At 44.3% G+C, this 72,089-nt stretch overlaps 1 protein-coding gene across 1 annotated transcript; it reads left to right on the forward strand.

Annotated features, from left to right (window-relative positions):
• Positions 1-24,486: 24,486 nt before the first annotated feature.
• Positions 24,487-40,835, forward strand: GDF6 (growth differentiation factor 6). Its single transcript, XM_069466198.1, has 2 exons — positions 24,487-24,907; positions 39,874-40,835. The coding sequence occupies exons 1-2, from the start codon at positions 24,487-24,489 to the stop codon at positions 40,833-40,835; spliced, it is 1,383 nt and encodes a 460-aa protein (XP_069322299.1).
• The last annotated feature ends 31,254 nt before the right edge of the window (positions 40,836-72,089 follow it).

Genomic DNA, 72,089 nt, shown 5'->3' on the forward strand with positions numbered 1-72,089 from the left:
AGCCGGGGGTGCTGGAGCAGGAACCGAGGTGTGGAGTGTGCCCTGACACCGGAAGGCAGGAGGGGAGGGGAAAGGAGCAGAAGGGCTCCTGGAGGGAGGCTGGCCAAATGGGCCAACGTTGGTGCCTGCATTTGTAGGGGAAGCGGGGGCCAGAGTGAGGCGGACGACTATCATTGTCTGTACGTGCTAAATTACTTGCGTTTTGAAACCCCAGATACTTCCGCTAGCAGAAGCTGGTGATTTTATCAATCCGCTGATCTCTTACAGGCCACCATGGGGTCTCGTCAGCAGACACTGGGCCCTCTGGCGTCCTCTCCAGCCTGGCTTTAGTTGCTGCTTCCCAAGCCAAACCCTGCCTTGCTCCCTCCCGGGGGCACCTCCCTCGGAGCGGCCGCTCCTGCCCCTGCCCTGGTGACAGAGACTGCTGTGCAGCACCCTTGTTCAGGAGCCTTTGCTTCCTCCTCCAGAACTTTCCTCTTAAGAAGGGTGGATGAACTAATTTACACCAAGGTGTGACAAACTTAGAAAAGCTTAATATGTTACTCTGCCTTTTAGTATATTTGCACTTTCATAGGGAAGAATACTACAGGGAAAAAAAGTTCTACATTAGATTGAAGGTGTCTGCCATTAGACCAGAGACAGTTGTATGAAGAAAGAAACTTTTGTAAGGGGCTTTTAGAGAATCGAAAAAATTATCATGGCTACTTCCTATGTCTCTGAGTCAAGGATTGTCCAAAGTTGGTTCTGTTTCTCCAAGGTGCAGGCCTCTACAGAGGTCTGTGTAGGGTGAGACAGAGAGGCACAGAGGAAAGGTCACACTGCAAGAGTCAGGAACATGGGCACCTGGTGGCGTGTGGCCCACGTGATCTACCTGACCTTCCTGAACCTTGTGTCTTTTTTTTTTTTTTTTTTTTTTTTTGAGACGGAGTCTTGCTCTGTTGCCTGGGCTAGAACGCCATGGAGTCAGCCTAGCTCACGGCAACCTCAAACTCCTGGGCTCAAGCAATCCTCCTGCCTCAGCCTCCCGAGTAGCTGGGACTACAGGCATGTGCCACCATGCCTGGCTAATTTTTTCTATTTGTAGTTGTCCAGCTCATTTCTTTCTATTTTTAGTAGAGATGGGGTCTTGCTCTTGCTGATGCTGGTCTCGAACTCCAGACCTCAAGTGATCCTCCTGCCTCGGCCTCCCAGAGTGCTAAGATCACAGGTGTGAACCACCATGCCCAGCCTGAACCTTGTGTCTTCATTTGAAAAATTAACTCAGCCAACATTTATTGGACAATTTCCAGAGCTGGGCTAGCCGAGCTTGGGGATGTAAAGAGAGCAGTATTTATTGGGCATGCAAATACCACATCCCAGTGCTTTTATAGAGGTAACTCCAAAGGGCACATAAGGAGGAGTGGAAGGAATGTATTAAGTTTACCAGGGCTGTTGGCGAGACTGTCACAGAAGTGGACGTTGTGCTAGGACACAGCCGCTTGATGACTGGTGCTGGAGTCAGTGGGCAGCATCTTGGGCAGGAGCTGGGAGCCCTGGAGCCAGAGAGCCAGCCTGGATCCAGGCCCTGCCACCTACTACCTGTGTAACATTGGGGCATTATTTAACTTCTCTGCGCCTCTGTTTTCTCATCTGAAAAATGGGGGTGATGATAGTATACACCCCATAAGTGAGAGTAAGATAATATGAGTGCAATGGTCAGAACAGGGCCTGGTGCATAGGAAACCCAGCCTTCATCATTCATTATTGAATAAACCATAAAGAGGAGGTTTCCAGGAGAGACGTGAGATTGGGGAAGAGCATGCGAGGCATAAATGATGGCCGAGTAAAGGCAGAGATAGGAAGAGAATGGGACTGGGACTACAGCTATGACAGGAGTCGAGGACCTGTTAAAGTGTGGGGGAAGGGGGGCGGCAGGACCTTGACAGGCCCTGCAGGCCCCCAGAGGAGTGTGCTCCTATCCCGAGCACCCGGGCAGCGCTGGCAGTGGGTGAGAGGGTGGAGGCTTATGGGGGAAAGAAGTCTCTGGCAGCTTCGTGGAGGTTGGGCTGAGGCAGGGAGACGGGTAGCAGAGGTGTGGGAAGATCAAATGAAATACTGAGTGTGAACAAAGCTCATTTTAATCTGCAAAGTGCAAGGTGAATATGAGTGGCCCAAGGAGACCAAGGCAGGGCTGGAAACTCTCATTTGGCTGGGGCAGGGCGGGGACCTCGGGCAAGGACTGTGGCCATCCTGCCTCGGGAGGAGGTGGAGGGGGTTGGGGCAAGACACCCACCTCCTTCTGCCCGGGCTCGTTTGCAGGCACAGGAGTGGCAGGCAAGAATCGTGGGAAAGGACACTGCTGTCCCCAACACAGGCTCTTGGTTGGAAAACTTCCCACAATAGCTCTGTATGGACTAAGGATGAGGGTGCTGGTGGCAGCCTGGATTTAAATCTGCTTCTTTTGATCACTAACCCTGTTACCCAGGCAAGTTACTTAACTTCTACCTCCTTTGGCCTTAGTTTTCACATCCATAAAATGGAGTCAACAATAATACCTACCACATAATATGGCCATGAGGATTAAATGTGTTCATATCTAGTGGAAAGCACTAGAATCGTGCCTGGTACACAGTAAGTGCTAAATTCAAAGTTGTTAATTAAAATATGTAACATGAATAAAAGGCAAATACAAAAAAATAATAAAAATGAAGCAAAAACAAAAAATATGAAATATTCTTTCATGATGAAAGAATAAAAAGAAAAAAATTAAAAATAAGAAAAGAAAATAAATTTAAAAAAATAAGAAAATATGAAATAATTATACCTACTTCAAAATTTATTATGACCTTTAAAGTATTTAGGTCAATGTCTGTTATATTATACACACTTAATTAAGTTAAGTGCTACTATTACTATGTTAGCAGGTTCCCCAGAATCCAGGGCAAAACCTAGGGAGTGGGATAAAGGTGTGATTGGGAAGGATATTTTCTCTGTTTTAGTGAATTTACTTGACCGTGAACTTCACTTTGCTGCTCTTTTATTTGAAGTTTACTTTGGATATATTAATCATTTTTTTGCATTTATAGATTCTCACCTATACAACAGCAATTTCCATCTGTGAAGAAATATTTATCTCCCTCCCACCCTCCTCCATAAGACTGGGCCTTTGTCTGCCTAAAGCGGTTGAGTCTGCTTCTGCTTTCAAGCAGAAGGATAGGCAAAATGACTTCCTTCCACCCTAAAGATTCTTTTTCTAGAAGTGACATCACCATGACCCTCTGACAGGTCAGATTCCTGTCGCTGTCCTACACAGAGCCTCCCAGCTTTCTTCCCCAACATGCATCTCAATCCCTTTGCGAAATAAACGCAGGATCGCTTCTCAGTGTCCTGCACTTGCCCCTGGGTTTGGGGACACAGTAGCCACAGGGCATCATCTTCAGGGCCTGTGGGGCAGAGCCTCAAGAGAGGAGAGAAGGTGAACATTTCCCAACAGAGCAGAGAAGAGCAGGCAAAGGGAAGCTGGGTAGAGGCGCGGGATCGGGACAGCCCTGCTACATGAGGACTTTGTGCCCTTGGCCTTCTTTGGAGCAAGCAGGATGGCCGCCCAGAGGAGGGGCTGGCTTCCTGCAGGGGAGCCCAGGGAAGTCTGACTGGGATGCCAGCTCTGTCTCTTGAACTACAGGATCTAGGAATACTTACTTAACTTCCCTGGCTGTCGTGTCCTCATCTGTAAAATGACAGCAGCAGCAGCCATATGTCATGAGTGTTCATAAGGATTCATAAGATAATTGTGTGTCTGAGAAACAGAAGGAAAGCACAGTTTGTTCCCACCTCGGGGCCTTTGCACTTGCTATTTCCTCTGCCCGGAGTGCTCTCCTACCAGACTTTTGTGTGGCTAGGTTTTTTTTCATCATTCAGGGCTCAGAGCAAATGTCCTTTCCTCAAGGAGGCCTTTTCTGACCGCTCCATCAAAAATGGCCGTCCTCTGACACTTTTATTACCTTATTTCATTTTATTGTTTACATAATACATATCACTATTCAAAATTATCTTTACTTGTTTACTTGGTTGTTATCTGTCTCCCCTGACTAAAGTATAAGTTCCACAAGTGCATAGTCATCAACATATGCTCCGTGCTTGGCACGTCTGATGAATGAATAATGTATTAAAAGCACCTGTATATTCAGCACTTAAAACTCGATATAGTTGCTATTATTATTATTTTACCAGGAAAAGGTGTTAGTTTTACCATATTCTTGTTTTATTTCCAACAATTCAGCATTCTCTAGGCTTTTTATAATAAATAATAACTTCAAACTATGTGCTATTCAACTCTTATAAAAACACATCCGTGATGGAAAATATCTATAGAGGCATGTTCCCTCATTTTTCTAAATATTCAGATGCATGACCATCAGAAAAACTATAAAAACTTACCTGTTTCAAAGAGTGGCTTAAACTGAGTTAAGTTTTGTTCTGTCCATAGCTTTCACTGAGAGCTATGAGAAACCATCTTAAGAATCATTAGAGAAATGGTACATTACAGCCATAGGAGCCACTGTGAGAAACTCTAGTGTGAGAAATTCCTTTCAAAGTTTAACCCTGGGCAAAATTTGTTTCCTTTGGAAGCTAGTATGTTTTTTTGTCTTCAAGAGTTGGGTAAAAGACCATGTTTCCCTTTTCACTTCAGCTGCCAGGAAGCTCAGGGTCAAATATTTAACTCATATATAGCAACTGTGTAAGGTTTAATGGCCTGAATTTCTTTTTCTCCTTTGTATTTAATGTTCTATATTCATCTTCACCATAATTAATTTCTGGGAAGGTAAAAACTTTGGCTCAGGAAATGGGCAGGTACTAACGGAGGCTGGACAGTCAGAACTACAGCCTTGTCATATCACAGAGACTGCCTGGGGAGGACACTGCTACCATGGCCTTTGGACATGAGTCTCTGCCACTGCAAATGCAGAGTCCTCAGTGGTAGTGCTAAGGCCAGGCACATGCACAGACGGTCACAGCCAGGGGAGCAATGCAAAGCGAGTAGCTGGCCTTCAAGGTGTCTGTGTGAGAGACAGCTCTGCCTTCCATGCACTCAAACAGCAGAGAATTCCTCTAACATGGGAAAAGGGTTCAGATATTAGCTCCCCAAATATAACTGCTCATTAGAGTTTATTTTCATTCTATGGATTTTTTAAAATATACCTGAAAGCCTTTCTGGAATGGAGTGGGATAGGAGTAAATCACTAAGTACCTCTAACAGCTGTGAATTGTTCCACGCCACAAGGTGAAAGAGCCTTTCATTTCTTTACTTTTCTAAATGAAAACCTGATCTGGGTCCCATTCTCTGATACCGGTGAGAAGTTCGGTGTAAGTTACTTTTTGTGGCTCCCTGTTCATTCCTTGGACTATCAGAGCCTGGGAGTCACAATTTTTAGAAAAAATGGAGGGGAGAGGGTCCATTCTCTGGCGAGCGCGCCACTGTGCTTGTCATGGCCGTGCCCGGTGTCCCAATGCCTGGGCCCATTCTGAGATGGGTAATTCCCCTGGTGACACCCACTTCCTCGGGCCAGCTCCTGTGATGTGTCGGTTGCAAACCCAGCCACTTGGAGGTGAAAGGGGCGGTATTTCAGGTGCCTTTGTGAACAGATTAAAGCGGCTCACGTCGCTATCTGAACAGCAGAGGGCGCCATCAGCCTGGTTTCGGGCGCTTCGGCTGAGGCTCGGATCAGTACAAGAGCCCAACAGGTGTGGCACGGTGAACTAAAACCCAGTCTTTTAGATTCAGACGTACAGTACTTGGCTCTTTGCTGTGAACTGAGGTCACTAACAGTGAAACAGAAGACTCTCCTTAATTACTTTCTGCCCAATCTCAAGATGAGTAAGTAACTGAAAGGCTGATTCAAACGGCTTCCAAGACTCTGATCATGCCAGACATAAGGGTGAGTAACAGTGATTCTGGGCACAAGAAGCACTCAACTTTCTACAAGGATGAGGAAGTCGTAAATAATTTCGATGCGAAGTGTTCCCGGGCTCTGCCACTTCAATCATCTCAGAAGCAAGCGGTAGAGGCTCATTCTGTACCACGGCAGCCGTCAGGCCATCCCGGTCCCGCGCTGCTCCCTAGGCTTCCGGGGGGCAAGTGGCCCCCCAAAGGGACCAGCATAAGCCACTGGGGTCCTTCCACTGGGAACGCGTCGTCTTTTTAAATCTGGCTGCAGCCAGCGCAGGGGATGGAGAAAACACTTTGGTAAGCAAAAGAAAACCTCGGATAAGATGTCAGGGGGTGTGACCAAATTTTTGGCTTTTTTGTTGTGTGTAAGTAGATTAAGCTTATCATAAATGAGTCTCACGGGGCTGCAGGGCGTTCACTTAGAAACACTGATAAAAGTTATGGTTTTGAAAATAATAAAAACGCCTTTTTAAAAATCCATATTTCAGACTGTGTTCATTCATCTGACACTCGAGTGATTACTTACCAGACAGTGGCTATTTGCCACTATGTCCCATGTGTGCCCCTTTGGGGGGTGAGTTAGACGTGGTCTTTGCCCTGGGGCTGCTCATGGCCTAGTGGGAGATACATATATGCAAAAGGCAATCGCTACACCATAGGCTAAGGACTGGAATGTCAGCCGTGCAGCTGGGACAGACTGACAGCCCAGTCGGTGAGCAGGGTTAAAGGCTCCCTTCCCCGTCGATAATTCTGCAGCTAGTCGTTCCGTCGATGTGTAGCTATTACTCGGTGTCTGGGTGAAACGCACTGCGAGGCTCTGAGCTCAGCAGTGCACAGGACAGAGGCCCTCCCTTCCCACAGGGCGCTGACATTCCCATCTTTCCTGCTGACTTCAAGGAGAGGGAGAGGAGTTTCTTTTTCTCTTCTTGACCGTATTCATGGGACCACAAAGGTCATATGTCTCTAAAGGAAGAGAGCAGAAACATGTTTGTCTTCCTAAGCGCCACTGATCCATGGAGAAATGGAGGAAAGAGGAAACGAATCCAGAAAAGTCAAACAGCAAGTTCCAGAAATCCAGCTTGAACAAGCTTAAACAGAAATTGGGATTTATTGGCACAAGGATTGGGACATTTGGTGCGGCTTACAGAATGGAAAAAACGTCTGACCATCCCAGCTTCGGGGGTAGATCTGGGAACGTCAGGCGCTGGAAGCAGCTTCTGTATTAGTCAGGACTCTTTTGGTTGCAAGTGATAGAAACTCAACTAAAACTAGCTTAGGCCAAAAAGGGCAGGGGTGACTCTTGGATGAATGGAACTAGGGACTCCATGCCATCAAGACTTTACTCTTTACACTTTAGCCTTTCTGGAAGGTGGACTCCACTCTCTCCTATGGAGCGTAAGCTTCTCTGAAGGGCTACAGCCAAGGCTTCTGGCAGGTCTTTACTGACAATCTTGTTAACTGTGTTAACTGGAGAGAAACGGGGTCAACTTCCCCAACTCCATTTAGAAATAGCTTGGCAAGGGGTTCTGATTGGCTTATCACTTGTCTTTCTCCAAACCTAGACCAATCACAGAGGCCAGAGGGCGGGTGGAGTACTAGGACCGGCCCAGTGTGGGTCCTGCGTCCCCCCCTGTGGCTGGGGCGGGCGGAGCTGGAGTCCGGGGAAGATGGATTTTCCACAACGATGAAGGTCTGTCACCAGAAGGAGCAAAGGCTCTGGGTCAACAGAATAACAGACTACACCTGGAGGAATAGATTGGGGAGGAAATTAACAAAATGTACAAAGTTTTAGTAAGTGTTAGACACATACATTATATCTCACACACATTAACATTTGTATTTGAGCCTAAAATTTGCTTTACTAAGAATTTCTTCCCCAAAGCTCTGATGTGGGCTTTAGTGGGTCCTACGGGAAGAAGGAGGGGAACCATAATAAAGACTTTAAGCGAACAATTCATTTACAAATATGTGTTTAGTTTAAAATGTAGTATGATAAGAGGGAATTTAATCTTAAAATTTTATGCGTATGTTTGGTTCAGAGAGAGAATTTGCACAGTGCTTATTGAGAGCTGTCACCTAGGAGCATATCTTCTTTTCCAGGGCAGAGTCCTTGGTCAGTATTTCTCAGATATGTAAATGTAAGTAGACACGCATTGTCTTAGGTGTTTGTTTGTTTGTTCTTAAAAGCGGAGACGCAGACTTTGGTGTAAAACGAAGGTGCCCGAAGGTGCGTTCCTGGATGCTCTTTCCAATACTACTGTATAAGCAGATCTGGCAGTTTGGAAGGAGGGTGGGAAATAAGCTCACGAGTAAAGGAATTTCCTAGGAGGAAAAGACACCAAGACTCACCCCCTTCCTTTCTGATTAGAGCTTTACTGATGATGGGCTGAGGTGCTCTCAGCTAAAGTCCACTGGTAGAAAGGACCCCAGAGGCCCTTCAGGAAAACTCACATGAAGGGGGATGTTGAGTTTACTCTGGTCCTGTGTGTATTTGAGTCAGGGAGTCCCTCTCGACCCTGACATCCTGTTGGATGGGGCAGCGCTGGGAACAGTGCGTGAGCAGGACACCAAAGCTGTACACCAGGGAACCCAAGCGTGGAGCAGCCCTGGGTGAGAGTGGAACACAGGAGGGAGAAGGGAAGACTGGCTCCTTTGGATTCAATAAGTCTGAGGTTCCTGAGCCATTGAATTGGAGGTGGCAAAGAGGTAGAAGTAGAGAACAAGTAGATATTCTGGTAACAAGGACAAATGGGAGGGCAAACGATTACTGGAATATAAAAAGAGATGAGACCTTACACGGTCATCAGGCTGATGAAGCAATTCACACCAGAAACATTGGAAGGAGTACAATTTTGAAAACTCATGACAAAAAAGAGATTTATAGTCCACCTAAGATTTGGAGCGCAGACCTTGAAAACAATTATTTTTTAGGAATAAGATTCCCAATATGGAACCTGAGGTATTGCCTCTAGGGACTTTTAATGCCATGTTGTACTAATATAACTATCGTGAAAAAAAAATTGTTGTCACCTGTTGGATTCTCCTTAGGGACCACATGGAATTCAATAGAGAATAAACTTTGAAGTAACTTTTCTAATCCTTCCTCTAAAATATCTACTCAGGACAATTCAAGAATAGATGCAGAGAAAATGGGGCATCTATGCGGGCATTCTGCTTGGGTGTGTATATATACACACTCTAGCACATCATTCTGTCTGGTTCTCATTTTTTGCCTGGAAGGAATCAGGCCAGCCAAATGTACCTCCAACTAATTTAGCTAAAGACTTATAGACTCAGCCAAAGCTGTTGGTTTAAGGGACTTTTCTTTTGCCATGATGAAGTTACCCATGTGATCTATATTTAACTTCACACTGGAGGTGTGGTTGGGCTGGCAATGCAGTGTAGTTCATTGGGCTGGCCAGTAAATACCATTAACAACAACAGTAACAAATGCTGCGTTGAAGAGTCCTGGAAGTCTGAGCACATATTTCCTTGCTCAGAAAATTCTTTCAGCATGCTTGCTTTGTACAAATTCTAAATGCCACATATTTTAAAAATCGGTTTCTGAGTTAAGAATGTTTACTAAACATCTATAATAGTGAGAAGAGAAAAAACACTGCTAGAAACAAAGCTTTAGAAAATTTGACTATATCTGTTTCTGCTTTTAAAGATTGAGCAGTATATTCCATATCAGGGTAAGGGTACCTTCCCCAATAATTTAATGTGATTAGGAAAAAATAAGCTTTTAACTTCAATATATTTGCAGGTGTCTGTATGTAATGAATGGAGGCTGGCCATCATGGTTGAGCCTGTTGTTTTGCAAGGCATTGCAATGGGCTTCATGACTTTTGGGTACCAGATGGGGAAGAAACAGGGAGATGATTCAATTTGTATAATAAAGAAGCAAGATTTTGAGATCTCCTGGACAGTCTGTGGAGAAGGGGGGAGCAGTTCATGGAAACATGAGAGAGATGAGGGGTTGGAGAGTAGAAGTTGCCCATGAGAACCTTGCAAAAGTGGCCCATGTGAGCACTGTTTAAGAACAAAGACATCTCCTGTTGCCTTGAGTCATCTGCTGGGCCTCCACCTTCAGTACCAGCCCGCCATATTGACATTCCTGTGTTCTGTGGGGAAACCAAGGCCAAGAGCATGACAACTGCATTCAAAGCAAGGTTTCAAGAGGAGATAGTCATAGAAGGACAGAAGAAGATGAAAATTCAGCACAAACAGGATATTGGAATAAGAGGAAACTGGGGGAAACATACTCCTCCAAGAATCCCCGGAAACACCAGGGACATGAAAGATGTTGGTTTTCCTACCTATGTGGGATGGGAGGCTCCAGACCTTTTAAAGTTAAAGAAGGATTAAGATGGCAAGATTCACCATCACCCAGAGGGTTGGCCCTTGGGTTTCGATGCTGTCTCTCTCTCTCAGGCACATGCTAATGTTTCCCACAGGTTTTTTCAGTAATTTCCTTAAAGATGTTCAACTACCTTTTGCTAAAGCATGTGAGTATATCTTGAGGTTAAATGGTCTAGATTGAGTTTTTTCTAAATCAATAAATTCCAAAAACAGTGATTTGATGGGTACAGGGGAGAAGGACAGGGAATAACCAGGTTAAGTTTGCCATCTATGTATTTGAGTTCTGTAAAGGAGAATCTCCAATGAAAAAATCACATTGAACAGTTGCCATGAAGACCTCTTCCAGTTCTTTGTGGGGGAGAATGGCAGCTTGAATTAATTGGCTTCGGTTTTTGGTTTTCTTTCATCTCCAGCCATGTAAGAAAGATAACCATAGGACTGTAGTAATTATAGAGTCATCAGAGTGATTTGCCAAAGGTAAACCTAGTTGGTGGAGTACAAGGGATTCTGTAAACATTTTGTCAGTTTGCACATTTTGCAGACAACTTTTAAGGAAACATCAGCTTGTTTAACGGGCTTCCTTGGGTGAGCTCTGTTCTTGGAGATACTTACTCCAGTTTTTAATCCCTCTTTCATTTAAGCTGATGCTGTTCATATTTTTTCAGCCATCAATCATGTGGCCAGTGCAACCTGTCCTGGTGGAAATTTGGAGGCTCTAATCAGGGCTGTGGCCTGGCCAGCTGGCCAGAGGGACGGTTTTCCAGAGAATGGCAGCAATGAGCAGCCTCTTTCGCAGCCCCACTGCTCCCTGCCTCACCCTGCCTTCCTCCTGGTCCTTTTCCCTAGGATGACTGATGTGGTTGAAGTAGATGAGTATCTGGGGAGAGGAATGAATAGAAAAGGCCTTTGTTGATGGAATCATTTATTCCAAGGGAATTATGAAGATTATTGTTCCTCACCAATTTCTTGTTTTCTAGCTATAACTCTAGCCATGCTAAAAAGTGCTAGAGAATAATTCTAAAAAGTGTTTTTCCAAAACAAATCTTAACCACATCCTGTAGTAAGAATTTTGTGGGGCAACCCATGACATGCACACACACACACACACACACACACACATATACACACACAACTCAAAAGTTTTCCAAGAGAATACTTGTACTATGTACAAGGCATTCTGATCTATTCTATTCTATTCTATTCCATTCTTTCACTTCAAAAGTTTCTGGTCATTACTCATTACTCTGACATCATAACCACAATCATGTCCCAACTCACAGTTTGTAAAACTCTGTAATCTAGAGCATTTGGCATTGCATCACGATATTGACGTTGAAGATTTGTTTTTAATCCAGCATGCCTAGATAGCTCCGCTCTCTGCTCAATCCTCTTTCTGATCTGTTTAGTCATCCCTAAAAAAACTCACTGTGAACTTTATGAAGTTCATGAACTTCCACCCTTCTAACTTGGTTTAATGGGAGTCAAGAGATACGATTTCCCATCCCACTCTTGTTGCACTAATGGAGAGACCATGAACAGAGACTGAGCCTCGTTTCTCTCATCAGTAAAATAATAACACTATTAGCAGTAAGATGTTTCTGTGTGCCAGTCTGAGTATTTTACACATGTTAATTCATTTAACCCTTGTTGCAAAACTGTGAGTTAGATCAGTGGTCCCCAGCCTTTTTGGCACCATGGACTGGTTTCATGGAAGACAATTTTTCCACGGACCAGGGGGGACTGGGGGGTGGGGCCTGTGGGTGGGTGGGGGTGTGGTGCAGAGACAGGCCACTGACCAGTACAGGGCCATATCCTGGGGGTTGAGGACCACAGAGTTAGATAGTATGTTGACCCCTATATTATATTAATGGCTGAAGGAGTTAAGACCAGGAAAGGTTATGTAAGATGTTGAGGCTGTATAGCTGCAATGGTCAAGCCAGGATTTGTGCCTGGGCACCCTGTACCATTATTCTACACCCCCTGTTTTGAGCCAATTAACCTGGATGATCTCTTAGGCCTTTCTTGGATCTAACTTTCTGTGATTCTCCTTGTCGTAGAGGTTAGGAGTTTCTCAAAATAGAGTCTCACTAAATGTTCTTCCTTGTGGTTGTTTTGGGAGACTTCTGTGATATATGGCCCTAGAAAAATATTAATTCTATAGCACAAACCACAACCAATGTTGTTTACTGTAGGAAGAGGTGTGTGAAAGTGCAGAGGCGGTTGGAGAACATGGAAGGCAGGAAAGCTGATAAAATCACCCAAGGAGGTTTTCTTCTTTATCTCTCAGGCCCGTAAACACCCCTACTACAGGACACACCAGGGGCTGGGGTAGAGGCAGGTGCCATAAAATGTGTCTACTACACTTAGGAAAGATGGTAAAGGGGAGGGAGGCAAGGCAGGCCAGGCTTCCAGATGAAGCACATGTGTTTGCGGAAAGTAGGTAGTGAGAAAACACATGCAGATTTAGAAGGATCCTCACCATGTGGCTCAAATCCCAGGTCTCTGCTCAGGTGTAAGGAGAGATGAACTTAGGGTTAGAACATAGCACACCTTGAATGCCAACAGAAGCCAAAATGCTTATTGAAGAGATCTTTAGCATTAAAATTATGATTTCAGATATTATATTGCACTCCTAAAGTGATATTCTTGGCAAGTTAGGTACTACCTAATATTGCTAAAATATGAGCTAACTTCTAAGAGAGGGTCAAACTGAATCCATGGCAGCCATATGAACCTTCAAAAAATGCAGCAAGGGAATCATAGCATTGGCTCCACCCAACCATAAAAATGCACCAATACAGGGAAGGAATCAGTATTTATTTGATACCATATTTAAACAAATACAAAATAATAAAATCCTTATGAGAGAGATAGGGTTTTTTTATTTTTCCCTTTCAGGGCCGCTGTGGGAAAATAAATCTATCAAGAGCCTCATTTAAATAAAAGGGAAAGTAGATTAGTTTCAAGTGGTAGGTTTTTTTTTTTTTTTAAAGGGGAAAATATAAGGTTCAATTCATTTGGTGCTTAAATTAGGACCAATGTGAATGGAAAGTTTTAAAACGTGCTTCAGTCCCAAATTCTAGCTAGTTAAAAGAGAAGAAATGGGAAGAGATATGGAAGAGGAAGAGAAAAATGAAAAGGCAGGGAGAAAGAGGAAAAGGTGGAAATGAAGAGAGAGAGGAAAATGGAGGAATACCAGGCATGGAGACAATGAGAGCCGGTCTTTGAGCAGAGGAGAGACAGACAGCAAATGACCGGAGAGGCTGTGACCCACCAGAAAGTCCAGGGAATGGGGAAAGTGAAAACCAGCTGGAGGCAAACTCCTAACTTACCCCCTGCTTCATTAGCAGGCTTTGGCATCTTCTCACTCCTTTGTTACTCTCTTTAAAATTGCTACTGGTGGATTAACCACTATTTGTGTAGCTTTGTTCTTTAATATTAAAATGTTAGCATTTCTCAATGATTAGAAATGAAACTCGATCAGCCTCAGTGACTGTTTTCTACAGTAAGAAGTGGTAGGGACGAGAGCTAGAAAATTCCTGAAGGCTGGATTAAAGGAACACATGGTTTATCTGACACCTGTCTAGATTAAATTTCCTCTCTCCCTTCTGCACAGCACTTTGGCCAATGTTGGCAGGTTTATTCAGCACTGAAAAGGGAAAATTGGTCATGAGTTCATAATTTTCAAGTAAGCAAAATGCTCTATATGGACTATATAATGCCTGTTGTTTTTGCTGTGCAGGAGAAAAGGAACAAGAGAAAGTCAAACCCTTTCAACAGAGATATTTATATAGATGATATAGATTTATAGCTATATCATGTGTGACTTACCCAGGGGTTTATGACTAAAAGCATATAAAGCATGTCAATATCTACACTCTACATTAGAGTACTTCAATATCTATATCATGTTTACCCAGGCCAATGGGGAATACCTACAAGTATATAAAGCATATGCATTATCTGCACAGTCCTCAATTTTGTTAGAAAGGGAAGACATTCAAATGGATACCCACTGGAGAACAGTACAGGAAAAAATTCTGGTGTTCTAGAAAGAGCCCTGGATTTGTGGTCAGGGGGCATGGACCCTATACTGGATGAACTAGGCAAGCTTAAGTAAGTCTGTTACCAGTTTCTAGAGCCATAGTTCCTCATCTCTGAAAGAAGTGACTGGATTATCTGATCTTTACTGTCCTATCCTGCCCTACCCTAACCAGCTATGTTTATAACATATATGCTGCAAGTGTGGCAGGAGTCCAGGAAAGGAATACAGTCCCATGGACATATGAGACCAATCTGTGTCATTGTGTCTGGATTGCCACTGTTCAAGAATCATGATTTTTGACCTGGATACTTTTTGGTATTCAAGGATATTTTATTGACATTTTAACAATGTGGATTCTACTGATCCATGAGCAGATTCAATGCAATTCCCATCAAAATACTTACCAACATTGTATTTCACAGATCTAAGAAAATAATTCTGCACTTCATGTAGAACCAGAAAAGAGCCCAAATAGCCAAAGCAATCTTAAGCAAAAGGAACAAATTGGTAGACACACATTACCAGACTTCAAACTATACTACAAGGCTATAGTGACTAAATCAGCATGATATTGGCACAAAAATAGAAACATAGACCCATAGAACAAAACAGAAAACTCAAATATAAAACCATCCACGTACAGCCAACTGATCTTTGACAAAGAAGTCAACAATATACACTGGGGAAAAGAATCCCTATTCAATAAATGGTGCTGGGAAAATTGGATAGCCACATGCAGAAGAATAAAACAGGACTCATATCTCCTACCACTTACTAAAATTAATTCAAGATAGATAAAGGACTTAAATGTAGGGCATGAAACCATAAACCATAAGAATTCTAGAAGAAAATGTGGGAAAAACTCTTCTAGATATTCGTCTATGCAAAGAATTTATGAAGAAAACCCCAATGGCAATCACAGCAACAACAAAAATAAATAAATGGGACTTGATTACATTAAAAAGCTTCTGCATAGCTAAGGAAACAATCAACAGAGCAAACCGACAACCTACAGAATTGGAGAAAATATTCACAAGCTATGCATCTGATAAAGGGCTAATAACCAGAATCTACAAAGAACTCAAGCAAATCAGGAAGAAAAAAATCAAACAACCCCATTAAAAAGTGGGCAAAAGACATGAACAGAAGCTTTTCAAAAGAAGATAGACAAATGGCCAATAAATATGAAAAAATGCTCAGCGTCTCTAATTAGGGAAATGCAAATTAAAACCAAATGACATATTACCTCACTCCAGTTAGAATGGCCTTTATTAAAAAGTCTGAAAACAATATATGCTGGTGTGGATGCAGAGAGAATGGAACACTTATACACTGTTGGTGGGACTGCAAATTAGTACAACCTCTATGGAAAACAGTATGGGAAGTCCTTAAAGAACTAAAAGTCAACCTACCATTCGATCCATCAATCCCACTTCTGGGTATTTACCCAAAGGAAAAGAAGACATTTTATCAAAAAGACACCTGAACTCGAATGTTTATGGCAGCACAATTCACAATTGCAAAGATGTGGAATCAACCTAAGTGTCCATCAATTCATGAGTGGATTAACAAAATGTGATATATGTATATATATATGCACTATGAAGTACAACTAAGCCATAAAAAGGATGAACTAATGCCTTTTGTAGCAATTTGGATGAAAGTGGAGACCATTATCCTAAGTGAAGTATCTAAAGAATGGAAAAACAAACACCACACATACTCACAACTAAACTGGAACTAACCGATGAGTACACATATACACAGAGGGAAGTAAAACTCAATGGAAATCAACCTGGAGGGGAGACAGGGAGGGGACGGGTGAAAATCTACCTAACAGGTAAAATGAACAATGCCTAGGTGATGGGCACTCTTATAACCATGACTCAAATATTATAAAAGTGATTCATGTAACCAAAATACCAAAACTATTTGTATTCCATAATACTTTGAAATTTAAAAAAAGAATAGATCTTTTGGGAACTTAAGCCTGGAATTAACTTATTCCTTAGTGGATATTAGGCATTAATTGACAGGTAGCTGAGAGAAAGAGACAGCTGAAGGAAAATGATGACTCTGAAAAGAGCAGACAAAAAGGAAAAATATTAATTTTAACTATTTCAGATTTTTCCTTCCTTCAAGAGCTGTTTAACATTAGAATGGTAACATCAGGAACTCGTAGAATCAAGTTTTCATACAATGCTTAAAAATTTCCTTCACGTATTAGTCCTTTACTAAAATGAAATTAGTTTAGCAAATTCTGATCTTTACTGAAATGGTCTTATCAAAGGGAATAAATAAGATGAGGAATTGAGGACAGTTCACAAGATATAGTTGGAGAGGTAACAAAGAGTTGGGTTTTAATCTCAAAGGGACTGATAAAATATTCCCCTTGACCTTTGTGTTGATAAATACAAAACCACACTCAGCCATACTTGTTTACAGAGTCTATGCAGTGAGATTAAACATCCAAAACTGTCAGCAAAGCTGTCTAGATAAGTTTTGTCTTTAAACATGTAACTTTGCAAATGGACATTTCTTGAATTGTTTTATTAAGTTTTTGTCCTTTGTTTTTTTATTTATGTAAAATATGCTTAACATAAAATTGACCATTTTTAAGGTGTATAATTTAGTGGCATTAAGTACAGTCACACTGTTGTGCAACCATCACCACCATCCATCTCCAGAACCTTTTCATCTTCCCAAATTGAAACTCTGTACCCACTCCTTCTTCCCCCTAATCCCTAGTGACCACTATTCTACTTTCTGTCTCTGTTTGTTTTTTTTTTTTTTTTTTTTGAGACAGAGTCTCACTCTGTTGTCTGGGCTAGAGTGCCATAGGGTCAGCCTAGCTCACAGCAACCTCAAACTCCTGGGCTCAAGCAAGCCTTCTGCCTCAGCCTCCCGAGTAGCTGGGTCTACCGGCATGCGCCACCATGCCTGGCTAATTTTTTCCATATATATTTTTAGCTGTCCATATAATTTCTTTCTATTTTTGGTAGAGACAGAGTCTCGCTCTTGCTCAGGCTGCTTTTGAACTCCTGACCTCGAGTGATCCTCCTGCCTCAGCCTCCCAGAATGCTAGGATTACAGGCATTAGCCATCGTGCCCAGCCTGTACTTTGTTTTTAAAACCAATTTATTATAACTTATAGCTGGGGTATTTCATAATCATAGCATTTGAGAAGCAAAGTCGTGGAGGGAAGGTTTTTGAGGAAAGGTAGGGTTTACACTGACTTTTCAAACTCTTAAATCCCATATTTATTCATTTCAAAAGAAAATTCCAACCATTTCTAATAGTTAAAGTGTTGATTTAATTAATTATAAGTGAATAGACAACAAATTTGCATTTTCTAGTGATTCCTAGGAACAGATATATTGGAGTACTGTTTTTCAAAAGCACATAAATTAAATTCACATCATTCATTTCTATGAGACTAGAATATATATTGAAACTAGTCAGTGCAGGCATATGCCCTAAATATTAACATAAAATATGTGAAATTTTTTCTAAAATTATTGAGAAATCATTCAACACTTTTGATTGAGTAGTTAATTGCTCTTTGCGATTTCTTTCATGAGTAAAACCTGGTATATTAACAAATGGGACAAGAGAGCAATAAACAACAGATACTATGATCATTTAGCTAATACTATTTAGAGTTCTGGAGCAAAAATAGATTATGACAAATTGATAGTAAATGTGACATTCTCAGTGCATGTAAATAAACCCTGAATTTGAGAACCTCTGTTTTCCCAGAGCCCTAGTAAATATACTTTTAACAGAGATCTCATGTAAAGTAGCCATATGCTTATAATTATCCAAACATTGTAGATCCCCTGTGTGAAATTTCACATCTTTATTGCTTCTATTTTAATGTTTACAAAGTTGGTAGTAATTTTTCAGACCAAATCTGATCCTAAACAGGAAAGACAATTTCCTACATAATTGTTATTTTCTATGCAAGATTTGGCAAGGATCAAATCATTCCCAGAATTTAATCATCTTTACTCTCATATAAGCATCCTAGACGCTCATTTGAGAAGGCACTTCGTCTGCTCGATTTAGGTATCCCAATACCTATTAGCAAACTGCAATGTGTTTCTAATCTAGAATATTTGGGCAAACATAAAACATGTCAAATCATTACAGAAGAAAAGTGTTGCCACAAATTCACAGTGAAATACAGTAAAAGCTTGCTGTGTCAAACAAACTTAGCCCTTTTAGAGAAGTTACTAACAAAAACAAATTTTTAAGAGAATATAAAAGCTAGTTAAATTGAAATTTTAAAACATGATTGCAAAACAAAAGCATAAAGATTGAGAACTACTAAGATTACAGAGAAAATTTGATATTTAAAAAATCCAAATAATTGACTAATGATCACCATACTAGTATCAGTGGTAAAGAATGACACATGTTGCTGTATGTAATCTGCACAGAAAACCCAGAGGAACATATTTGCACCTCCATCTGAAGTGACAAAACTAAAGTTAGAAGATTTTGAGTTCAGATAGCTAGGAAGTGGCAGAGCTGAGATCCAAACCTCCAGCTCCAGCCCCTTGTTTAACATTCACAGTGTGTAAGAAGATGACTACGGTCTGCTCCATTCTGGTGTGGTCTCTGTCTTCCTTTTGGGTTCTAAGAAGGCCCAATTCCACTTATTTTTAGAGATCAGGCCAGATTAGCCACATTTGGCCTGGTATAGATGTGGGCAATTAAATACACCTGGTTCACATGGGGAATGAAAATTATTTGCTCGTTAGGAATGAGAATCATTAATTTAAAATAAAATTGCATACTATGCATTTCCTTTACAGCTTTCCCTTAAAAATCAAAGCATTTCTTGAAGTTCTTGGCAGGTAACTTGCTTCTATTTCATGGTATAGGCCAATGGCTCCCAAACCTTAACATGCATCAGAATGCCCAGAGGACTTGTTAAAAACACAGATTGCTGGGCCCCAGCCCCAGAGTTTCTGATTCAGTAGATCTGGGGTGAGGCCTAAGAATTTGCGTTTCTAATAAGTTTTCAGGTGATGCTGATACTGCTACTCCAGGGGCCACACTTTGAGAACCACTGGTGCTGGCAAACTACAATATGGTTGGACATCAACGTGGCCTGCAGCGGAACCAAAGAAGAGCAGTGATTGGGTTGATTTGATTCCTCCAGTGAGTCTTTGTGCTGCTTTCAATATCCAGAGCTAGAACTCCAATTCCCAGCAGTCTTAGTGCTGTCATACCGGTGGCCTGCATGGGATGGGCCCAACCTCTGACCTCTGGTTCAGCTGGGGCCCAGAGTATTATGTCATCTGGTGCAACTCTTCATTTCATTCAACTTCTCTGCAAATTATTCTGTCCAAGAAACAAACAAATAAACAAAGACATGGAATAATCAGTCTCAATATAAACTGGGGAAAACAGAGGGTATTAACGGGGCTGGTACCTACCAGCCTAAGTGGTGAAGAAGTTTTATCTTAAGTGTATCCCTCCCAGGTTTTTTGTTTCTATTTCTCCACTTTCCTGAAGCAGAGTCCTCACCTTTCCTCCTGCTGCTCAGGGCTGCACCGATTTTTCACTCTTAACTACCCTTTGCGGATGCTCAGTACTGTAAGCCAATAGCTTTCATGTTCTTTTCTTTTTTGAGGGACCTTCACTGCAGATGAAATTTTATGAAAATGTCAAAAGCAGATCAAAGCAGGACTGGTCAGGCTGAAGCAAGTGTGGGCAACTTGGGCTCCAGCTCACTGATTTCTTCCTTATTCTTCCTGCCTGAAACTTTAGGGGTGCAAAAGAACAAAATTTAAAACTCACTGCCCTAGATTTTTATTTGTCTTATAATCATAATATGCCAGTATTAAGTCTAATTTCTTTTGAGCCACATAGGTGACAGGTGATCTTATCAGATTATTAATGTATTCATTTATTTGGAATGATATAATAATGGTAGTAAAATATGAGTATGGATCCTATTAGATGATGTTTGTATTTTAACTGGGACTTTATGAAGACAGTACCTTAAAGAAGTGACTCGATTTGTGCCAAATTTCAGGTGCTATGAAGTCTTCCTAGGGTATATTTCTAGAGCCCCTTAAAGAATGGTTACTTCATTTGTGAGTAGTTCCCATATCTAAATCCAGCATCCTCAGTCACTTTTATAACAGTTGCTTTTTAAGTGACACTTTAGTGAAAAATAAAATAAAAGAGATAAGCTCTTTTACTTATTTAATAGAATCTTCTCTGCCTAGATTAATATAAAATAATAACTTCAAAACAGTAACAGCACAGATTTGAGATAATAACAGGACAATTTTATTTTCTTTTGGTCCTATATTTCTGGGTGGGAAGATCTTTCATTTACAAATGTTTTGTTGCCAAATGCTACACACGCTTTAGGCATGACTCTCTAATTTCTTAAAATTATGTTAATAGGCGTCACTATACCTTGCTAAACTTGGAAAATGCCTGTGAACTCCCTTGTCCACTACTGGTTTGGTTCTCCACAGGTAACTCCCTAAGCAGCCACAGGGGGGCAGGAGATACCATCCTGCACAGTTGTCTGTATTTCAAAGCTATGGGGGAGTGGGGGAAACTCACTACTAAAAGCTGCTGAAGGTGCCTGCATCAGACCTTCTCAATTCATCTCAACGTTCTCTTTTATGTTCTTCATCTACAAGCGCTATTTCAAAGACTCAAAATGTTCTGTGAAGATCTAAATGCAGCTTTTGACTTGTAGTTTGCTCTTTGTATCTTTATTCTTACGATACACACACAGCAAAAGCTTTGGTGTGGCCCTAACACTGGGGTGGATTTCTATTTGAAATATACCCACTGGGCTGGGGAGGAAGAGATCAGACATTATATATTACTGCGGATCATTGTCATGGTATTTGCAATATATCTTTTTTTAATATAGGAGAAACATTGGGTTAGGAGTCAGAAAGTCTTGATTCCTAGTCCTAGTTATATTTCTGACTAGCTTGCAACCTTGGGCCCCTCCACTAAGTTTGTCTGTGCCTCTGTTTCCTCATCTGTAGAATGACCACTGCAATTCTTTCAGGCAAAGAACAGCCAGAACTTTCCTTGCAGAGACCTGAGTCTGGTAGCAACGAAGGAAGGTAATATCTGTCCTAGGGGGATCCCAAAGGATTACAGACCATATCCTTTGTGGTCCCTGTCCCAGTGTCATTTATGGTTCCATATGACTCCATCTAGCATGTTGAGAGGTCCTAAGCCACAGCAATAGGCTCATTACCTTGTTTCCTGTTTATTGATAACTTGTAGCAGATAATAATTGCTGTGGGCAAAATGAAGACAGAACACACAGGGTTGCCTTTGCGGGCAGGAAACAGACAGTACTTACAGGATGGAGGGTCTGTAACCATGCATCATCATTAACCAGACACCATACTGATAGAAAGTAAAATACTGATAACACAAACCACAAGTGTTTTTTTCCCTGGGGAAAGGGATGCAGACAGACCACAAGGAGGAAGCCTCCCTTGGATGACACTTGAGAGGTGGATACACAGAGCAAGACACAGCAGGCCAAATAAGACCACGTGCATCCCAGGGGTGACAGGTAGGCAGAGGGGAAATGTAGCTTCTGAAAGTGAGAAACGAGGAGTTTTGAGCCTATGGTTTTGTAGAGGTGGCATGTGCAGGCCAGTAGACAGGTGATAAAGACCTGCAGAGACAGGCAGAGGGACACAAAGGAAAGAGAGTGAAGGCAATGGGCTTAGTAGTAAACTGTTAAGTGACAAAGGAGGAAAACAACATAGTATCTATCCCTGGATTGCAATATGAACAGGACATGTGCACAAAAATCAATAAAAAGTAGAAAGGAACCCAAAAGCAAAAACATTGTAATTTGTTGTAGTGGTAAAAATCTAACGCATTTTTTCTTTCAGTTCCATTTTCTTTTATTTTTGTAGATAATAATAAACCACTTTAAAGCACAAAGAGAGGAAGAAAAGGTCATAGTAAAACACCTTAGAATATAAGGTCTCAGAACTTGACAATCATGAAACCAAAACTAGAGGACTTAAGTAGAATTGGGATAAGGCCAGAGAGGCATCCACAGAGATCAAGAGGAAAGTAGCCAAGAACCCAGACTCTGGAGCCTCAGTTTCCCTATCTGTAAAATACGGAAGCTACAGCACTTAGCCTAGGATTGTTGTGAAGATTAAATAAAATAACGTTTGTAAAGGGTTTAGAACCATGCCCGACATGAGTTCTCTGTGAGTGTTTGCATTACCTGGAGGAGGCCAGTGTCCAGAGTTGAGGGCATAGTCCAGACCTGCAGGAAGTTAAAGGCATGAAGGGAGCAGGGAAACAAGAATCCCTCCCCCTGAAGGCTGTCAGGTGAGTGGTCCCTGCAAGGACAGAAGAGGGGTTGAAAAAGCAAAAGGGACGGTTAGGGGGATGAACAGGAGGGGAGTAGGGAGATGGGAAACACACACACACACACACACACACACACAGAGCAGCATGGGGGGGCAGGAAATCACCTGAGATCAAATGAAACCATAAAGAAAAGGAAAAAGCAAGAAATGAAATAGAGATGTTGGTCCAGGGATGACTCTTCTATGCTGTATAAGAAGAACACTGGGCTTGGGGTCAGAGCCTGGGTTCTGTCCCTGGCTGCATAGCCTCCTGGCTGAGTGGCCTTGGAAAAGTCACTTATCCCCTTTGAGTCTTATTTTTCTCATCCGTGAAAGTGTAAACAGTCACACCAACCTCACAGAGCTATTGGCACGATCAAAGGAGGGCATTTTATGGTTGGTGCCTGAGCACCCAATAAATGCGCAGGGAAACTCTTCTGTCCAGAGCAGTCCAGGGCCCGGACCACTGTGGGAGACAGAAGTAGCGTTCAGGCCCAGGAATGAGCGAGGCAGTGGGCGGGGAAGACAGGCACGGGGAATCTGGGGACAGATAAAGGAAACTCGTGATGGGGCGAGGCTGGACTGAAGAGAAACAGATTGGGGTAGAGCTGCAAAGGGAGGGGTCCAGTGGAAGGGGAGGGGGGAGGCCAGGAAGGGAGAGGGTGGGAAGACAGAGATGGGAGGGCAGTTCGAGAAGAAAAGCAGGCTGGGGAAAGAGGGATTGGAATGCAGAAGGAACTTGGGCAAGGAGGAAGTCCTGAAGGCGGGAGGGAAAGAAGAGAGGAAAAATGGGGATGCAGTGGAGGCGGGGGCAGGCCGCGAGAGGGACGAGGAGCCCGGGAGCAGACCAAGGAGATATGAAGCGGCTAAAGCCAGCGCCAGAAGAGGCTGGGGACTGCGAGAGCAGAGGCTGGGGCCTGCATGGGAGCACAGCAGCTTTTAGCATCGATCCAAACTCTAAAGACTCGTGGCCTTTGCTTGACCTCGAGGGTCGGGAATAGACGCCTGTTTGTGGAGAACGGTACCCCACCGAGAAAATGGGGCTGTTCAGAGCTGGGCCCTGCTCCTGGCCCACGGCGAGGATTCTCTGGCTCTGGGCTGGCCCCTGAAGGGGGCGAACGGCCGGCCGGGCGGTTGGGGCCGAGGAGGGAAGGTACCACCGCCCCGAGCCAGCGCGCAGCCTGATGCAAGAGGCGCCTGCTCCGGCCGTCTCTTAGGGGCGCCGCCGCCGCTTCCCTGCTCCCGGGCCGCTCGCTCCCAGGAAAGTGCAGGCAGCTGGCGAGGACCGAGAGCCCGCGCGGTGCCGCGGAGGGACAGAGGCTCCGAGGGTTCGAGGGGTACCCTGGCTCTGCGGGCTGGCCTGTGCTCCCTCGCCACGGGACGGCAGCGTCCACCTTCCCCCGGCCAGCGCTTGGGGCCCGCGCTGCGCGCACCGCCTGGCAACCCCGCGCGCGTCCCGCGGGGGCGCTGCGTCTTCCTGCCACACGGGAGCACCGCGGCCCCTCTCCCCCACACCTCCTGCCCGCACCACCCGGCCTCTCCTCCCACCCTCCCCAACCCTCCTCTGCCCTCTCTCCCCTCCCCTCCCTCCCCTCCCGGCGAGGGGCGGGAGGGGGCGTGGCAGGGCCGGGGTTTGTGTGGCTGGGACCCGGCTCCTTGCACTCCGAGTCCGCCCGAGGAGCCGGGCCCCGGCCGCTGTCCAGCCTCTCCGCGCCCCTAGCGCCCTGCACCGCAGCCGCCGCCTCTTGGGGAGACGCAGCCACTTGCACGCCATGGATACTCCCAGGGTCCTGCTCTCGGCCGTCTTCCTCATCAGTTTTCTTTGGGATCTGCCGGGTTTCCAGCAGGCGTCCATCTCATCCTCCTCGTCCGCGGAGCTGGGCTCCACCAAGGGCATGCGGAGCCGCAAGGAAGGGAAGATGCCTCGGGCGTCGCGAGAGAGTGCCGCGGGCCGGGCGCCCCCGGAGGGCCAAGAGCCACAGCCACGGCCGCAGGACGAGCCCCAGCGGCAGTCGCCGCAGCAGTCCCAGGCGCAGGAGCAGCCAGGCAGGGGTCCGCGCGTGGTGCCCCACGAGTACATGCTATCAATCTACAGGACTTATTCCATCGCTGAGAAGCTGGGCATCAATGCCAGCTTTTTCCAGTCTTCCAAGTCGGCTAATACGATCACCAGCTTTGTAGACAGGGGATTAGGTAAGTGGCAAAGAAACCGCCCGACTCCTCTCTTGCTGGAGCTCCACAGCCAGGGCACTGCTCTGGCTCCGGCAGGAGGCTGCATTTGTGAATTCCCTTCCCGCTCTGGACACTTTCCCTTTTCTCTGCTTAAATTGCTTTTCTCAAGCCCGAGTAAGTTTCTGAATGCGGCTACAGATTTTATCCCAGTCTGTAATCCTTCCTTTCTAGCTTCCTTTTCCTTTCTTTCCTCTTCCTGCCTTCCTTCATCCTCTCATCTGTTGCAGAAAGCGGTGTGGTGGCCGCTCATTCGGTGGCTAGTGGAGGAACCGTGGAGGACGGGAGGCGGCAGGCAGCTGATCCGGGCTGGAGAGGGCTCGGGGCAGGGACTGATGGAACCCGTGCCTCGGGGGTCTCAGGTTGTTCGGGATGCGCTGTACAAGGCCTGACTCGGCGGCCCGAGGCGCGAGTCAGCATTGGAAGCTCTGAGCTCAGGTCGGCTCCGGGAAAAGCCCGCACGAGCGAGTCCCGCTGTCCGAGGAGCAGGTCTGCTAGCAGCGACTGGCAGTGCCCTGGTCCAGCCGCCGCGCGGGTTCTCCGCTAGTCCCCACGCTGGCTGTGGGGATGGTCAGCCCGGCGGGTGTGCAGCGCCCTCCGGCTGTTTTGCGTCGCGCTCCCGGCGGCTCCGAGGCCTCAATGGGTGTTTCTGCAGAGGCAGCAGCAGCATCTGGCTGGGCAGGTCAGGGGCAGGGATGGCTAAGTTTTGGGGTTTGTTGGTACTTAATCTACAAGGGTACGTGGGTGTGCCCATCCACCTTTCTCAGCTCCTCTGCGATTCTCCCAGGGACGCCATCCCTTGTCCCCTCGGAGCGCAAACTTATGGCGGTGTCTGCGGAAACCCCTGCGCCCCTTTCTTGCTACCGGAGTGGTCCGCAGCGAGGCCAGTGCCCTCAAGAAAGCCTCGAGCTACCCTTGGTCCCAGAAATTGGGGAGGGATCCACAGGCGTCGGAAACTGAGCTCCTAAAACAGAGGCAGAAATGTGGAAGGAGACAGACAAGGGAGAAAAAGGAAAGGAGGGGGAAAGGGGAGTAAGGAGATGAAAAGAAAGGAAGGAGATAAAAGACATTTGGGCAGCTAGACTCTTCTCCATCCTCTCCAGATTTAGTTACGTGACTTTGACCGGTTCCAGGTCCTCCTTTCACTTGCAGGCCAGTGAAAGTAGGGTGGCCCAGGAACCCTTCAGCGCTGGGGCTCAGGTGAAGAAGCTGCTTCGCCAGAGCTGCCTTGGGTGCTTGCACATTCTCCAAGCTTTCTGGAGCTGGCTAACAGCCCCTCAGCCCTGGGCTCTGCCCCGGCTCTAGTCCCCAGCCTGTCACTGGTAGTCGCTTTCCTTGCTCTAAAGGGTCCTGCCCACGCCGGGTTTGCGGCTGCAGCCCGAGGTCAGCGAGGTTCATGAGCTGCTGAAAGGTCCGGACAGCAAATTAACGCCGGGTATTTTATGATGATTTTAGGACTATTAAAGTTACCTTTGCAAAGACACATGGCTTCTTCCTAGTGCTGCAACTGGGTCCCCGGCCTCCGGGTTACCAGCACAGCTTGCCAACACCCTTTCTTCCCCTTCTCCCACCCCGCCCAGCCACGGCTGTCTCTCTCCCTCCAAGTCCTCTGTTAATCGCCCACCTTCTCTATAAGCTCAGAGAAAACTACTCAAGAGGCCTCTGCTCAGGAGAAGAAGTCCCGGAGGCCTAGGCTGGCGGACTGTGGGCACACATTCTCTTTCCCCGGCAGGGAAGTGGCAAGAATCTCCTCCCCTCCCCTAGGCAGGCACCCTAACTGGTTCGCAGCGTCCAGTGAGTTTGGCACGGACCGAGGGACCCTGCGGGCTGTTCCGAGGTGTCGTTGGGAAACCTGCGGCATTCAGGCAAGAGCTGGGAGATCTCTGAGAATCCCAAGTACCGCGCAGACGCGAGCTCGCTTCACCCTTGCTTGTCCTGCAAGCCTCGCCTCCCCCGCCCCCAACAGCCGGCGCTGCACTGTGAGCCCCCGTACGCCAGCCGTAGAAGAGGGATTGGCTGTGTACCCGGGCTGGGGGCCCTCTGTTCCTGTGACAAGGTCTCCAGACCAGCCGGACTGAGATCCAGACATCCGGCATCAACCCCGGAACGCCGTCGAAGGCTGGGGAAGCGAGAGGTCCACGGCCGGACAAGACGCGGCGTGACCACCCGGACCGCAGCTTCAAAGGCACGGTCTCCTCCGCGAAGAAAGGCAGTTCGTTGACTGGGAAGGCGGTGCGGCTTGTCGCACGCCGCGCGGGGGCAAGGGAGTGCGGAGCCGCGGGCGGGAGGGGGGCACAGAGGAGGGGTACGTTGCTGGCTGCAGCCCCAGCTTGATAAAGGGAAAGCCTCACTTTCCCTCTCACTGATTTTGATTTGATGTGTCACCGGCGGTGACCTCGGGCTGGACCTTCCGGGGCTTGCTTAGCATCGGGCCCCTGATTGGAGTGTTTCAACTCAGCGATCTAATTGAGGGTTCATGTCATAACACATCAAACGGTGTCTCGTCTCCCGTGATGGAAAGGACCCGCCAGCCGCGCATCCCCGGCTCCTGGCGAGGACTTCCGCCCCTCTCACGTGGGGCTTTTAACCGCTCCAACCCCCCCTAGTGTCCCCTCCCCCAACCCATGGATGGCCTGTCTAGAGCTGGGCCCGCCGTGCTCACTTGGCGCCTCGCCTAGAGGATGTTTTAATCGCCATCGAGTGGGGCAGGCTGGGCTCGGAGGAGCCAGAGATCCCTTAACGGGAGGAGCAAAGAAAAGGAAGGGACCCTGAAGCCTCTTCAGGAGGCATGAGCGACTTACTCATGTACAATATTTGGTTTTTTTGGGTTTTTTTTGTTTTTTTTTTTTAAAGCCTTCTCCACCCGGGAAACCTCAGAAGTCACACCTGAAGCCCTTGGTTGAGAATGGGAGAGCAGGGATAAACTATGTTCAAAGCAAATGAAGGGTGCTTTAGGTCTATGAAGAAGGCAAGTTCTGTACTACCCAACCCCCTGCCACCATGAGACTTGATGGCAAATGTTTTTTTTAAATATGTCTCTCCTTTCTGTTTGCTCTCCAGATATCTAGGGGTAATAATAATAACCAAGATTTATTGAACATTTGCTGTGCCAAGTACTACACTAAAATTTGTTACTTGAATTATCTCATTTAATTCTCACAACCACTTCTGGGGAAAGTGCTGTAATCTTTCCTTTTTATAGGTGAATTAATGAAGACAGAGAGGTTAAGCAAGTTGCTCAACATCACACAGCTAGTGAGAGGTGAAGCTCATTTAAGATTCTAGACCCTGCATATTTAACTAGGGCACTATTTAGATAGGGTAAGAGGTGGGGAAGTTTCTAATGGATGGTGGCAAGAAGCAGAAGTCAAATAACTGAGAGTTTTTTTCCCCCAGTCTAATATTCCTCTGTAACTTTCTAAGACCCAAGTTAGGAGTTTGAGTGGAACTTTGGATTTAAGAATCTGAATTTGTGCTGTGCCTCCTGTGTTTCTTTTTGCAGAGGCACAAACCATGTTATCCCTTGATCTTCAAAATACCCCCATATTGTGCTTTTAAAATGCTTTTGGATCCAGTAGAATGGGAAAGTGTGTGCATGTGTGTTGATGCAGTCATAGGATCAGAATGGACAAGGTTAGATACAGTAAAATTACAGTTAGCTCATGAAATAACTCATTAAAAGGCCACTAGTACTGGGGTCCTGGACCCCCAACCCTGGGGCTTGGAAAAGGCAGACAATTAGAACTTCTATGAATTCAACTGGGCTGAGAGATGGGGGGCGGGAGGGAGGGAAGGAGGAAGGTAGGGGAGAGAGAGTGTGTGTTAGTGCAAGAAACTCAGACTTTCAGTTTATGCAGTGAGAGTGCCACATAATTCTAACAAGGGCCCAAAACCACAACTCTCAAGGATGAGGGAACCAAAATGAGTCTAAGACTATTGCTGTGAGTTAGGGTTCCACAGGTGACTTTGAAATAAGAATACCCTTTAATATTTTTTGTACAATAGCACTCTCAGAAAGAAGGCGGTGAGGAAAAGATAAAAACCAAAACGAGATGGGAACATCCTTGAGGAACTTGATACCCTAAAAATAACTCTCAGGATAGTTTGCCACCAATTGTTTGTTGGCTTCTCCGTTTACCTTCTGGGTCTCGATTATCAGAGGGAAGAACAGGACAATTTTGCGGATAGCCCCGCTGCGGGGAGTTGCAAGGTTCCCTTGCGATTGAAGTTCATCTGGTACGTCATGTTTATGCAAAACAGCGGGTTTCTGGGTGGACCTGAGCTGCAGAGTGGTGTAATCAACGCGGCAGTGCTTTTGCCCGGGACCCTGTTGTCTTTGGCAAACGGAAAATGAAATATAAGCAGGGAAGTATTTTAATGGGGACGGAGGGAATTCACAACTGTTAATTATTTGGTGACCTTGTATTCGATTTGTTTGAGTCCCTTATAAAAACACTAATGCAGACCAGACGGCCAAATGAGGAAGCCGGGCAGAAGGTTCCAATCTAGGCTTTATTTCCCCGGAAAGAGGGAACAGCCTTGGAAAAGGCTTGCTAAGCGTTCAAGTGTGTGCGTTTGAGGGAGCGCCTGCATGAGGCGGGCACGGAGTTTGCTCCACAGTTCAGGTTCAGGGTCCTCCTCCAGCCGGGTAAACCTGGAAAAAGCCCCGGGGTAGGGGAAAAGAAGTTTTAAACTAGAAGTTTGTTTTGCTCTTCTGGTTGGAAGAAATAAGACATGTTTAAGGCCCCAAATCAACCACTTAGCCATCGGCTTGTTATTAAATATCGGTGATTGTCATCCCAATCCCTAAGGCCTTAAGGTCTGCCTTGGAGGGAAAAGCAAGACGCTAAGAACACCTAGCACCTTCTGCAGCGAGAGAGCAGGTTGCGCAGCGATTCTTGGAGAGTTTTCTTGGCCAGGAAAGCTAGTCTGAGAGGGACCCAGCGTTCTTCTCAAGTCAGGAGGCTTTCGGGCCTCTGGGAGTTTGGGTGGTTGAGTTGCTGGTGGGGGAGGGGATCGAAAAACGTGCTCAAACATCATTGTGGTTTCTGCACAAAAAAAAAAAAAAAAAAAAAGGCATCCAAGCCAAAGATCACAACAGGCCTTGTGAATCTCTCTTCTCCCCCTCCCAAACTGAATCGGGACACGAAGCTCCTCTTTCCTACCAGAGAGGAAGCGTGTCGCCTGAACCCGCGGGGAACGCAGGGCGCTGCATTGGAGGCCCCAGGGCAACCCATTTTTCCCAGCTGGTGTTCTCGGGGTTCTTGCACTCCTTCTCGAAAGTGGTGACGTCTTTTAGGGGCGGTGGGGGCAGGGGGAAGAAGGGAATAGGATGGAGAGGTGGGGGAAGATGGTATGATAGAAATACAGCAGAATGAGAACTTTTGTTTCCTGCCAAGACTACTGCGTGCATCAAACAAGTCGGAGCAAATCAACAATAATCCCTGGGGGCTTTTAAGTAAAGTGAAAGGCTTTAGTTCGATAACCCTTCGGGTATTGAATAACCCGGGTCAAACGACGCTCTTTGGACCAGGGGACAGAATCCAGCCAAACCCTTGAGGTGTGGAGTGCAGGATTGTGGACCCACCGCGCCATTCCGTTGCTTGCTCCCCCCTCCCTTCCCAGCCCTGGCTGTTTATTTTTAAGCTTAAAGTCGGTTAAATAGTATCTCCTGTTTACAGGAATTAAATAGGTCCTCGTTGGCCTAATGGGTTCCAGGGTTGCCGTTCTCTGCCTTCCTGGGCAGTCGGTTAGCACTGCTGGAGGCTGAGGACTGGGTGGCTTGGGGAGAGGGGCTGCAGGAGCCTGGAGCCGGCGGGCAGCCGGCGGCGCTGGACGGAGTTCCTAGGGACGCGCGCGCTGCGCAGCTAGTGGCCCAGGCGCCTGAGGGCGGGGCACAGTTTAGGTACGGCATAGTGGGCGTGCGAGACAGTCCAGGGGCGGGCCTCTGGCCCACGCTGGTGGGACTTAGCCTGGGGAGAGGGCGGGAACTGGATCAGCGCACAGGGTTGGCTTTAGTAGGGGGCAGGGGCATCCCTAAATAACGTAGGAGCCAAGAGGAATCTGTGCGCCTGCTTTACAAACCCGGCTTACAGGCAAATTGGTCCAGCCCAGATTCAACTTCCCAGTCCACTGCCGCTCTGATGCGCCGTGGAGAGGGAAAGTGAACGATGCTAGGCTAGAACAGGGCCCAAGAATCCCATTTTGCTGCGTTGTTTCAGCAGTTAGACCACAGCGAACGCAGCGAAGCGGGATTGTGGCCATCCCTTCTTCACAGGCTGCCCCTGGCCCCGCACTTTAAAGAAATATCACAGCAATTTCTCCTGTGCAGGTCTTCAGGGCTCTGGGAGTCCAATGTCCTGCCTATGACTACCCGCCAATTTGAACCCCTTCCCCCACCTGCAACCTCAGAACTTGTCGGGGAGGGGAAAACCGCATAAAATGGGCACCTTTCCTTCTACTTTTGATCTCTAAGCTCTCGAGCCAAGCTGACGGATCATGTTCCAGCCCCGACGGCGGCTTCACTATTCGTCCCTCCCACCTCCCCCAGCCTTCCTAGAGGGCCTGTGTCGTTCCTCTGGGCTCTTGGGTGACCCTACCGGTCTGCAGTGCAGAAAAGGCCCCCAGCAAATCAACCCTGTCCCGGCCCAGCACACGGTGCCCCAGGGGAAGGGCTCAGACCAGCGGTGGACGCCCGGCGCAGGCTGCTCCCACACTGCGCACTGCGGAGAGATGGGGAGGGAGGGTCCGGAGCGCAGGGACAGTACCAAGCTTCACTTTGAGTTTCATCCACAGTGATGTCAAGTAAAGATTGGAGCCACTGTGGTCAGGAGCCCAGAGTGGAACCGCTGTGAAAAGAGAGATGCCCGGGGTGATATGTCCTTGATCTTGGCTTTGCCTCTCTGGCCCTTCAAGAGAGCACCAGGATCTCCGACTAAATTCATGAAAACTACTTTGTAAATAAATCCGTTTCAGCCTATAGAAACAAAAGGAGTCTCCCTGAAGCGCCTTTGAGATCTTGTTGGAGGTGCTCTCCAGAAATCTGCACCCTCGGAGTTGAAGTTACTGCAGTTAAAGGAGGCGCTGAGGCCCCAATATGAGGGCGCACGCAGAAGTTGTTTTCAGTCTGGTGAGACTGGAGGTTCTCCTTTCTTTCCTTTCTCCCAGCCTCGCTCATTTTCCTCACGTTGAGCCAGAACTTGCTGTGTGGACACGGAGATTTCTCTGCGGGATCCAGGCAGGCCACCAGACTCGCTTAACTCTCGGGGTCCACAAAGCTCATTGTGAAAAGGGGGGCACTGGTCTGCAAGCCTGAGAGAGTGTGGAAAGTCTCTCCAAGACTGTGTGGAGGACTTGACTTGGACCTGGCTGGTCTTTAGAAGGAGAAAAGAAGCTGAGAAATTCAGGACAAGCTATTGGAGAAGGCACTGGGGAAGCCAAGAGACCCAAGAAAAGCTGGACCAGTGAGTGTGTGTCAGGGAGCACACAAACTGACAGAACATGGAGATTACCTTCGCAGCTGACAGGCGTCACAGGCCCAGACTTGGGCTGCAGCCCAGAGAGTCATTCACTGTCATCTTTCCAACATGTGTGTGGCCATTTGCCAAGTAAAGATTGGGAATGTGGGCCTTCCTATCCTCACCCCAGACTGTGGACAGATTGTGCCCCACAAAAGTGCACCAAAGGGGTGAAGGAGACTAATCCCTAGGCCTCTGAGGGCTGCACCGAGCTGCCAGGGAACCATATAGGTTAGCACTGGCCCTGACCTTGCAGAAGAGGAAACCTCAAGAAGAGGTTCAGTCCCTGATGAAGTTGGGGTAAAGGTCATCTGTTCACCTGGCATTGTGGGAGGGACAGTGTGATATGGCCTCACAGGACTAAGGAGAATCCCAGTGAGGGAGTGAGGCTGGAGCCCCTGTGAGCCTTGAACTCTGCGTGGCCTGAGATAAGCAGGAACTGGAAGCCTGTGCTTCTTTCTTCTCCCATGCTGCCCACACCTTTCCTCCACTCACTTCCAGAAATCTTGTAGAGAGATCTCGATCACGTCTCCTGAAAGGAGAAAAGAAGATGACTGGTACACCTTCTTCTACCAGGATGTAGGTAGTTATAATAATATTGGCTGCATTCCTTGAGAGTTTTCATGTGCCATGCACAGCTCTGGGTGCCTTGACTCTGATCTTTACAATGACCCTGAAAGGTAGAGGTGGTTCTCCCATTTTACAGATGAGGGATATGAGGCTGGGAGAGATCATGTGACCCAGTCTACCCAAAGTCACCCGGCCACTAAATCACAGATCAGGATTCACATTTATGTCTCTTAGATTCTGAATTCCACGTTGCCAGTAGTAACTGACATTTGCATACCATCTTCGGAGGTCTTTCCCACACCTTATCTCATTTGCTCCCCCCAGTGGCCCTGTTAAGTTTCCTCCTAAGTCCTCTTTCAAAAGTCCAATTGTTGGCATTCCTTCTGTTCTGCTGAAGGAGTGACTGACAAAGTTCTGCTGGAGCAAGCGACTCTTGGAGACCAGGGATTGATGCCCTCCTTCTAGGCATGGGCAGCATGAAAGTGTTTCTCAGTTTTTCTAGCAAGCACAGAGGGAGGTGGCACAGATACTGGAGCCAGTCTGCCAGCTCTATCACTATGTTGGGCAAGTTACTCATAAGCTCTCTGTGCTCTAGTTTATAGTGATAACTTTTTCAGAGGTGGTTCTGAGGATTAAATGAGTTATTACAAGTTAAGAATTTAGGCCGGGCGCGGTGGCTCACGCCTGTAATCCTAGCACTCTGGGAGGCCGAGGCGGGTGGATTGCTCAAGGTCAGGAGTTCGAGACCAGCCTGAGCGAGACCCCGTCTCTACTAAAAATAGAAAGACATTGTATGGACACCTAAAAATCTATATAGAAAAAATTAGTCGGGCATAGTGGCGCATGCCTGTAGTCCCAGCTACTCGGGAGGCTGAGGCAGGAGGATCGCTTAAGCCCAGGAGTTTGAGGTTGCTGTGAGCTAAGCTGACGCCACGGCACTCACTGTAGCCTGGGCAACAAAGTGAGACTCTGTCTCAACAAAAAAAAAAAAAAAAAAAAAAAAAAAAAGAATTTAGATCGTGCCCAACACATAGTAAATGCTACACCAGAGCTAGCTCTTGCAGTTAGTACTCTGGGTAGTAAAGCAAGAGTGCCCTAGAAAGGGTGAGTTGTGTGGATTGCCTCACTGAGCTGCAGCAGTTTGCAAGGCTCACATCTCAACAAAGGCCTACCTCAGGAGGAGTACATCCTTGGCAGATCCCTAGGAGATCACTGTATTCCAGTGTCCAGGGGGACACTAAATAGCTAGAGCACAGATTACACTGGGAGGCCTTCACACTCCAGGGGGAAGGGCTGGTAGCTCTGATTTTCATTAACCCAGTACACCTGGCTCTATTTCCAACCTGACAGATGTGGGAACCTCAGGGCAGTGCTGAAGCAGAGAGACCTAGGTTAGAAAGGACTCCAAATCGAGCTGTAAAGTCTGAACTTGGAGGTCTTTTTCCTAGTAAAGAAAGCCGGGGTGGAATTCTGGGGGAACCCGGCCCACTTTCTGTTGTTACACTGATGATGAATGTGTGGCTCCCTCTTGCTCCACTGCCCAAACAGGACCCTGCTAGAGGGGCATGGCAGCAGGACTGGCACCCCCAGCCCCACCCTGCGCTTGGAATTAAGACCTTCAACGCCTGTCCCTTACTAGTTGCAAGACAATGGGCAAGTTAAGATACCTCTTAGAGCCCCAGTTTCCTCATCTATAAATGAGTGTAACAGTAGGACCGACCTTGGACGCTGGCGGTGAGGATACAGTGAGAGCCGCCATCAATGCCCTGAGCACGTGCCTGGCACAAAGGCGGTGCCCCATAAGCACTGGATGCTGCTGCTGGCTCTGAAATGACGGGGTGGGGGAAAGGCTTAGCTTCAAAGACGGCTTGAGTTTCCCTTGCTAAGATGGGTGATTATCCCTGCACCCCCATCCTTGCTTAGGAGGTGGAGGTTGGAAAGCCTGGGGTCTTCTCGGGATCTTCTCAGCTTTCTGAGCAGTCGCCTAGTCCTCCGGAGGACTTGTGTGGAAGGCGTGGCGGAGCGGCTCAAGGAGGCTGGTGGGGATCGGCCAGACCCCGGCCAGACCCCTGCCCAGTAGCCATACCGGGTCACCGTGAACTCGGAGGATGGGAGCCGCACGCGCGCGAAGGAGCGTCGGGAAGCCCAGAGTCTGTGGCACGTAGAGCCCCGTGGGTCTGGAGAGCTGCAATGGCGGGTGCACACGCTGGAGAGTGACAGAAAACCCAACTAGGACCTTCAAGAGGGACTTCAAGCTACGTGTATATATCTCAGAGATGTCTTGGGAAAATGCAGTGTTTGTGGCGGTGGTGGCGGTGGGGCTTCCTGCCCTCAAACAAAGAAGTTTCAGGTTTTCGGAAACCCCCTACAGACTGGCCCGGGGAGCAGCCCTCCCAGTGGCGACGGGCGGGGCACGAATCCTGCCGCTGCGTGTCACCCCGTCAGACTGCCCTCCTGGGACTCTGGTCCCCGGGGTATAAGGTTTTTGGCGCTGGGGGCACCTTTCCTTTCACCTCTGGTGTTGGGGTCTTTCACTTCCTCCAGCCTCACTCATCCTGGACTGCCTTTGCCTTTCTAAGCCAGTTTCCTCATTTGAAATGGGTACAATGGAACCTACCTTGCAAGTAGTTACATCTTTTTCTCATTCCCGTACTTGCTTTGCTTTTATTAATTATTTTTTTGTCTTTTTAATTTATATTGACCCTAACTGAAACTTTGTGCCCTTTGACAAACATCTCCCCCTCCTTATTCATGCGTTTACTTATTTATACAAATTCTGCACCAGAAATGTATGTATGAAGTGCTGTCAGCTTTTTACAATTTGCTGACTTAGTTAAGAAGGAGTTTCTTCAAATAGGCCAGTGATTTGTTCCTTCCTTCTCTTTCTCTCCTTCCACTCCTTGCTCTACCAACTTGCCAGGGAAAAAGGATAAGCAGATATGCAGCAATTTGTCCTTGAAAGGTTTATATGTCTAATAGTCAGCAAACACTGAGTTAACTGAGGTGTCACTAAGCTGTAACAAATCAGGCTGATGCAAATTAAAAGCAAACTAAAAAGCTCCCATGATGTACTGATCAATTTCAAGTTAAGGACCTAAAGTATAGGATTCACTTCCAGTATGTAACAAAGTGCCACAAACAGATTTCGAAATAAAAAGTACATGTTTCTAGTCAACGGGATCAGAGAGAGTCATTTGATGACATCAGTCCTCATTTATACAGGAATTATTGAGAGAAGAGGCTTGTGGAAGGGAGTGTGAAGGGCTGGCTTTTTGCCTACAGTTGGCTTGTGGCAGCTGGGCCAGGCTCTGCGATGCCAGGTCAGCAGGCGAAGGGTCTGAGGGTCACATGGTGGCGTATGCACTCTCCAGGTCGGATGCCTCCTCTGGGCTATTTCTGTGATGCATGGCTCCAGAGCAGGTTTAGACAGGTGGGGAATGTGGTCTGCAGGGGACCTACACAGAGCAGCCTTCTTGGACCCTCTGTTTAGGGGCTAGAGGTTCTGGAGACCCGGTGAAAGAATGTATAGCTGAAATGGTAAAAAAATGTGGGGGTGACTTCCTGAGGAGGGTGGCCAGGAAGGAGCTGGGAGAGGTAGTGACTTGGTTCTGGTGAGTACTACCTTAGATCCTGCCCTGGGCCCTGTGCTTTGGGGACCCTTGTTTTGTCCCTCTTTAAATGTTGCCCCTCCCTACTAGATGGGAAATCCAAAGAAACTAGGGGATAAGCTCACCTAGACCAGGGGTTCTCAAAGTGTGATTCCCTGGACTAGCAGAATCAGCATCACCTGGGAGCTTACTAGAAATACAGATTCTGGGCCATCCCATAAACCTCTGGGGCTAGAGAGAATTTGCATTTCTAGCATGTTCCTATGTGATGCTGATGATGCAGATTTAAGGACCACTGCATGTTTAGTGGCTTTGAGAGTTACTATTCTAGACCACGTTCCAGGTACCTGGGCCACAGAATTCTTGTCCAAATATCCCTGGACCCACTTCCAGGGCCTGGGCACTTCTTCATCAGGTCTGTCCTCCCAAGAATGGATCACAGCACTGATGTGTGCACCTGTAGGACTGGGACACTTGGATTGGTTAGCTGGGGTGTCCACGTGCATGCAGGTGAGGCCCCTTGATGTGTGGGCTGGAACTGCTGTGGGAAGAGAAGGGAGCAGGATGGAAGCCAAAGCCCCCATTTCTACTTTTGCCCTGAGACCTAGAAAGGGTAGAGTTGCGTTGGTCTTGCTAGAAAGATCAACAGAAATCTTAAGGCTTCAGAATCAGTAGAGACCTCTCTCTACAGCTGCTTGCCTCAGTTTCAGCTGTGCAGACTAACCATTTATGAGCTCACACTTAAAAAAAAAAAGAGAGTGAAAACAAAAGCAGGCTGATTTCCCCATATTGCATGAGAGAGAAATAAAGAAATCATTATTCTTTACACCTGCCTAATGCTCTTCAGCCAGTGGCAAATCATCTCGAGAATTATGTAACAAGAGTTGGAAATGATTTCCTAGGGGAGTCCAGGTTTTATTCCTAGCAAGGCCTGCAAAGACAGTTTGGACTGTATCCCTCTTCCCTGGCCATTCCTGGTTGCTTTGAGCCTCTAGTACCTACACTACAGTGGAGAGACAATGTGGCTTAAGGGCTAAATGCTCCAACTCTAGAATTAAATAGACCTAAGGATGGATCTCACCCTCACCACCTACTAGTTGTCTGACTTTCAGTAATTAACCCAATTTCTCCAAGATTTGGTTTTCTCATCTGTAAAATGGGAACAATATGAGTACCTACCTTACAGAACTGTTCTGTGCATGTGGATGAAGATTAGAAACATGTCAGCCCTCACACCACTTAGCTAGTGCAGCAAGTGCCTTAGGTTTATCGCTCTCATCACATCCCTGGTTTGGGGAGAGAGGCAGGAAAGTGTATCCTAAGGCAATAGGTCCAGAGATCTGGGCGGTGGCTAAGGACTGTCAGACACAGGTTTCTTTAAAGAAGGAGAAGAAAGTGTGCTGAATTCCGCCTGATTTTAATATGACCCTGGTTGGTTTGAAGGTCTTGACTTCCATAAATCAACTGCCTCCAGCAGCTTTTCCCTTTTCACCTCTCTCACCCTTCCCACACTCCATCGCAGGTCGGGGCATGTGTGTGAGAGTGAGGCAGCCGCCCCTGCGGTCAGCCCGGAGTACAAACTAGGTGTGGCTGAGGCTCCAGAGCCAGTGCCCCAGGGCTACATCTGGACTTGCAGTGAGGGTCGCAGGAGGGACCCAGTGACACTTTTACTATTGAAATCAACCCAAACTTTACTAGCTTCTGGGGAAAGCTGGGGGCTTTGGGGATTTTTGTATTTGCTGGGTTGTAAATATTTTATGGGAAGGCAGCCCAGGAAAATCTGGTTAGCTTTCCGCCTTGCACACCAAAGTGGGATTGGCTTCGTGCACGAATGTGTCAAAAAAGAACCCCAGTTTTGCCTTGGTTCTGAAGAATTTGCCTTGGATTTTAAGAGACTGCTACCCCCTCCATGTCTCCTAAATTTCTTTTTCTCACTTGTAATCCAAAAATTCATCTTGAGGATTAGTTGCAAAGCAAGAGAATTTTAGATTGCTTAGTGGGGGCAGGGATGGGGGAATGTCACTCTGTGTGTGTCTCTCTCTCTCTCTCTGTGTGTGTGTGTGTGTGTGTGTGTGTCTAAGTGTCCCTGGCTGAGGTCTCCTTCCAGGTGTGCCTATTTCTCATTGACTGCAGGATCTTCTCAATGGATAGATGCCTGATGTTCCTGTTTGTTCATTTGCTGCCCCCTCCCATACTCCTGAAAGCTTCAGCGCTCTTGTTTCTTGTTAAATGATTGGTGAACAAATGAATAAAGAAAGAAATAAAATCACTTAGCAGCTCTTCATTCTGTCTGCACTGTGTTGGGCCTAAATGCCTCCCAGAAAACCGCCTGATGGGCAGCAATGTTATCCCCAGAGGAGTGGGTCTAAAGTAGAACTGCACCTTTAAATCATCTTGGAGCTTAAAAAAAAAAAAAAAAAAAAAAAAGCTAACAGCAAACAAAACCCCCGTGCCCAGGCCCTGTCTCGATATTGATTCAATTGGCTGTAGCCAGCCCTGGCACTCCGGCACTGGTGGTTGTGAAATTCTCCGGCTGGTGCTGGTGGGCAGCCAGATGGAGACTCGCTGCTGTGGAAGTTTCTCACTCACTGGCAGGCGTGTACTCTAGGCCAGGCACAGCTCTAGGTGCAGGGGATTGTAAGAAGGGCAATGACGTCGTCTTAGCTCCTACGGGCTGGTGGAGGCGGGGCGGAGTGTTGCTGGGGAAGATAGACCCCTAAGGAGACAAATATAAACCAGGCAACTGTAGATAATTCTAAGTCCCAGTTAGATAATAAGCCAGGGTCCTCCAGAAATAGTGACCGAGAGAGGCTACTTTAGATCGTGGTGGTCGGGGATGGCCTCTTGGAGGAGGTGACATTTGAGACGTGACGGATGAGAACGAGCCAGCCTAGAGGAGGTCTAGGGGACCACAAAGGGCACATTAGTGGTTACGAAGCCTCTTAGGGGAAAAACCCTGGAGGCCGCCACCACGGCAGCCTCACCAGCAGCCACCGACTTCCCCCCAGGGAGTCCGGAGCTGCCCCGGAGGAGGGGGCCTGCCTGGTGCGCCTCCTCCCCGCGCCGTGCACCAGCCGGACGGCGAGCCGGGGTGGTCAGGCCCCGGGCCGGCCGAGCTGGACTCCCCGGCCGGCCTGCCCCGCTCCCCGCCCTTTTCCTCCCGGGGGCGGCCGAAGAGCACCGGGCTGATCTCCCCCTTAAGTGAAACTGACTGTAATTATTTTTTATCTCGCAGACGATCTCTCGCACACTCCTCTCCGGAGACAGAAGTATTTGTTTGATGTGTCCACGCTCTCAGACAAAGAAGAGCTGGTGGGCGCGGAGCTGCGGCTCTTTCGCCAGGCGCCGGCAGCGCCCTGGGGGCCACCGGCCGGGCCGCTCCACGTGCAGCTCTTCTCCTGCCTGTCACCCCTGCTGCTGGACGCGCGGACCCTGGACCCGCAGGGGGCGCCCACGGCCGGCTGGGAAGTCTTCGACGTGTGGCAGGGCCTGCGCCACCAGCCCTGGAAGCAGCTGTGCTTGGAGCTGCGGGCCGCGTGGGGAGAGCCGGACGCGGGGGAGGCCGAGGCGCACGCGCTGGGCCCCCAGCAGCCGCTGCCCCCGGACCTGCGGAGTGTGGGCTTCGGCCGGCGGGTGCGGTCCCCGCAGGAGCGCGCCCTGCTCGTGGTGTTCACCAGATCCCAGCGCAAGAACCTATTCGCCGAGATGCGTGAGCAACTGGGCTCGGCCGAGGCTACCGGCCCAGGTACGGGCGCCGAGGGGTCGTGGCCGCCGCCGTCGGGGGCCCCGGACGCCGGGCCTTGGCTGCCCTCGTCCGGCCGGCGGCGGCGGCGCACGGCCTTCGCCAGCCGCCACGGCAAGCGGCACGGCAAGAAGTCGAGGCTGCGTTGCAGCAAGAAGCCCCTGCACGTGAACTTCAAGGAGCTGGGCTGGGACGACTGGATTATCGCACCCCTGGAGTACGAGGCCTATCACTGTGAGGGCATGTGCGACTTCCCGCTGCGCTCGCACCTGGAGCCCACCAACCACGCCATCATCCAGACGCTGATGAACTCCATGGACCCGGGCTCCACCCCGCCCAGCTGCTGCGTGCCCACCAAATTGACTCCCATCAGCATCCTGTACATCGACGCGGGCAATAACGTGGTCTACAAGCAGTACGAGGACATGGTGGTGGAGTCCTGCGGCTGCAGGTAGCGGCGCCTTTCCCGCCGCCTTGGCCCGGACTGCAGGGGAGGCCTGGCTGCAGAGAGGCGGAGGAGGAAGCAGGCCTGGGGGAGGCTGGGGGTGAGGAACAGCCTGGACGTGAGAGCGGTGCGAGAAGAGGGAGTGCAGCCTTCCCAGAGCCTTCCACCTGCCAGCCCAGAGGGAGATACGGATTTTCACACCTTGCCTGGCCACCCTGGAAAAACAAGCCAAGGAGGATTTCTTTCGTTTTTTTTTTCTTTATTATTGTGGCTTTGGATTTCCTTGTGTGTCTTACAGGTTTTGATAGGAGGTGGGGGGAGGAGAGATGCATACCTGTTTCTCAACTGCTCCACGGATTGAAAAAATAATAGTTCAAAAAGGGAAACAATGTGGGAGGACGAATCACCTTTGACCAAATCTTGGTTTGGTTGTTTTCTACTTGTGTAAAGAAGGTGGGGTCCTTCTGGCCATAACATAGCCCGTATCTTGTGACCTCCCAAGCGGAAAGTGTTAGGGGAATTGTAGAAAGGAATAGGAAAGTCAGGAAGGGTCCTGCCTTTAGAAGAGCTTTGAGAGAGGTGGGCTCAGGCATGCCTTTTTCACCCACTTGTGTACTCCCGAGAGTTTACCAGCTCTGCCCTGGCCTCTTCCAGTACTGACAACAGGCAACCTCTATCTCACTGCCCAGGGCTCAGGTCAATGCCTTTATTGTTGCTTTTTCTGGTGGGGGAAAGGGGAGCTGGTATGGATGGAATGACAAGAATTACTCCAAATGGAACCCCCTGAAGGATAATGAGAAACCACAAGGCTTGCCTCTGACTTGGGCTGACACAGGGGTGCATTTCCAGGCTAGAGATAGCCCACTCCAAAGCCCTTTCTGATACCTGTTTCTAATTGATTTCTTTCAACGGAATTTGCCAAAATTCAGACATCCCCTTCTAAGGGGAAAGTGATTTCCCAGTTTAACAAAATATAGGTAGGGATGGGGGACAATACAATTAAGGTAGGAGGTTCAGAGGAGGGGAACAGGACCCAAGAAGTCCAAGGAGCCACATCAGGAGGGGAGGTGAGCCTCACAGCAGGATGGGGATAAGGGACAGGCCAGGAGAGGGAAGGGAAGGGTGAAAGGGGACAAGAGTCCCTGTCTCTGAAGTTTCTGTAAAATCTATGTTCCCTCCCCTCTCTCTGACATTCCTGAAAGATTACCAGCCAGCAATAGCCCAGGGCTCCCCCAAAAGAATTGTTTCAGATTGTAATTACCAGTTAGGCAATGTTTTTAAAGCTTAGTAATGAGAAACTGTGAAAAGAGCCAAGTGTTACATTGAGCTTGGGGTGGGAGATGGGGAACTGGCAGTAAGGAAGGAGGCAGGGGTGGGATTCATCTTCCGGAAGGAAGCAGGAGAGAGCACACAGTGAAATTGAAATACCCATTCCCAGGTAGTCAAAAACATGAACTTTCCCCCAGCCTGCACCAGTATTATTTTCAATCATTGCCCATGAGTAGGCCCTTTGAAGTTAGCTTCCTCCTCATCTTTGACCATGAAATGGTTTAATCAAGGGAACTTGTACCAACCATTAAAAAAAGTTTTGTTTTTTTCCTGCGTGGTTTTGCTCTCTCCCAATCTAAACCTGTTGCTTGTTTGGTTCAGAGAACTACAAACTGTCAAAGAAAAAGTGAGAATGATAAATGCTAATATAAAAAGCTAAGTAAAAAAAAAAAAAGACTTGGCTAGGAGAAATAATTTAAAATGCACATTTGCTTTGGATGCACTGTTGTTCTGTTAAGGCTGTATATATTTGTTTATTTAAGGTGACTGAAAGTGCAAAGAGGAAATGGACAGCATGCAATTCATCTTAATGTACAAAACGTTATATGCACTCAAATGTTATAATTTCTAATATTTTTAAAGTTTATATTCGAGTTGTACAAAGTTAAGCATTAATCAGATATTTCATTCTTTCATAATGTTATCATTTTCTTAAATATTATTACAAAATTTTAAGTCTGTCTAATGGAGAGTTTTTTTTTTTTTAACTGTCTACCTCACTATAATACAAGTATTTACAACACTAAAGTTACCAGAGGTCAACTAATATCCCAAACATTTTTTACAGTACACCTTTCCTGGATGGTACTCAAGCTAATATTATATTATTAAACTCATTTTTGTCCTTAACAACTCAGCCTGGTTTATATGGATCTATTTAGAAAAATCAGTTTCTCAAGGAATTAGTTTGTTCTAGTATTTGAAAACAAGCTGATTGTTTTAAAATCCATCATTGAGAACATTGCACTTTTCCCTCATAACTTCAATAACTCTTTTTTATGACATTTTCATTTACTAGATGAAAGCCAAATTCTTACCAGCCATTGGAACAGTGTTTATAAGCCTGTACTTCATCCCAGCACTTCAAGAATCCAAATAGGGATTGGATTATTTCTTGGTTCCTTTAATGTTGGAAAAAGCAAGCAGTAAGTTACCTATGTCAACCAAGATGTCAACATTACTGTTTACATTTATGGCATACTGGAAACAGAAGATACAAATGTTGTTCTGTTTGTTCACTTGCTATAAATTGAGCGACCCAGGTGCAAATCCGAGCATTCACTATGTCAGGCACGATGTTATTGTACATGTGTTATCTCATTTAAACCCCTCAGAAACTCCATGAGATAGATATTATTATAATCCCCACTTTACAGATGAGGAACCAAAGTGCAGAGAATTTAAGTAACCTGCCTGTGGTCACCCGGCCAGAGAGTGGTCCTTAGGATTGGAACCTACTTCGTTTGGACTCTAGAGCCTGAGAAGTTAACCACTATGCACCTCTGCCCCCATATCATCTACCTGCTCTCTGAATGATCCCTAAATGTCAGCGTGGGGTGGCCAGCTGGTGGAGGAGCTGCCACAGGGGCCTGCAGTTTTGGAGTATGCAAATTGTGACTGCTGGGATAAGGGCAGCTGAACAATGAGTGTGGGTTACAAAAGTCAGTGAATTCCTAGCTTCTGGCTTGGCCCAGGAAACCCATAGTTTAGGTCACTACTGAGCTTTGGCAGGTTCTCTAGATTTTGCTGAGACTGCCTCGGGTATGATTTTTGTGAGTTGTGGTTATCAAAATAATCGTCAATGTACAAATAGGTTATGTTTCAAAAAACTGTTTGCAAGTGGACTGTTCCGAACTGAGAAACATTTTTCCTTGGACACAATGATTGTTTGAATTTCCAGGTCATTTGCAAAAGCTTAATTTACCCAAAAGGAACTTTTTAACAAAGCAATTTGACTTCTGGGTTTTGGGAAGAGATAATTACCTGGAAAAGCAGAAAAGAGACTCTCTTTTCTGGGTGGGAGCTGTTTTTGAAATGGTTGGGAATTCTTTGCATTTTTCCATCACTCTTTCTATACCCCACCTCCAATTCCCCCAACCCCTCAACTGCCCTGAGGACTCCCAGCCCTGTACCTTAATATGTCCCCAATCCAGAGATTTCCCTTTTTTTGCACAAATATTTCCATCTCCAAAGTTATTTTCCTTTCTTCCCTGTATCAGATACTTTATTCCTTAATTCAGGTGTTAGGGAAAACATAATCTGATTGAATTACGTGAAGATGTAAATATCTCCTAGCCCTTAACCTCGGAGACATTTGCATTTTAAGAAGAAAATCTTGGTTAACTTGATTTCTTGTGAATGATATGAAAAAGTCCAGATGATAGTGAAGATTCAACATTTAAACCACACACAATTTTGAGAGTTGCATGTGAATTAGGCACTAGTGATATAAGAATGAATGGAGATATTTATCAACATGAATGTTTTGGTGTCCCTTAGGGGAAATTTTGTGCATTGAAGAGAATATTTGTGGCCAATTTGTTTTAACATTAATATCCAATGTATTAAAGCATAATATTCAATAATCTAGTTTTTTTCTAAAGCTCTTAAGTTTAACGTAGGTAGGCCCCATTAAGATATGTTTTTGCCCTTGTTTTGTTCATTGCTGTATTCCTAGCACCCAGAATAGTGCCTGACATGTAGCAGATACCCAGTAAATATGTTGATGAATAAATTTACAAATGCTATTCTACTGATCAGTCTAGTAATTTTAACAGTCACTCTTAAGGGAGCCTTTGATTAATGCCTCTTCAATGCAAGTTGAATGGACCAACCTCCCTTAATTAACCAATTCCAGTTTTAAACCTAGTTAATAAACTTTCTTTAAATATTGTACTTTACTTTTGTCAATTTAATATAGTCAATTTCTTTTTAAAGCCCTTCAAGTTTCGCTAACAGGAAAAACCTTCCCATATACTTAAGCCACTCCAAGTAAAGCTAATAAATTAAACTTCTAAAGATGGTGATTCATACGTTCTATTAAGCATTCCAATACTGTTTGTACTTTTTGACTTTATATCAGGAACCTAAAGTCAATTACTCAATTACCCATTGAAATTGATCTCAGAGGCTAACCTGTTAGATATCTTAATAAACTACATTTTCTTAAAGCTTGCAAACATTTTCAATATCAAATATACAGATATTGTCCCAGTGATTGCAAACACTATTTTTGAACTTAACACAAAAATGTTAATAATTTAGATTTGATTTACCTAATCTCTGTACTCTATTATAAAATTTCTTTGTGTTAAAAGCACTAACCCACTATCAAAAATTGTGGTGTCACAAGCAAGATGGGTAACTGTTTTAGTAGACTATGGCTGCAAATCTACCAGAAGCTTTGGACAAGAAAGGAAATGGATTTTTCCCAGGGACACTGACCAACATGTTAAGTGCCTAGGTCCCTTTTAAGAGTCACTGTAATAAAAGGAATCCCAAATCCATATCTTTTATGAGCTGGCCTCTCCTGGGTTCAAGATAGGCCCTTTAATTGATTTTTGGTCCTGATTTGAGTAAATTGAATTCTATACTCCCCATTAAGTTTGTAGCTAACTTTCTTCACTGATTAATTAGATTTCACATTTATTGAACTCTCTTAGGACATCTCTGTACTTTCAGCTTTGGCTTTAAAATTACTTTAATGCCACTACATTGAAATAGTCTGCCCTTACATATTTTTTCGTAACCTTTTTTGACTTTATCACCAAACTTTGGAAATGAAAATTCTGTATATTTTTTTCTATATTCTTCCTGTCTGGAGGAGCTACAACTCTTACAGGTACTAAAAGAAAACAACTAATGAAAACTGCATGTCCCTCATTACTTGTCTAGTTCTATGGTCACAATACGGAAGTCATGCTAATAAAAGCATGGTCCCTGTGCTTGAGGAGTTCAGAGGAATATTATTACTATTATTTTATTAGGTAATTTTTATAACAACCCTAGTTGTTATTACCATGCTTTACAGATGAGAAAACTGAGGTGTAGAGAGGCTCAATAACTTGCTTGGGAGGAACTAGGAGTTAATTTGGTAGAATCCAGAGCTCATTCTCATCTGCTTGGTCACTCAGTAGTTATTTAGTGAGTTGCCATGGTCTGCCAGGCACTGTTTCAGGCTCTGGGAAACTTTACATATAGAACTAGAGATAAAGGAAATTCAAAATTGAAGGTGAACTTCCAAGACTTTCTAGAATCCTACAGGCAGGCTGTTCCCTCTACCTGAGTTCTGCTTTTTCTGGCTCACTCCTTTCCTTTCCAACTCACAAATTCTCTCAAAGCTGGATCCACCCTCTGCCCCCCCCATAACTGTTGAGGAAGCAGGGAAAATAGGATTAGGGGGTGAGGGATGGGGAAAGGGTAACATTTATAGCCATGGGTTCTCTATGCCATTCAGATGTTCAAAACAGGTGTAATGCTAGCCTTTCTAAGAAGTTCACACTAAAATATGTTTGATTTACAGAAGAGGTAATTTGATAAGTACTTATTATATATTGGTGCCATCTGTGAATAGATGCAGAACTCACCAAAATATTTCTGAGAATCATCATGTGAGTGGAAATTAGAACCTTTATTCAACTTTGCTTTTGGAAATTGATATTTCCAAGTGATTATTATTTTACTTCTGTTGGGAGATCTCAATCATGATAAATATTTAGAAGCAAAAAAGTGAAACTAGTTTGTATACATCTTTCCCTCAATAAGAAACCAACAATATGTGTCCAGGGAATTTTAAAACAAGAATAACAGGATTATTTACCCTTAACCTGGGGGCAATGACCAGATGGGATACACCCATTCTGCAGAGATTGAGCCATTCCCAGTTCCCTGTTTGGTCACCCCTCTTTGGAACAGGGCAAATCTCATGTGTCTTTATCCAGACGACCTCATGATTTACTTGGGAACACCAAGTGACTTACATCAGCCAGTTATGCCCTAAGATTTTGTTTAAAAAAAAAATTTCCTATTTTGTTGGAGTTCTTTTGTAAGTTCCAGGAAAATGGTGGGCTCCAATTTATTGGAAAAAAAGGGCACTAGGACTGCCAAATGTCATCACTCCTTTCCTGTGAAACAAACCTAGCTATCTACATGGGGAAATATTCTCCTGTCTACGTTGAGATAGTATTAAAAGTCTCAGAGGTTCAGTGTCAATTTTTGAACTTCCCTTATCTCCAGTTTTATACCTAAACTATCTGACAAACTGAGAAAACCACAGAGAGAATTAGCCTCTAACTTATATTATTATTTTTACCCTTTCTAGTGGTTAATGTGTTTATTGGATACCAACAGCATTCAAATCATGGTTGAAGATTCAGAGCTAGTCAAGGACCTTGGTTAGGGGACTCAGTTCATGCTTTATTCACATCAGAAAGAACTTTTAATTTTGCTGACATCAAAATTGCTGTCCAGAACGAATGACATTATTTTTATAATAATGTTTGGTTTAGGCTTAAACAAAACTGTATATATTCATGCCAGTTTTTGTCTTTTACTAAAACCTGACTACTGAAGTTCATTGGGAATGAGTTGCTAGTGACCAAGAACACTTGCCATTTCAGTGAACAAATGATATTTCCAAATAAAAAGATAATAGTTTCATTAAAACACAATTTTTTGTTTTCTAAAACTTTAGTTGTATTAATTGGAAAGTGACTTCTTAGCCAGCATTTTGGTAGTTTTTGTGCCCTAGTTGGCAGTGAGTGTACCTGGGATTGAACAGTGGACCAGTGAAGTGGTTAGAGACTCCTTTGGGGCATGCTCTGAACAGCCACTATAGCTTAGAATTCCTCCAGACTATCCTAAATGTTTGAATTTGTGCTATGTGTCTAGCGGTGGGGGAGCAGCTCTAGGCAGATCTAGCTTCAACGCATCTTTTGCCCCACATCTAATATGTTCTACATCATTCATTATTTAACTTATTCTACAGACGGGGAAGATAGTAAACTTGTATGAATGTTAACAGCTGAGTTTCTTTCATGGACCAAGCTTTGAGTGCCCTATAACCCCAGATGTTATTTTGCTCCCCAAAGACAGGTCAAAATATTTCTTCCAAAAACCATGCTCAGCAAGGTCTTCGGAAGCCAGTGCAGGCTCTGTGGGTATGGCACCTGCATGTGGAGAGGTGAAGAGGGGCTTTTAGTGATCGTGGCACCAAATTAAATTGCTTCTTTTTAGAGTCTGTATGACTTGAAGCATGGAACATAGCTTAGATATAATATAGAAACACACACACATATCTATACCTCTCTCACAGAGTTTTCTCAGGCTTAACAAATGACCTGGTACGGTCTGCCCTGGCTCTCCATATCCATGGATTCTGCATCTGTGGATTCAACCAACCCTGATGGAAAATATTCAAACAAAAAAAAAAAAAACATTTGTACTGAACACGTATACTTTTTTCTTGTCATTATTCCCTAAACAATACAGTATAACAACTATTTACACGCCATTTACATTGTATTAGGTGTTATAAGTCATCTAGAGTTGATTGAAAGTATACAGGAGGATTGTGTAGGTTATATGCAAATACTGTACCATTTTATACCAGGGACTTGAGCACCTGAGGATTTTGATAACTGAGGGAGGCCCTGTAACTAACCCCCCACAGATACTGAGGGACAATTGTATATAGAAAGTAGTCAGTCATTATCAATTATTGTCATTATTATTAAATGATTTTTGTATAGATTTTTGAAAGCTACATTCTCTTTTGACTGGCGATAGAAATGGTAGCTCAAATCAGCCTCTAGTAGGGGACCTAATTTATTCATTAAACAGTTGTGAATACTTTTCGTGCATCTACCATTTGTAGGTACCATGCTTAGCACTAAGAATATAGACTTAAATAGGAATGTCTCTGTAAAAGAGAAGACTTGTTAAAATCATTGCGCAATGTTGTAAACAATGTTAGAGGTTTGAATAGCATGCTGAAGAAGAAGAGGAAGCACATCTCCTTTACACAAAAGTGGCATTTCCCTTAATTTTTAGTGAGCCATTTTCCCTCACTGTTAATCTCTCACAGTGATGAGATGGCTTGCCAAGTTGAGTGTGCAGTGTGTGATCACAAAATTATTATTTTTCTCTACTTAAAATTAACTATGTCTTTGGAGAATCAAAGTTTTATCTTATTAACCCTGCTGAGCAAACTCACCTGGACACTACATTTTAGTTAGCTATCTTAAAGGCTATGGAGGGGGCATAGTGATTAACCTCTCTATGTTAACCTTGGTAGAATTAACTCTGGAAACAGATATTCAAATGAGCCAATGCAGATTATTCATCCTGGGTCCAAAAAAGAAGAAAAAAAGATATGTATCAGTTAGGATTAGGTTACTCTGCCTAAGACAGAAAGACCCCCCCCCAACAAATGTGGGTCAAACCAGACACAGACAGTCCCTGACTTATGATGGTTTGACTTATATTTTCCAATTTTATGATGGGTTTATAGAGGTATTAAATACATTTTCAACTTCAGATATTTTCCATTTAGGATGGGTTTATTGGGACATAACTGCACCATAAGTCGAGGAGCATCTGTAGTTTATTTCTCTCTTGTAAAAAATAAAAACAAAAACAAACCCTAGAATTTGGCCTTTCAGTTTTGCTATGGTGATTTCTTAGCCATCAGAGAATTTTTTCATCATTCAAATGCATAATTTTCATCCTCAAGTTTGCCACATAGTTTGAAATAGCTGCTGGAGCTCTGGTCATTATATCCATGTTCCAGTGAGCAAGAATGAGAAAGAGAGAAAGGCAAAAAAGGGGCACCCCAATCCCAGCAGAGTCAGCCACCTTTAAGGAGCCTTTTGGGAAATCTCATCTAACACTTTTGCTTACATCTCATTGGCTGGAACTTAAGACATGTGGCCCCACTTGGCTACAAAGGAGGATGGGAAATGTAGTCTTTTGCCTGGACACATTATTGCTGCAAATAAAACTGAGCTTCTGTAACCATGGAAGCAGGGAGACAACTGGATATTGGAAACATACTAGTAGTCTGTGAGACAATCTGCATGAGTGTAGATTACCAGACTCCACAGTTTTAAAGACGAGTGTTGGCATAAATTCTTCCTAGTAGTTTGGGACATGTCAGTGTTCGGAATAGGGAAGGGAAGAGGATCCAGGAATGAAGGGTGAGTTTTTTTTTTTTTTTTTTTTTTTTTACAAACCATAAAAAATTGCCTACTATTTTCAATTATGAAGATGACTTATCTTTAATATTATCAAATGTTATTGCATAGTATGCTTTTAAGATATTGCTTTCTCGAATTATCCAGAAAATTGAGGGAAGAAAGCTCATGTCCTGGGAGATGAGAGTAGAGTGTTCACTTATGTCCCTGAAGAATGGTAGCAGTGGGTTTTCCTATCCACGGAATAGCAGTGGAAGGGTTAATCAGTTAGTGCTTACCCAGGGCTAGAAGATGAAAACCAGTAGGCTAGGATATTATTTTTATTGTGTTGACACAGATGCATTTTCTTAAAGATTTATAAGAAACTTTTAATTTTTCAAAATACTCTGTTTCTTGCTTTACAAATTCCATTTTACTTATGTATGTGTCATCTACACTACAGACTCACTGGGGGAGAACAACAACAGAAAATACTTCTCTTTACTTTGAGGTTTTACATTCACGTGGAACAATTTTACTGAGTCCATAAATTGCTGCTCACCAGCGAGCATTCCCACAAAGGAATTGATCTTCAAGAAATTTTCTGAATTTGGGCAAGGCACTAGCCATCCAGGAAGAGGGATCAAACAAACAAATTGAACCTATCAACTTCTAAGAGGAGCAGGAGGTTTTGCAAGGTAATATCACAGGCGGCAATAATAATAACAAGCAGCAACCATTTATTCACTTCTTACAATGCCAAGTGTTTTTCACGCATTCCACACCCCCTCCTGCTCTACTTGCACTATCTCCAATTTACGGGTAAGTAAACTGAGGCTCGGAGAGGTTAAATAAAATGCCTGTGGATACAGCCAGAAAAAGGCACAGCTGGGACCCACACCAGGCAATTTGATCACAAAGCCCATGGCAGTCTTAACCACTGTGTAATATTGTCTCACAAACATCCCCAGAATCTGCTCCATCTCTTATCACCGACAAAGCCTTGGATTTGCTGGTAGAGAAAAAATGCTTGAAATCTAACTGGCCTCCTCCAATATCTGTTTTGACAGCAGAAATTAATTGTTCATTTTCTGAGCACTTTTTGGCAACTCTTTCTAATGACCCCAACTGCCGTCTCCTTCCTTTTGGGCTTGGCAGGACTCCCTGGTGTCGAGCTGACAGAGAACGGGGCGGGTGCAAGAACTTCACGGATGTGGCGCTGGCAGGGCTGCAGGCGTTGGGAGAAAGGAAGTGATTGTTCTCACTCTCTGGTGTCGCTGAGAATGATGGTGCGCATTTTCTGACTCTCTGATTAGAATGAAAGTCCCACAAAGCTGATTAAACCAAATGTGATAATTGAGTTGAAGATGAGCCTATCTCTCCTCTTTGTGTTTGTCCTGCAAAGTAAGAGGAACTGTCTTTCTCACACTGTGTGCTCACAGGAAAGGGGGAGGTCTTTCTTTCCTCTGCACTTTCTGTCTGTGTTGACCAGAAGAGGGAGCAGCTTGTGCTGGAAGGTGAAAAATGGACAGTCACATGTTGGAATGGGCACCTATCTTCAAAAGGCTCGGTCTCTCAGGACTAAAAACATTTGTTAAATTAAAACATGCCACTGAGAACAGAAAATGCCCATGTTTTCTGGCAGCTCTGGGCCCCCAGGTACCATTTGGGGCAAGTTTATTTCAAAACATGCAGAAGCTGTCCCCAAACATGCATTAGTTACTTGAAAGCCTTCAACATCCTTGATATTGTTGTTATCAAGATACGCAGGTGCTAATGCAGATGCTAGTGTTTGACACATGTAGATGGCATGAATTGTATCTGCAAGATACTTATAGGTTAAAATGTTAAAGAGATTATGTGGCTAAACACTGTAATTTCCTCCCTTCATTTTCTGTGTTTCTCTTTCTTTAGATAATGCAGAACGCAAATGAAAGGGGAGGTTAATGTTTGGCTTTGGACAGGAATTATTTCTCTCCTGAGTTTTCTCAATCATGGCAAGAATTCTGGTGAAAGTGAACTTCAAGGTAGGTTTTAATTAGGAGGAGAAAAGTAAATTTGAACTATGGAGAGGAGGTGATTCCTACAGGTGAGGACTGGGAGCAGATAGGAACAAACGCTTTGGATCAGACAGCCTGTGGCAAACTCTCGGAGGAAGAGCATGAACTTGATGCCAAAAGCAGTGGGAATTACTAAAAAGTACTGAGGCCATTATGTGGGCAACATCACATAATGGTAGTAGCGCATTTAAAGTGGTGGCTCCTGATGGGGGAAAATTCAAGTCATAAGGGCACAGTCAGGGAGGCCAGGTATACCTGTTGGCTAGGGAAGGTCCCAGTTTATACCTGTTGCCAAAGTGAAACTATCAATAGCTCTCTTGGTTACTATGCAAGTGCCCTGGTTTGGTGGGTAAAGTGACATAGTCACCCTAGCCTTAGTTTGCATATGGCTTTGGGTCAAGGAATAAATCACATACTTAGCAATACATGTGGAGGGGGAGGGATAGATTTTGTAGAGACTGCTGTGAAACGAAAAACCAAGATGATAAGAATAGTGACAAGTGACTTAGCTGGCTATGCCTTGTCAGAAGGACAGTGGGCAGTCCCTGAGTGGGACCACTATGTGACAGCAAGATCCCCAGAAGCAATAGATACTTGTTATATAAACTGTGAGGAGTAAACAATCAGTACTTGTTAGATTAATAAAATTGTGCAGGTGGAGGAAGCAGCCCCTGACGTGAAGAAAGCACAGGGAGCAAAGCCTGGGAGTGAGCGCTTGGGAGCAGATTTGATTTTCCAGGGAAAAGATGTCTGGAGGGCTCTGTGGATTTTGGTTCCTGGTGGGTCACACAAGAGGGACAGGAGAGACAATGGAGAGGTAATGGTTTTGAGAATGGGAGAAATGTGGACCAGATGAAGCTTCAGGAGTGGAGGGGTGGTGAAGATTTCACCTGCAGTGCATGCCAGGCCCCTTGCAAGGCTTGGGGACGGAGATGATTATGCACAGAGGTGGTTCTCAGGGCTCTCTTGGTCTGGCACTTTAAGACAATCACAAAGAAATAGTTATAAATCAGGGACACATGTTAGAAGAGCACAATCAGGAAGGGGTTAAATGATGGGGAGAGGGATCCCCCTGGGGAGGGGCCAAAGCTCATGTCAAAGAGTTGATGGGGGGCTTGAAGAAAGCACAGGAATTAACTCAGGGGATGGGGGGTGGGGCGCGGGAATGGGTGTATACCTACATGATGAGTGCCATGTGCACTGTCTAGGGAATGGACACGCTTGAAGCTCAGACTTGGGGTGATGGGGGGCATGGGCAATATATATAACCTGAACTTTTGTACCCCCATAATAAGCTGAAATAAAAAAAAAAAGCCAGAGCATAGGAATGTTACCCCATGGCTCACCAGGGACAGATGTTAAAGAAGGAGAGTGCTTTACAAACTCGCTGGCATTGGTGGGAAGGATGTGGAAGGATGAGAGACTGGATGGGGTGAGGGACACAGAGGAGCTAAGAGAGAACTCCGGGTCTGGCAGGAGCAGAAGAAATAAAGAGGAGGGGATGGAGTTAAGGGACACTTGCAGGATCCGTTTGGAAGGTCTTGCAGGCAATTTGGATGTGGAAGGTTAGGGAAAGAGAGGACTCAAATATTTTGACTATGAGGAAATCTTCGGGAGGGTGGTGAAAGGAGGCAGCCCCAGAAACAGAACTGCAGGGATGTAAGAAATGAGTTTGGTGAAAGAAAGCAGAGACAAGTTGAGAGAGCTTAAGCCTGGAGGGGAGGGTTGAGATGGAGTGATAGTTTGATGGTGGGGAGGGGACAGGGAACAGGAAGGAGAAAGGTGGAGGCGGGCATGCTGCCAAGGCTAAATGAAAGTGGTTTTGTCTTGTTTCCTAAGATGGATGGGGAAGCCTGGGTATATTTGGTTTTGATGGGGTTATAGAAACAGAAGGAAAAAGCTGATGAAAAATGAGAGAGATTCTGTGGTCACTAGAGAAAGCAAACAGTTCTAGCAGATGTAACAGTTCTGGTACTACGCTTCTTACAGCAGGTACTCCAGCTCTTGAAGATAGTGGTGAGGAGTTAAAATCCAGGTAGAAATTGGGGGAAGGCAGAAAGAGAGAAAATACTGAAGAGGCAGAGAGCAGCCAGGGACAAAAACTGAACTAATATGTGTTTGAGGTAGGGACCAAGGTATCAATAGAGATATCAGTAGAAGGTGGAAGAGAAGAAAGGGAATGTCCGGATTCACAGGGGGGCCAAATGACACAAGAGGAGATGAGGAAAGCAGAGTTTAGGATTGTAGTGCCTGTTTGCTGTTTTTGCCACCCAACGTTCATGCACACTTCTTAAGGCCAGAATGCCTTGAGTTTATTTTGGGAAAACCACCTTGATTCAATGTTTAGCCCAAGTGCTTAGAGGTTAGCTCATTACACTGGGCTCCAGCACTGGAGTAAATTGGTCTAATTCTAATAGTGTATTTCACATACTCAAGTGATTTGTACTTGAGTATGCACCTAGCTCAAGTCAGAGCTAGGGAGGCTCAATTCTGGTATTTTTATTGAGCTATAGAGGGACAAGAATCTTTCTTTTATGCTGGACTTGAATTTAGAAGAATGTAAATTGCAGCTACTATGGATGTTTTACAAACTCAAGGGGAGCATCTATCAGAGAATGTCGACAACACAGTGGAATGCACAACTACTAGATGGAGAGAGAAACTGGGCCTTCGTGATATCATCTGAGCCCTATTCCAGAAGCCAGTCCTGGGTCCAAGATTTTCAGTTACATGAGCACTAGACTGATTCTTTTGATTAAGCCATTTGGATTGGGTTTCTTATTTTTTTATAGGAAGAGTCACAACTGATAAAAGGATGTAGGGGGAATGTTATGGACGCACAAAAAGGTGAGTGAAGAAAGGAGATACTTGTGTGTGGGAACACAAGAGAGGCTGAAGAAAGGAGACTGTTGGAGCCCATAAAGATGAGGTTGATAGGAACTGAGAGGGAAGAATTACCTGACTAGGGCTAGCCAGATGTTGAGCATCTGTGCAGGGGTGCTCTTGCTGTAGTATATTTTGTTGATGGATATTAATTAGCCTAGGAATCAAAGCCATCCTAGGTGTTCAATTTTTTTTCTTGTGTACATAAAGGGAACAACTTGTAGTGAGGATAATCACATGCTGGAATACTGATAGATGCTCATTGATTCATTCATCCATTGTTTCATTTATTTACTCAGGAAAAGTTTATTAGCATCTTCAAAACAACTTGTTAAGAATCAGAAGGTAGAAAAGACACCATCTTCTCCTTAGAGACACTTCATTGAGACAGGCAGCAGGCAGATATAATTATAGTGCTGGATGGTCTGCAGACTACAGATAAGTCCATGAATTTGAGCTCAGAGAGAGACACAGGGAAGTAACTACACAGACAGAATAGGTTAGTAAAAGTTGTGCAGCTAATGGATGCCTCAGCCGACCCTGGGTTTTGGCATTGGGAGTATAGATGAGCTCTGTTCTCTCTTGGAGTCTTGGTTCCCCATTGGAAAAGAGGAACCAGATGAATGTGTTTCTCTCTGTTTTCCTGTTTTGTTTCTCTTAATGTGAATGGACACTTGCTTATTAACTGTGGTACCCTCTGGTTATTGTAGGATGCTGTTCATTTAGGCAGTCAGACATGGATTTTGAAAGTCCTCTTGCCTTTTACAAACTGGTTGCATTGACTACAGTTTTGTTTATTAATGTACTGTCTTGTATACCTAGGCTGAACAGGTCCACCTTGTTTGCCTCTCAGAGTAGTGTATCTAAGCAGCTGCAAAACATACTTGTTGCAATGAAAAAGCAATTTTTGTCTTTAAAATAAACACCAACTTTTCTCTTCTGTAAGCCTGTCCAGATGATCAAAAGCCAGATAAGGCCCTGAAACAAATTCCCTTTTACCATTTGCAATGTAAAAAACTTGATTCCCGGCGAACCCTCCCCTTTCATTAATGGAAGCACAGCTCTTATCTTGATGTATGTGTAGCTGGTGCTTCTTCAGTTCTGACAACAAGAAAAGTGAGCAAGAGAAAATAATGGAGCCCTGAAAAATTGCTGTCCTGATACCATTGAAATTTCTCCTTCTTTCAGGCCAAATCTACCCACGCATCAAGTTTGAGAAATGAAGAGCACGAGAAATGTCTGTTGACAGCCTGCAAAGTTTTTTTCTTTTAAATAGCCAATGATCATTGAATTTTTGGCCAGTTTTCAACACTCTTCTAGGTACAGTGACAATTAATAGAATGGAGATGACGTTCTCTTTTGCCCTTCAAAAGTTTCTAAATTAAAATGAGCAAAAGGAAATAGAAGAAAAATAACTGAAGAACCAGACCTGCAGCAGTTTCAGGATCTCTGGACTCAGCTATAGTGACTGCAGCATCCTGGGCCATATGCCATTCTTAAAGTGTATGATAAGCAGAAAATAGGTAACATTCTCTTGTTCTCCACATACTTTGAGGTGAGTATAAAATAAAAATAAACTCTACCCCTAAGGGAAATCTCGAATATCCAAGCTGCCCAGAGTGGCAATCAAGTGGGTACCAAGTTCTGGCTGGTGCTCGGGGAAGAGCACAGCATGGAGCCCGCCAGCACTGACAATGGGACAGTGATCTGTAGCCAGCCCAGATCTCCAGGTGCTGTAATAAAGCTACAGGTAGTTGATTTGTTTCTCCTGCCATCTAGGATGATTATAAATCAAGGATTATGAAAAATGTTTGCTCAAGTCCTTTTGGCCAGATCTTCAGGCCAGACAGCTTTGTCTTTAGTCTGTTTGGAGTAGGCTAGGGCCACAGAAAGGAACAGAGCTGAGTGCCTCCATCATGCTATGGTATCTAAGGCATCTGAGCTACTACAGGCTTCAGGGCTTCCTATTGACTCACTGGCACGGGTATCCTTCATCACCTCATGACACCCTTTAGCATGGTGACCTTATCCAAAGTTTAGACACCATGACCAAATACCATCTTCTCTGACCACTGGTTAGTGAAGACCAGCAATAATGAGGTGCTAGAATTTTTCCTGAAACTTCAAGCTGACCCCTCTAACAGAAAATGACTTGAGCCACCTCATCTTGGTCTGCCTGTCTCCATTTCCATGCCCAGTTCAATACTAACTTCCACAAACTGGTGGTCTGCCCAGTTTCCATTCCTTATCTGAATTCTTTATGCTAGACCTTGCCTCACTCACCAGGCTGGGAAACTGGCAGTACTCAGCCCTGGCTGCACCAAAGTCCTCCCAGCAAACTCTCAATGCCAAAGCCAGAGGGCAGCATGTGACCTGTGTCATGCTGCTGTCACTATCACCATCATTTTCTGAGGGCAGGAATCTATGAAGGAAGTGGATAAATGCATGCTTAACGAAGAAACAAGAGCAGCATCTACTACAAGGAATGGATCCTAACAACAAAACAACTATCTATGACACTCCAATCGATGGGCTCACAGTAGACATTAGCAAACTCCACCATCCAAGAGCTCTTCCAGGGAATCTCCTAATCTAGGGAGCTCAGTGCTACTTCCCGTCTGAAGTTTCCTCCACCAGAACACAGGGAAGGAATGGATGAAATGCAATTCCTGGAGGATGAGAGCAATAAGAACACCTTTGTCTCATAAGGTCAGAGGTATCAGGATGTCCCAAGAAAGATGAGGAGGAATTTCAGCAGAGAGGCCAAGAAGAAGACTCAAGGGAAGCTCCCTGACCTAACACCTTGGTCTTCTTGGTTCACCCAGCTTTCAACATGACCCCATTTTCCCCCAAGAATTACCTTTTTGGGGTCCCTATCTTTGTTTGTTTTTCTGGGGAGGAGAAAGGGGGACTTGTCTCATTCTTCTGGGAACTGGATTTCTGGGTCTTTTTTTCATCTAGAAGTCTACCACCAAGTCCTTACAACTCAGATGGCCACTGAGCCCAGATGATGGCCAAGGAGAAAGAGGACCAGGATGATTGTCTCTTAGCAAGTGGAAGCCATTAGTCAATCCTGACTTTCTCCTTCATTGACCTCTCCAGGTGTCTCCCTGGTTTTCTTGTGACCCCTTCCCTTTTTCTCCTACCTCAGCTTCAGAGTGAGGTGTTGATGGTGCTGCTCAGGTCTCCTCTAAGTTCTGTCCTGAGCCTGCATTTTCCTTTGGAGGAGACTGTCCCACTCTGTCAAGGTGGCTCCCATACTTTGCCTCCTTGCTTGGGACAGCCAGGAAGAGGGAGTTAATTAGATTCCTAAAACATGGGAAGGAAGGTATTGTCAGCTAAAAAGATAATAAAACTATCCTCAGGGTCAGGGGAGGTAGAGGAGAATCGGAGAATACCCTGCCATCGCTCCTTTGTCAATTTCTCTCTCTCTCTCTCTCTCTCTCTTTTCTATGCTGGGACCTTTTTTCTGCCTCCTGTTTTCTTGTTCTGCCACTCAGATTTCTGTTTCATGTGGAATTTGCTGCTTTTTGAAAAGGTGATGTTGTTCTATAAGCCAAAGCAAACAGAAAATGGAAAAAGAAAAGACACTGAGCTAAAGCAGTCAAGACTCAACTCTTGCTTTCATTCAATTAACCTTCATTAAGCATCTAGCGTGTGGCAGGCATGGTGCACTACCTGCAGCAGCCGATCTTGCTTCCTCTTTAGGTGGGAGCTGAGCCAGGTGGGAGCCAAGGTATGATGATCTCCCTCTGGAGGGCAGGGAGCAAGGACACACGGAGGTGCTCAGAGTGGCCAACCAGGACCGCAAGGATAGAACCTGTGTGTTGAGATCATTTTCAGTGATCTTGTAGCTCTTCAAAGCCCCTCTGAGAGTACTGAAATTCTCAGTTTAAGGAAACCTACCTTCACCCAGTGGAATACATCCACATTTGTATAATTTTTACTGCTTATTCCAAAGCAGTAGTTTTCAATCAGGGGAGATTTGTTCCCCCCCCCCCCCCCCCCCCCGCCTCCTCTCTTTTCAGGGACACTGGCAGGAGGCAGTTCTGATTGGCATAACCGTGGTGGTGGGGAGAAAGGAAGGGTGATTGTTACCAGCATCAAGTAGGTAGAGCTCCTAGATGTTGCTAAATATCTCTCAATACACAGACACCTCCCACAATCAAGAATTAGCAGGCCCCAAATGTTAACAGTGCTGAGGCTGGAAACCTCGTACTAATGGAAGAGACCTTTGAGCCTTCCCTAATCAAGCAATGATAGTAATAATGAACATTTGTCAAGCTCTTACTCTGTGTCAGATGCTGTTCTTAGAGTTTCACATGCAATTCTTCATTGATTTCTCATAATAGGTTATGAGGTTGGTCTTATCATCCTCCGATTTTTCCGATGAAGAGAATGAGCCCTGGAGAGATGAAGTGGTGTGCTGTAGGTCCCAAAGTTAGAAAGCAGATGGGTCAGGATCCAAATGTCAGCAGCCTGGGGCCAAGTGCATATATAGCCCTCCCCTGAACAACAAATCTCGCTGAAGTCCATTGTTCTTAGTTGGGCAGTATAGTTCCTTTTTTTTTTTTTTTTTTGTCTAGGGTGAACATAGAAACCTAGAAGAGGGAGTTAAAGCAATCTCAACAATTTGTCTTTGTAGTGAGAATAATCAAAGTTTCTCGTCTCCAAATCACTGCACTGGAGTGGGTGGGTCCTGGGGAACATGAATGAAGAGATGCACCTGACCAAACAGGACCCGCACTAATGACAGGGCACACTGTCAGGCAAGCCACTGCCTCTTAAACCACACACACCCTGCTCGCTGATCTCCCTGCAGTGGAAAGTAAGTCTGCAGCATCAGCCAGCCCCGGAACCCTTTCAAATAGCACGCTGGAAACTTCTTGGCAAAGCCTAACAATGGAAACCATAAGCAGATTCTAAATTACCATTATCATTAATCGGGGTTGACATTTAACTGCCCCCTCCTAAGTACTGTTCAATCATTGCCCCTTTTCATTCCTTTCTCAGAGATTCCCACAGGCCTCCTTAGAGTGAAGGGTACCTGAGCTGTGCCCCGGTGTGTGGTCCCGGCGGAACAATGGAAGCAAAGTAATCCCTGACAGAGCGGGCTGGGACCTGCGACATAAAACAGATATGGGGGCAAGGTGAGAGAGGGCCGTAGGGAGAGCTCAGAAAAGGGAAGAGGACGGGCGAGCAGCCAGGCATTAAGGGGCCGGGTGGGGGCACAGAGAGCCAATAATCCGGGGTAGGGGAAATGGACTGAGGGGGAGCACGGTTTGTGTTCATATATATGCGGAGTTGTCACTTGTCACTTTAATGGATTCCAAAGAAGGAGAAAGACCTGCTCTCCTCTAGCCTGGGAAACCAGTTGCATACTAGGGAAGGATATTTAAAAATCCCTTCATTCAGGAAACCTATCTGTAAGTTATTGTTTTAGAACACTCTTCTTTTTAATAACTATTAATTATGCATCAGATTTCATTCACTTTTGCACTGCACATGGGTTTTAGGAACCGCAAAAATCAGGACCACATAATCTGTTCATTCACCCATTCATTTATATGGCAAATATTTATTGACATCCCACTCAGTGCCAAGCACTGTTCTGAATACTGACAATACAGCCATGAACAAAGTAACGATGGCCCTGCCCTCATGGAGAGTGCATCCTAGAGGGGGAGACAGACAACAAAACAATAAGAATAATAAATAAGTAAATGACTGCTGTGCATCAAAGGGCACAATCAACAGAATGAAAAGGAAACCTATGGGATGGGAGAAAACATTCACAAATCCTTTATCTGAAAAGGGGTTAATATCCAGAACATATTAATAAAAAGAACTCCTATAACTCCACAACAAAAAACCTGATTTAAAAATGGGCAAAGGACTTGGACAGACATTTCTCCAAAGAAGATAAACAATTGGACAAAAAGCACACACAAAGATGCTCAACAGCACTAATCACTAGGGAAATGCAAAGAAAAACTACCATCTAAAAAAAAAAAAAAACCCAGAAAATAACAAGTGTCGGAGGGAATATGGTGAAAATGGATCCCTTGTGCATTGTTGATGGGAATATAAAATGGCACAGCTGATATAGAAAACAGTATGGCAGTTCCTCAAAAAAAGTAAAAGTAAAATTACCGTATGATGAAGCAATTTCATTTCTAGGTATATACTCCAAAGAATAGAAAGCAGGGTCTTGAACAGATATTTGTACATCCATGTTCATGGCAGCATTATTCACAATAGCCAAAATGTGAAAGCAACCCAAGTGTCCATGTAGGATGAATGGATAAAAAAATGTGGTATATATAATACATACAATGGAATATTATTTAGCCTTAAGAAGGAAGGGAATTCTGAGACATGCTATGACATGGTAAACCTGGAAGGCATTAAGCTAAGTTAAAGAAGACAGTCACAAAAAGACAGTTCCACTTTTATTAGATATCTAGAATAGCCAAATTCAGAGAAAGAATGTCCCAGGGGCTGGGGGAAGAGGGAAAGACAGAGTTGTTATTTAATGGATACAGTTTCAGTTTTGCAAGATGAAAAGGGTTGCACAACAATGTGAATGTACTTAACACCAGTAAACTGTGCAGTTAAAAATGGTTTATATGGTAAATTTTATGTTATATGTAATTTACCCCAGTTAAAAATTAAAAAAACAAGTAAATAAAAATGGTTTGTTAGAAGGTGATGAATGCCCTGGTGACCAACTGAAGCCTAGTGATGGGGAGTGGGTGTGCAGGGTGGATTTGGTGTTGCACCTTACAATGAGGCCATTAGGGTAAGCCACCTGGAGAAGAGTAACATTGGAGTGAAGACTTGAAATTGGCGAGGAGGATATGGAGGAAAAGCATTCTAGGCAGAGTGTGCAGCTAGGGCAAAGGCCTTACAGTGACCTGGTGTGTTTGGGGGACAGGAGGCCAGGTAGGATCCACCCAGGAGAGACATGGGTAGAGAAGTAGCAGATCATGTTGGGCCTTGGAAGCTATCATAAGGATCTGATTTTTATCTTGAGTGAGGGCAAAGCCACCAAAAGACTGAATAGAGAAGAGCAGTGTTTTAACTGACTGATGTTTGAGTGGGATCACTTCATGTGCTGTGCTGAGAAAGGAAGCTGGGAGACCCATGGAGGCTATTGCATCAATCCAAATGAAAGAAGTATGGTAGCTTGGACCCATGTGGGAGCAGTGGAAGTGTTAAGAAGTGGCTGGATTCTGGGTAAAATTTGAAGAGAAAGTCAATTGAATTTCCTGATGAATTGCAAGTGATACGTAAAGAAAAAACAAATCAAGAATGATGCCAATTGTCCTGTGCAATTGGAAGAATGGAATTACTGTCAACTGAAATGGGCAGAGCAGCAGGTAGAGCAGGTCTCAGGGGCAAGGGCAGGTGTTTGATTTTGACATGTTAAGTCAGAGATGATGACCACATATCCAGTGGGGACTTGGGTGGATAGACGGGGTCTAGAATTCAGTAAGGAGTCCCTACTGGAGAAGTCAACTGGAGAGTTATTAGTATACAAAGCATATAGATTAAAAGTTATGGATCTGGAGAAGTGAGTCTAGATAGAGGAGGGAGGGGGCCCCAAAGAGCAGCCAGGATGATCTAATATTTAGGTCCAGAGAAAAGAAGGAGCCAGAACAGGAGACTGAGAAACAGAGGTGGCAGTTGCCATTCAGCCCACCATGACTACAGTACAGAGACCCTCCATGGTAGAACAGGAGCGTCTGCATTTTGAAGATAAGAAAAAAATTGAGTCCTAGAAGGAAGACGTGACTTACTCAAGTCACACAGCTAGTCAATGGCAAACCGAAAGCCAGCGCTCCTCGTAGGAGCTTGCCTATTCAGGAATCAGAAGCAGAATACATAATTTTAATGGGAGAGGGTGGGGACCAAATCTTCAGTAAAGTAGAAAAGTTCTTTCTTTGAAGCTCATCTAGACCAGCATGTAATTAGACAGTACATTACAAACCCTATAAAACTGACAATGTAGCAAGCAAAGCAAGGGAAAGAAAAGTTAACTGTGGATTCTGGTGACTTCATGGGATTGAGCAGTTAATAAGCTAGCAGTGCTAGCACAGTTATAAATTTAACTTTCAAATATGCTTCTTCATGGCCATTCTCTGTTCAGCCCTCTTAAAACCATCTCATTTTCTCAAAACTCTTTTTTTAATGACCAGACCCCATCAGAATGCCTGGAAGTGTTTTGAACAGTTATGTTGAAGAAATTCTCAAAGTCTACCAGGCTGAATAAACAATGTGTTGCAACTAGGTATTATCTGTAAAATGAAGCCCTAAGAGATGAAAATTGTGTATTTTGAGACACAAGTTTTTTTTTTAACATTATCATTTCAATTTCATTCTTAATGCACTGCATATTTTACCTTGACCTAGTCTATCTTCAAAATCATTTTAAAAATTGGCATTGTGCATGTTTTCTATAACATCCCAATGGTATTTTTTCCACAGTTCACATACCTTTCTCTGCTTCTGTCTTTCCCTAAAGAGGCTCCATATCTCACCAGGATTTGAGGAGTGCAGGACCTTCCCCTTACTTCCACCTCCCCAGGACACACATACAATTCCTCTGGGCTGGAGAGAAGAGAGAGGAGACACAGGGGGAATTCAGAGGGTACCAAAGAGAGGGTTATAGGCTCTTTTCTCCAGGTTAATCACCAGGAAAATGGCAACAACTCAAGGCAGATTGTTGGTAAGAGCAAAGGAGGCCGGGCAAGGTGGCTAGTATCTGTCATCCTAGCACTCTGGAAGGCCAAGGCGGAAGGACTGCTTAAGGTCAGGAGTTCAAGATCAGCCTGAGCAAAAGCGAGACTCCCATCTCTACAAAAAATAGAAAAAGTAGTTGGGCATGGTGGCTCATGCCTGTAGTCCCAGCTACTTTGGAGGCTGACGCAGGAAGATCACTTAAGCCCAGGAGTTTGAGGTTGCAGTGAGCTATGATGACATCACTGCACTCTATCTAGTCTAGGTGACAGAGCAAGACCCTGTCTCCTCAAACAAACAGATCAAAAAAAAAAAAAAAAAAAAACCCATAAAACAAACAAACAAAGAGCGAAAAGAGTCTGTTCCCATTTTCCAGGTGGGACTTGGGGAAGTGGTCAAATCATACAGAAGAAATGGCTGTGGGTGTGTCCGGACAACAAAGCCTAAACCAGTCCCGCAGAGTGTCTTACACTCCACCGTGGTTTGGGAGCAACAGGATGATCCAAGATGGGAAGTTGACTGTGGCTGGAAATGAGGGCCATGGCCAGATTGGGGGATAGACTTTCCGCAGAGGCCCAACTACCCTGTTGACACTGAGGAGCAGCTAGGAGAAAGGGAAAAACCCTGGATTCTGAAGTCAAGTTTCTAGCACGCTGAGGAACCTATCTCGAAAGGGAAATTAAGTTGTTACAGAAAAATATTTTTCTCATCCTTGGCTTTGTGTACTAAAATCTGTACCTACTGATCATTCTATAGATATTTTTATATCCTAATTTTTTTCACTATCTTTAAGATTTCTTTCTGAACATTATTTTTAATACTGGCTTGATATTACATTGAGTGGATGCTATGATTTTCCTAACCAACCCCTTATTTATTAAACATTTTGGTTATTTCCACCTGTTTTTGCTACTGTAATTAATGCTGTGTATCATTAAGTACAAGCATCTATTAAAATAAATTCCAGAAGTGGAGTTATTGGTCATAAAGTTAGGTCAAAATTTTAATTCCCATGATACATTGTTACCAAATTGCTTCCTAAAGGTTTTGTAGAAATGTATACATTCATGAATCATCTAGAAAAGTTTGTTGTTAGAATTAAACATATCACCTTAAATGACTTTTATAGTTGAAGAGATTTCACTGGTTTATAAATAATATTTATTATTTTTTTTCTTTGATTAAAGAGCAAAATACATTGATTTTAGAAAATTTGAAAAATGCAGAAAAGTACAAAAAGAAACTAAAAATCACCTACAACCTCATTACCCAAAGATAGTCACTGTTCACGTGCTAGTGTAGTTCTCCCAGTGTTTCTTCCTGTGAGTATGCATGTCTACTCATACACACAATCACACATCTCTATATCTTCCTTCTTACAAAAGTGGAATCATATTGTGTATATCATTATGCAATTTTTTTGATTCAACAATGACATGAAAGTTTTCTGATATCATAAAATATTCTTCTAAAACATTCATTTTCACATTTTTTTTTTTTTTTTGAGACAGGCTCCTACTCTGTTACCCAGGCTAGAGTGCAGTGGCATCATCGTAATTCACTGTAACCTCAAACTCCTGGGCTCAAGCGATCCTCTTGCCTCAGCCTCTCGAGTAGCTGGGACTATAGGCATGTGCCACCACACCTGGCTGATTTTTCTATTTTTTTGTAGAGACAAGATCTCACTATGTTGCTCAGGCTGTACACAACTATTAATGTATAATATAAGACCTGCCTTAGGCACAAAACACTCAATAATAACGGCTTGCTGGTGACATAATAGGACTCGGATGTTAAAACCAGCAGTTGGAGGGTGGGTGTGGGCATTAAAACATGATTTTAAATGACTCCATATAATTTCATTAGGATGATCTGTCATAGACCACAATTTGTTTTTTATCAACATCCCCACTACTGGAGATTAGGTTGTTTCCTATTTTTCATCATCATTATAATTCCATGAGGATCATCCCTGTACCCATCTTTGTGCACATCTCTATCTCCAAGTATTTTCTTGATGTAAATAGTTAAATGTCAAGATGCTGAATCAAAAATTATGCATGTTTTAAGGCTTCCTGTTAAGATGCTACCAAATTGCCTTCTAGGAAGTTTGACCATTTTCAACTCTCATTAGTAATGAATGTATGAGAATACCTGTTTCCTTGCACTTATGCAAAACATTGGGCATTATAAAATTTAAACAGCTCTGCCATTCCATCAGTAAAAAATGATATCTGGTGGTTTAAAAAATTTTGGTTAGTAGTGAAATTGACCAGTTCCCCATATTTGCTAATTATTGTATCTCACTGTTTGTAAATATTCTTTTTACTGTCTTTTTCTTCAGGAGGATTCTATTACATTGATAGCAAGAATGCTGTGTATTACTGAATAAATACTTACTGATATCTTTGAGACACACCTGAATGCCAATTGTTTTAGTTTGGCTACTCCCATTCTGAGGTTCTCTTGGGGAGGTCTATTAAAGTAATAATGATGTTTTTTAATTTATTTTTTTTTACTGTTTCAAAAAGCTTAGTAAAAATTTGTACAAATACACAATAATAAGACTTACTAAATGTCTAGGGTTTTTTTTGCATTGGCTTAAAATTTTACATCATTGTTACATTTTACCGATTGAAGTCTTAGTGGTTTGAAATGATAGATTGGTGAAAAAAAAGTGTTTCAAAATACTACTTTGCTTTGCGGTTGGCAGGGAATAATACAAATTCTTGATATGAAAAAGGGTGAGAACCATTAGGTTAGGTTCTGATGTATCTGAGTGCTACTTCAGGCATTTCCTTTCTTTCTCTTTCATGATCATTATTCTCATTTGTAGATTTGTGATTGGCTGACTCAAACAATCCATTTTGCTGTGGTGGTTTATCTACTTTTATTCTTTTATGAAAGTGATTTGTTCAAAACTAGCAGGCTTTTAGGAAAAAAAATGATTTGTGTTCGTTTAAAAACAATCAGGCATCACAGAGAGCCCAGAGAAGAAATGCTGGGGGTGGGAGTAGGGGTATTAACAGAGAGCAAACAAATTAAGATCAAGCATATTTCCCAGGTGACAATGAGAGGTGAAGTCTCAGCCCCCCAAATTTAGATCAAATATGACACCACTTGTGTTTTATGAATAAATGCTTACCTCTACTTCTCTTGGACTGGGTTTGGTAATGTGCCATAAAGATGCACATATGCAAACAGGCAAGCACACCTATTTCACATAGATGTTAGTATGTGACTCTGGCTCAAAATGTATGGTTATTTGCAGTGTACAGTAAGTCCTCCTTAAGCAAAACTGTACTGTATAGCATAGGAACTTAACTCATGTTTATATCAAATAGCCTTTGGTAAAACTGGGTTTGTTACACAGTGCCTTGTTTCACTTCAAGTTGTAGTTTCTAAGAACCTGTTGATAACATTAAATGAGAGTTTACTGTCGTTTAGTGGAAAGAGCATTGACTTTGAAGTTGGAAAAAAAGGGGGGTTTGAGTTTAATGTCGTTATTTAGCGGTCATGAGATTTTGTGTGAACCAGATGAATATCACCACCCTTAGCTTACCTTTACCTTAGAGGTTCATTGTGAGTGTGAATAGCAAATGAATCGGAAAATGTTTTAAGTCTGATACCTTTGATCCTTATATTATGTTCTCCACTAAATGTTACTATTTAAAGTCACATAGAACCCAGTGAATTAGCTGAGACTTGGAGCCTAAAGCAGCATTTCTGGTTTGGCATCGCAGAACTCCTTTCTCCCTATCTAGCAATTGTTAACAAAGTGCTTGTGAGTTGTAGGTCTTCTAGGATAGGGTGACACTAAATACCAATCTTTTTTTTTTTTTTTTTTTTGAAGAACTGGACCAGAATACTTTTTTTATCTTATCAGGTTATCTTTGCTTAGTGATGAGTTGGCTGGCCATGGTTTTCTTCAATTGGCCCTACCCGCAGGCAATTGCTAAATACTCAATTCTTGGGAGTAATTGTTTTTTCCTCTTGCTTTTATACGGGGGTGGCCTGTTTAAAAAGCTGTCCCATTAAGTGGAGCAGCTTCTAACTAGGCTATCAGCTAGTCAGCAAAGCAATTATGACAAAACCTGGCCAGGATTTGCCTTGCAGTGTGTGGGCGCTTTCAGCTGGAAGGCTGTACCGTGTAATATGTGCTGTCTGACCCAACTTGACACAACTTGCATGGTGCATTTACTCTCCTCATTCAAAGAGATTCTCTCTTTTAAGGCACTGGCCACTGAAAAATATGCGAGTGACCCGAGGGGAGAGACCTAGGGCCCCACCCTTATTCAGACATATCTCAGGTAACAGTAGGGGTTTAACCCATCATGTTTATTGCTGGTGTTTTGGCAGTAAGATGTTGATTTTACAGTTATGTTATTATTGGGGTTTATTATTAAACCACCTATAAAACACTTGATTCATGTGGATATTTAACAGCAAGATTGAATTGTTATTTAGTAATATTTTTGAAATTTTTGGAAATATTTAGAAAATGTTATCATCTCACCACTCAATTTTCCTGCAGATGAGTCAAAAAGAGTCTCTTTAGCCAATTCCCTCAGTATCCTTGAGAAAATCAATTTAGCCATGCTTTACGTTCATTTCTTGGATGTAAAACAAATGTTCGGGCCTTGAGAATTTCCCAAAACCTTTAGAGAAAAGGGGACTTTGAGAACATTCAGAGGAAGAAGGGGGAAGGGCAGGGGAGGAAAAAATGGATACAAGTCATTTTGCTCTCTGAGGAGTGGGATATATTTCCTCAAAAAAATTTCTTCTTCTCTCCTTGGTTGTTGAAATATGTTGGGTCAGTGAGGGAATTGTGTTTTTCTTACCTGCTCAGGGGAATCTCATTGTGGGTGTATCCCTGCCCAGGCTGTTGGACCCTCACAGCCTCTGCAATTCATGAGCCAATTCCTTAAATATTTCTCTCTCTCTCTCTCTCTCTCTCTCTCTCTCGATGCATACACACACCCCGTTGGTCTGTCTCTCTGGAGAACCTGACTCATCCAGAACCTGTCCCACTGAGGACAGAATCTCTTTCAAACTGTTCGTGATCATTGCACTTTTCCTCTACGATCCCCTGCAGCTTGCTGTGTCCTTCCTCCCAAGTGCCACTGAACATCTCAAAAGCGTTTATTTTCTCTCTCTTCTAATTTTTTAAAATTACGTTATTCCCCTACTTCCTCTTTTCTCACCAGGTTGTTTTCTAAGAGTGACAGGGCGGGGAGCTTCTGGTCCACTGTCCGCCTCGCGTTCCACTGTGGCCTCACTGCGCGTGCTGCATCCAACCTTCTTCTGGAAGAAGCTTCTTCCGCACGTGGCGTTTCAGGCGCATGGTGCTTATGACATTATCCCCCAAAGTGTTCCCTTCTGTTTCCTTCTCTGCACTCGGGCCTGGGCATCACCTCTGCTTCTGGTAGGCCTTCTAACACGCACTGCAGAGCAGCTCTCCCGTCTCCACCCGGCACAGCACCTCGGTTCATTCTCTTCATTGCTGATGTTGCTTCTTTGTTTACTTCCATGATGCTTGCTTTCCCCCACCAGAGTGTCAGCTCCGTGAAAGTCTGTCTGTCCTTTTCTGTCCACGTGTCCTCCTCCCTGCGGTATTCCCAGGCTTAGAACCCTCTCTAGAACTGGAGCTCAAGAAACTCAAAGTTGAATGAATGAATGAACATATTTTATCTGAAGTCCCCAGCTGGGACGGCAAGGGTGTGCAGGTGTGTGATATCCTACTGGTGAGAAGAGTACATTGCTCATTTTTGAAGGTGCATTAACTCTTTCAGGCCCCTAGGGTATCATTTAGTTCACTGGAATAGTAATTTACTAAACAGTACCTTAGGGGCCTGAAAAAGTTAATGCACCTCCAAAAGTTTCTAATTTACACCAGGGAGCAGTTTATTTACCCAGCAGGGTTTGACCTAATAGGTCTTAACTCCATTTAAGAGAGTCATAAGGACTTTATCACTTTTCCACCTTCACATTTCCTACTTTTAGCATTTACCTGTTTGTGGAACACTGTAGCCAGTTGCTGGAGTCCACATGCACACACCATATTCATACCAACACCAGGACCTAAGAAAGACATTGCTGTCTCCTGGCACTAGTACACATCTTTCATGTGTATTTTAATTTGTATAATTAAGAAACCCCAAACCTATATATTACAATCCATTCAAATAATGTTATTTCATTGGCTTCTTGGTATGCATTCTAAATAATTGCTTAATTAGTTCACATTTTGTTTTTTATCCAAAAATTAGGTCACAGATGTTAGAGAATGTCAAAAATTCTATGCATTTGGGTTACCAAGCCTTATCTGTAATATGCAGTCTGTTATTTTATTTCTTTTTGTTGTTTCAAATAGCAAAAGCTGTTTCCACTCCTAATCTTGAACACTTTTGTCCTGAAGTTTTCCAGATTTAGCCTAATCTTTCCTCTTTTACTAATTACTGTCAATTCTGTACTGTTGTAGCATGTCAAAAAAATTTCCTCCCCTCCTGAGTTTATTTTATTTTATTTTATTTGAAAAGTTTTCTTACAGATTCAAGCTGTGAAATATCTCTTCTTTAATTCTTGTCATCATGATGTTATAGGACTTGGTAAAACGTGCCTCTCAAATCTGATTTTTACCAGCAATAGGTAGCAGAGTTTTTGATAAAACGAATTGTGGGTAGAGTTTTCCAGATAAGGTAGAAACCCATTAATTAAGAGTTCCCTAATTTAGACTTTGTGATAATGCATCCTGAACTGGGTTTAAATACGCCATTGGTGTAGAATGAGGGGTTTGCTAAGCAAATAATAATGTAAATCAGATTGCAGAGAACAAATTGTTTTTGAGAACATAGCATAGTATGGTAAGATCTTGATAGGGTCATTTAATTTTCTTACATCACAAAGGTTTTTTTTTTTAGATTAAACATAAAAATATATTCTCTTTCTGTTTCAGCTAATGCAGTAATTGAATTCAATTTACGAATATTTTAATTCTTCAGGGATGTTATTTTGGACAAAAGTGATCACTTGGCATAGTTAAGTAGATGTTAATAATCAGAATGGAAATTTTAAATGATGTTTTTTGATGCAGACATACGTTCTTGTGAGTTGATTCATTCTTCTGAAGGTAGATTTCAGCAAAAATATCAACAGGATCCAGAGTAATGGAAGTTTTGATTATGGTTCTTTAAGTGTACAGATATTCTCTAATTTCAAACAGGTTTATTTATTAAATTAAGCAGTTTGTGTATTTGAAATAAGCACATACATTTTATTTAAAAATTCTATCATTCAGACTTTTCACCAATTCAGAATTTATTCTTCCTATTAAGTAAAGTGCTTACCTGAATTATTACTGTACTAGAAAAGCATTTTTAATAAGTGGATTTCAAAAGTGGGCTTTTCTGCAGGTCTTCTTTTGTGTCTTGTAAAAAAGTTATGAAAACTGGACTGTAAAATGGAAATACAGACAGGGTTAGGAGAAGCGTCTGGGTGAGCGCTGTCGCTATGGTGACCTTTGTTGGTGTCGTCCTGCAGAGATTCTCCTGCCTCTGTGTTATCTACAGGTGGTAACAATATTTGAAAGATCAAGGATCTTACTTTACTAACTTGACCCTGGCATTCTGAAGAGCTACCCCTAAATTCCTAGCTCCTTAATGGGCCATCGTTGGCTGTCAGGTTGTAGCAGTAGCTGCTGCCCTGATTGTTTTCTGATTCTTTTTCATATCTCAAATTTGAAGGCTCTACCTAACATCACATTTTTTTTTTTCTGAGCCATACAATCTATGACTGAACTTTCATCTGACAGCTGGAGATGAAAAACCACATCCTCAAAATTGTCTTGTCTTACAAATATAGAGAGGTCTGAGCTGGTTCATCACTGAGTCTCAATCTGAGTTGCTTTTAAGAGTATGATTTGGGTCTTGTCTTTTGTTTTTTTAAACATTTATTTTGGGTCCCCAGGGATGAAAGACATCCAGAGGGTATAGAAGTTACACAAGAGAGTCATGTCAGAAGATGGGAAGAGATTGTTAGGGGGAAATATCAAACTCTGTGTGTGTGTGTTTTTTTTTTTTT

The sequence above is a fragment of the Eulemur rufifrons genome, chromosome 3 (assembly GCF_041146395.1).
Source record: "Eulemur rufifrons isolate Redbay chromosome 3, OSU_ERuf_1, whole genome shotgun sequence".
NCBI lineage: Eukaryota > Metazoa > Chordata > Mammalia > Primates > Lemuridae > Eulemur > Eulemur rufifrons.

What these genes read in the sequence shown, in the direction of transcription:
- GDF6 (XM_069466198.1), top strand. Translation starts at nt 24,487, where the DNA reads ATGGATACTCCCAGGGTCCTGCTCTCGGCCGTCTTCCTCATCAGTTTT. An exon ending in CTTTGTAGACAGGGGATTAG is followed by an intron (nt 24,908 to 39,873) that starts GTAAGTGGCAAA and finishes TTTATCTCGCAG; the next exon opens with ACGATCTCTCGCACACTCCT.